The sequence below is a fragment of the Poromitra crassiceps genome (assembly GCF_964638095.1).
Source record: "Poromitra crassiceps genome assembly, chromosome: 11".
Classification (NCBI taxonomy): Eukaryota; Metazoa; Chordata; class Actinopteri; order Beryciformes; family Melamphaidae; genus Poromitra; species Poromitra crassiceps.
The window spans coordinates 29,752,155-29,824,243 of record NC_139643.1 but is presented as its reverse complement, the minus strand read 5'-3'; the positions used below and the strand labels follow the sequence as shown (position 1 = coordinate 29,824,243).

General features: G+C 44.6%; 2 protein-coding genes across 2 annotated transcripts in view; one reads left to right on the top strand and one right to left on the bottom strand.

Annotated features, from left to right (window-relative positions):
* kcng2 (potassium voltage-gated channel, subfamily G, member 2) overlaps positions 1 to 6,967 on the top strand; it is a gene marked incomplete at its 5' end in the record, with an annotated part of 19,373 nt that extends 12,406 nt beyond the window's left edge. Inside the window, 2 exons of the mRNA XM_083646102.1 lie at positions 4,836 to 5,282; positions 6,493 to 6,967. Coding sequence (XP_083502228.1) covers positions 4,836 to 5,282; positions 6,493 to 6,879 — 834 coding nt within the window. The 3' untranslated portion in view covers positions 6,880 to 6,967. The remainder of the gene's footprint in view (positions 1 to 4,835; positions 5,283 to 6,492) is intronic.
* Positions 6,968 to 12,484: 5,517 nt separating this feature from the next.
* Positions 12,485 to 50,032, bottom strand: slc66a2 (solute carrier family 66 member 2). Its single transcript, XM_083646308.1, has 4 exons — positions 49,291 to 50,032; positions 48,458 to 48,591; positions 32,884 to 33,100; positions 12,485 to 15,643 (listed from the first exon to the last, which is right to left on the bottom strand). The coding sequence occupies exons 1-4, from the start codon at positions 49,491 to 49,493 to the stop codon at positions 15,433 to 15,435; spliced, it is 765 nt and encodes a 254-aa protein (XP_083502434.1). The 5' UTR covers positions 49,494 to 50,032; the 3' UTR covers positions 12,485 to 15,432.
* Between the last annotated feature and the right edge of the window lie 22,057 nt (positions 50,033 to 72,089).

Here is a 72,089-nt window from a genome sequence, read left to right as displayed (position 1 = left end):
AGCACCATGCTTCCTCCGACACATGCACAGTTGCCAGCCACTTCTTTACACCTGACCAGCAGGATATAGCACGTGGGAGGATCACGCTATTCCCACCATTCTGTTCCAATTCGAACACGACCGACCAGAGGAGGCGCTAGTGCAGCGACCATTGTGACAAGTACTATTTTAATTGCCATTTATCACATCATCATTTATTTATATTTTATAATTTTTTGGCTGGTCAACTGCAGTTCTGCACGATTTTTACTCTATCGTGTCCACAAAATCATTTGTGTGTGTGTGTGTGTGGGGGGGGGGGGGGACTTGCTTGGATCATGCCCATGTTCGAACTCGCCCTTTATTTCTATGCCAAATACATGCATGTAAAGTTTTGTGACTGCATCTTGTATGGTTTTGATGATATCACGGTCACATCCACAGGCAGACAGACATACTGTATAAACCTGGCGAAGCACTCAAAACTGCTTCTGTGGTAGTTTCAATGTAGCTACAATGTCTCCAGGACCACATTTGATCTCTCTCTGATCACATGCACGCACGCACACACGCACACACACGCACACACGCATGCACGCGCACGCACACACACACACACACACACACACACACACACACACACACACACACACACACACACACACACACACACACACACACACACACACACACACACACACACACACACACACACACACACACAGAAAACAAAGAGAACCTTTAATGGCTTTGATTTCATTGACGCCTGCCAACTGTTGGTAATAGAGCCATTCTCAACTCATATCTAATTGGTTTCTTTGAACCCATTTATCATGAATGAACACAACTTGCCTATCAGCTTCATCACTTCATGTGCTAGAACATCCAAGTATGTCAACCACAAAATAGAAAATAACAGATATTTTTTTGACAAATGCAGCTTTTTTCTCGGTCACACTGAGGAAGTTTGAGGTTTCATACAGAATATATCCCCCCCCCCCCCCCCCCACACACACACACACAGGTGTCAAACAGCTTCATTTTCAGAAAATATATTTTTCTGGCAAGATGACAGAACTTGTCAGCAACTTGTTATAGTTGAAAAGATGATATATATTTTGTATGTAGGCTACACATGAAAACATACTGTGTTGTGCAGAGTGAGTGATGGGTTTTAGGTCATACATCTTCATCTCTTCATCTACGCACATTAGATAGACTCAATATGAATTTATTCCATCCAATTTTGTTGAAGGTCTTGACCTCAAACACCCTGCGGATGCACAATGCATTTATGCAATCGCATTGGTGGTGAAGTCTGCATCATCTCTGTAATGCATTACGATGAGACGAGATTGCCCGTTTCATGAGGAGATGTTTTCTGGAAGACGGCTGAAAAGCTTTGCAAGTCGATATGACGGTGCGGCCGAGCGATAGCCTAGTGAGGCGAACATAACGAGAGCGGTACATAAATGGAGTTTATAAAAAATCATCACACCCACTCAAACATCACTCCTCTGTCTGCGGGATCAGAGTTCGGCCTCTGCGTGCTGCGGTGTTTGCTTTGCATGCTTGTCTTCCACTGTGATGGGGTCAGAGTCCCTGCGGTCGGTGAAACGGATAATGGTGTATTTTTAATTTGATCCTCCGTGGTTCCCGCGCGCATCAGAGGGCCATTCGATATGGAGATGGAGGGAGTGGAAGATGCACTCAGCTAGAAAGCTTCAAACAATAGCCTACAAATACGGCGGGCAGATTTGAGTGGAAAGGGCCCAGCATGCATCTGTTTACGAATGTGCCACACTCCCTCGTGGACGCGCTAGAGCAGGATAGCACAGCGGCAATGCTTGCACATAATGGCGCGCGTGTTGTGAAAACGAGCGAGCCCCATCATTTGGACAGCGAGACATTTCCTATTTATTTGCTTTGCGTCTATACGCTTATTACGTTGAAATGTGAAATGACAGCGTGTGTCGTGGTTAGATGACAGACTTTGTTTTGAACTTCACTTTGAATTGCCGTGTCCTGTAGCGCTTAAATCTCCCTACTCTTCTCTGTTCTTTCAACTGAACATTACTGGGAAATTGGTAGAAAGAAAAAGAACAAACCACTACATTTGTACACCCCAATTTTAAGGCTCTCAATGGAGCGTGACGATTCAAATCTGGATCGATAACTCCGACACCAAACTGTGTATAACGTTCCGTAGAGTCACATGGAAAATAGTGCGATCCTCCCACGCGCTATGTCCTGCCGGTGAAACTCCTCGCTGTCAGGTGAAAAGAAGCGGCTGCACGGCGACTGCACATGTATCGGAGGAAGCATGTGCTAGTCTACAACTCTCCCTGGATCGGCAGATGGGGTGAAGCAATGAATGGGACAGCAGGCAGAATTGGCCAAGTACAATTGGGGAGAAAATGGGAGAAAATTCTGCAAAAAAAAAAAAAACGCTGGAAAGAAACAGAAAATATGATACTGAAAACATTTTTTTATGTTGTTTAGACGTCTAGAAGTTATTATTGCCTAGCATTTTTTTTTACTGCATACTAAAAAGAGGCTAGTTGGCTGGATATAATCTGTCCAAATACTTTTGGCATCCTGAAATGATTGGACTGTGAACAGAAATTGCTTGAGTTTTTAAACTTCTCCTCCAATTTGGCTGAAAATCCCCCTCAAACCACAGCTGCCAATCCATTCACAGTTATTGTATCATTTCACGTTTCAAAATAATAATAACACGCGTACGAAGCCAAAATGTCGCAGCTCGTTAGCTGCTGTCCAAATACCTGGAGCTCACTCACTATAGAGGGCTTGTGCCGCTGTGTTGAAGCAGAGACCCGACTGTCTATTCATTGTGAATTTTAATTTCACTCTAGACTTCCCCCAAAGGAGCCTTTCTGACTAAATAACACTGAAATGGAGAACAGAAGACATTTCCATGCTGTTTTCACTCCTTCTCAGTGTGCAGATAGCAAACTTGATAGTCTCCGTGGATATACCACTTTCCATCATGACAGTTTGTTCACCTCAAGTGCCTCAGCTAAGCGTAATAATTGACGTCATTCCAATATGCTATCTCTCTTCTTTTTTTCTTCTTTTTCTTCCATTATTTACCGAGAATATTGCTGCCACTATTGTCAAAGCCTCAACCCTCGAGGCAGAGGTTTACGTTGGGCCTTGATGGGTTTATTAAGTTTCATGACTCAAGGGCAAAGCCCAGAGTTGACTTCTAAAAATGCATGGGTGTCAGTCTAAATAGGAAGCCTTTCTTCTCACTTGTCTTTTTGTGGAGATGGCGTTTCCATGCAGCAGTGAAGGTTGACTGTGCAGGTGGTATTGTCTAGCTTACACACTCAGTGATTCACACGTGGGATTTACCCTGTATAACCGCAGTGCTCCACTGTTCCCAGAGCTGGGAACTAGCTGCTGGCTGATGTGAACCAAAAATCACATCTTTGTATTTTTAGGCTGAATGGCGATACACTATATATGTTGGAGATTCCTACTATTTTCTACGGAGTGGGCCAAATGTTCAGTTGTGAGTCAAAGCCACATGTGAGATATCACAAGCACTTTTATTAAAACAAGACTGTGATTAAAATACAATCCTTCCTTGACTATTGGTGCTTTCACAAAATATTTACACGAGTTCCCTCACTGTTTCTCATGAATGGCTGACCCATGTACAACAAACAGGTGGTTGATTTGGAAAACACTCAAAATGCTTGAGATATAACTAATAGCACCTTATGCCAAGAGACTGCAAAGCTGAGCACAGGAGAAAGTGAGGATCAAGAGATTGTTCGGTCATTTATAACACTTACATTAAATCTGCAAAGATGTAAAGGTTACTCTTGCAGTTTTATTTCTATTTCCAATCTCCTTCAGCAGTGACATTCACAGTAATCACATATAATTATACTTTCAAATATTTATGATATTTAAGCAGTCTTGAAAGAATGGATTATTATTACCAAAAGCGAGGATATTTCAAGCTTGTCACACGGTAAGTTTAAGAATTCATACTGAAGTTACATTTGACTCAGCCATGACTGATCCCAGTAAGGAAACTCATTTCTCTAACATCATCTGACTAATACATCTAGTCCGTTCACCACTTGATTAGCTACTCAAACTTGATTCCTGATATTTTTCCTCACCAAGTTATTCTACTAAATAAAATCATCATAGTCATATTTAATAGCTTCATGAATCTTCCAACACCGGGCGTCCGGTAGTGCAGTGGTAGATTCCCTGCTTACCAACACGAGGGTCGCAGGTTCAAGCCCCCGTGTTACCTCCGGCTTGGTCGGTACAGGCACACTTGGCCGTGTCTGAGTGTGGGAAGCCGGATTTAAAGGTATGTGTTCTGCTTGGTTGGGCACCTGTTTGGTGGTGAGGAACTGGGGGGAATAGCGTGACCTTCCCACGCCCTATGTCGTGTCGGTGAAGCTCCTCGCTGTCAGGTGAAAAGCAGCTCGCGACTGCACATGTATCGGAGGAACCATCTGCTAGTCTACATTACAACTCTTCCCAGATTGGCAGAGGGGGTGGAGCAACGGCCGGGACAGCAGGGGGAATTGTTCAAGTACAATTGGGGAGAAAAATAGAAAAAACACTTGATAAAGAAATTAATCTTCCAACACTTTGGAAGATTGGATCAAAGCCTCTCATTTTGGCTTTGAAATTGATTCTTAATAATTACTGACTTTACGCTGCACCTTCGCCTTTCATGCTTATTCAAAGCACAGTCATCCTTTGCTGTTCACAGCAACTAGAAATATTGTGTTTCGTGCGTTCATTTCTAGCGTGCCTTGCCACTCCTTAATGCCTGCCTATGACTTCCTCCTCTGCAGGGCGAGTGCTCCCAGAGGTGCTACAACATCTTTGTGCTGGAGACGGTCTGCGTCGCCTGGTTCTCCCTCGAGTTCCTGCTGCGCTTCATCCAGACGCCCAGCAAGTGCACGTTCCTGCGGACGCCGCTCAACGTCATCGACGTGGTGGCCATCCTGCCCTACTACATCACCCTCATCGTGGACGCTCTGTCGGTGGGCGAGAAGCCCGGGACCACGACCAAGAACAACTACCTGGAGAAGGTGGGGCTGGTCCTGCGTGTCCTCCGCGCTCTGCGGATCTTCTACGTGATGAGGCTGGCCCGCCACTCTCTGGGCCTGCAGACGCTGGGCCTGACGGTGAGGCGCTGCACACGAGAGTTCGGACTGCTGCTGCTGTTCATGGGCGTGGCCATGGCACTCTTCTCCCCCCTGGTGTTCCTCGCCGAGAGCGAGCTGGGCGCCAAGCAGGTGAAAAATATTGTTTAAAGGAACACAATTCTGTCATTATCTCCTACTCAAGTGGTTCTCAAACTTTTTTGGCTTCAAAAAAGTTCCCCTTTCCTTGATTTCTGAATCCAATTACTCCCTTTACCCAACTACAACATTTTGCTTCGAAAACTGTAAGAGAAAACTATAGCATAGGTTGAGTCGATGTCTTGTCATAGATGCTGGGGTAGCTGGCTGGGGGCGTGGTCAGGGTGGAGTAAATCCTCCCGTTCTCCCCATTCAGCATAGTTAGCATTTAGCTGCTAGCCCAGCCCAGGCAGACGAGATCAGGGATGTAACCCCCTCTATGTACCTGCTCTAGAATCCCCAATCCTGTAGTGTAGGTCTCAATATTGCCGGCAGCAAGCCCTCTGTGCCACCAAGTCAGACTGATTGAATGAGGTTTTCGCAAGGCTCTTTCCTCTGGCTGTCGACATTCAAAACTGACTGAGGATCGAACCCACAACCTCAAAAGTCACTGAGGCTCAAACCCACAAGCACCAAACTGCTAGACAGCAAACCAACTCTCTGAGCTAGTGGGTCATAGTGATTAAGACTAGAAGATTAAAGTATAGTCTTTATGCATCTTAAAATATGTTTTGAAGGGACCTTTCAAGTTGAATAGTATTTGAATTATATTAATATGACGTGAGTTTCTATTCGCCTTGCACAGAAAACCTTTTACTTTTATACTTGAGTACATTTCAGAGCCTGTACTTTTTTCCTTTTACTTGAGTAATTAAGTTGAATCAGTACCTCTGCTTTACCAGTCTTTTTTTTACACAAATAACTGTACTTCTACTTAATCAGAGCAACATTGTGATTAAAACAAATTATACGTCTGTGCAATAGGCTAGGCCTAAATAACTCAGATATAGGGTTTGCAATTGTAACGTTCCATATAATGAAGTATCTCATGCTTGTTGATTTAATGATTGTTTTGCACCTGCTGCTCACGTTTGAGATACTTCTGGCTCGCCTGGAAAGAAGGTGGGAGCAGCCGAGTACAGTCAGCCAATCAGAGGCAGAGAGGGGCGGGTCATGCCTTCGCCTAGCCTGGACATCATGGGAAAAAAAATATCGCGTCCTATTGCAGCTTTGATGAGGTGATTGAATTGGGTGAAAGGTCATAGGTGAGGAAGTGAAGAACTATGGGAGTTTGAGTCCAGTAAACCACTCTTTTTCTACACAGGAGTTCACCAGCATCCCCGGCAGCTACTGGTGGGCGGTCATCTCCATGACCACGGTGGGCTACGGGGACATGGTGCCCAGGAGCATCCCCGGCCAGGTGGTGGCACTAAGCAGCATCCTGAGCGGCATCCTGCTCATGGCGTTCCCCGTCACCTCCATCTTCCACACCTTCTCGCGCTCCTACCTGGAGCTGAAGGAGGAGCAGAGCCGCGCGCTGAGGCACAAGCCGGACTCTCAGGACAGCACCAAGTCCCAGAACAGCGAGGACTCACAGGAGACGGACAGTATCGTAGAGGCTGCCGCCGCCGCCGCCGCCGCACAGCGCAGGAAGTCCATGGCCGTCGCCTCTCAGAAGGCCGCAGAGATCCGGAGTTCCGCGCAAACTTAGCCGCTCTGTCTACCTGTCGCCTGTCTGTGTTCGAGTGGCGAGCCTGGAGGGCTGCGACGCACAGCGCTGGGACTTCACAGGTGGCAGGCTGGAGGATTGTGATTGTGAACAGGGATGAGATTCTATTTTTTAGAGCTCGGGGGTCTCTGCTTTGATCGTGTGGAGCACTTGAGCACAGTGTATCTGAGTTTGACTGCAAAAGATGGGTAGAATACAATATCCATGATTAAACAACGGAAACGACTGGTCATCTGAGATTTAAAAAACTGACAGAGACACTACTCAAACTGGCTGTGAATCAGATTTGAGATACGTCAGTGCAGTGGGAAATTGATACCAAAACATCACATTGTTATTCAGACCTCGGACTAATAGTTTATGTTCCTCATGTAGCTGCATTTTGACAGGAGGGGATTGTATAAAAACAGATGTGTTTGCTGAGATGTCACACCTGCAGTATAAGGTTGTTATTGAAATATCATCTCCTTATTCTGTATTGTATTTGGCCAAAACAAATAACCTATTGTAGGCTGGGCCCTCTTATATAAAACATCCTAGGTGATGATGTCAGCACATTTATTTGCTATGAAGCTGAGCCTATAGGCAATATAACAACTATGATTTATCTGACTTTTTGGGAGTCTGAACCATTGCTCACCTCACCCAATATCTGAGGATTGGCACCAGAAACTTCTCTGTGTCTCCCTGTAGCTCTGTCCAGTGGGCATGCTAACGTTTGAGCATGCAGTATTTAAACAGCTGATTAGCATTATCCAAAGTATGATGCTAAAACTTTGAGTAATGTTTATTCAAAAAACTTTAGCTGTCTGGCTATGTTAACTCACTTATTGTGTAAACAAAAACAGCCTACTTAAGAGAGATCTTCTGCCACTAAGGTGCATGTTCCCGCACACATTTAAAGTCTATTTTACCAATTCCCTAAAAAAGTCTGCCGGGTTTAGATGCATTCAGCATCTAAACCCGGCAGCCTGCTGCAAGCTCTCAATTTGTAACTTTTAGGATAATGATGCCAATTGCCTCGGGTGTCTTATCACACTGGACAGAGCTATCTACCAGAGACACACACATAGATTTTGGTGCCAATCCTCTCGTCACGTATCGGGTAAGGTGACCACCAATGGTCCAAAAAATCCAGAGAACTCCTTTAATTCAAATGAAACAGATCTAACAAGCCCACACAACATTTATCAAAAGTCTTCTGGTGAATCTCTTAAAAAGGGCTTACTGATTACTGACAATTACCCAACTTCAGACAGTGAGAGGCAGGCCAGCTACATTTTAGAAAACAACAGATCTGAAATAATAAGTGTAATATCAGTATTATGACACACATGCACACAGGATGGGCGACAGTGAGGATGACTGTTACATGGCATGAATGGGTTGTTAGTGTGAGTGGCACAGGAAGTAAAGTTGTCTGGTTGAAGCATCATGGTGCAATGTGGACCTTGTTCATTTACACTCTGTTAAGGACATAATAATCAGTTCAGATATTGCAAATACTTTTTATAGGCTCACATGCTTTCTTCAGGTAACTGCAAATAAAGCAATTCATTTTCTTAGAATTCAAGTGGAGTGCCTTTTATTTTAAAGGGTATACACAAGATGCGTTGCAAAAACCCATTCCCCCAAATTGTCATGTTGGAATGTTTCAATGCTAGGAATAAGGGCTGGCAGTGTTTCCACTATCATTGCCTCTACCATTCCCAATGGGACACCCACACCCCCCTGAAAGAATCAGACAAGACAGAGAGGTTAGCAACCTAGATAGCCTGACACAGTTCTGTTGACCATCTTGTCGTTTCAATAGAGAGGCAAAGTGAACGTCACTTCCCGCTTCAGCACTGTACCAGAGATTTTCTTCCGCAATTTATTTTCCCATAGACATTTCGTAAAATGCGTATAAAAATAGTGTAATGTTATGCGGTCTCTCCTGTTTCTAAATATATCTGAACCGTTTGGTTTGAACAAGTAAAACTTTTTATACGCATTTTACGAAATGTCTATGGGAAAATAAATTGCGGATGAAAATCTCTGGTATAGTGCTGAAGCAGGAAGTGATGTTCCACTTTGGCTCTCTATTGGATCATTTCTTCTTGAAGCCCCTCCCCCCCCCCCCAAAAGCAGCACACCTAGGGGGAACACTGGGCTAGAGAAGACCAGTTAGTTCATTTGGCCCATTCACTCTCGCTTAAGGCAGTCATTGGATCAACTAACCCTTGAAAAAGCATGGAAGCATTCCAACAGAGCCCTCTTCTCTCCACAGTACTATGATATAGCTACACTATTTGGAGTTGATGAAATCCCTCGATGAAAATATTATTTTGTCGAGGATTGGATAGTGCAATATAATAATCTATAATTTGAATATAAACCCACCTTTTACAGATTTCTGTATGCTTTGATCTATAGACCAATAGACTAGACAAATTATACGGAATATCTGGCCCTCAGTGTGCTATAAGATTTATCAATTTTATTATACACAAGGACACTGCAATTTTCAAGACCATACTTGGGCAATTCCAACATCCCAAATTAATTTCAGTCTGTGGCCGTGATTTCTCCCACATCCGTTATGAATAATAAATGGATCTGTTTCCAGGAACAATGTTGGCTGTATGCACTGTAAATCTAATAAATACTGACAGTGCTTTAATGAAGTGAATAGCTTAGATCAGAGCCCGGAGATCCTTTTACCAGAAGCCCCCTGGGACCACAACCATCGCACTTCCAGCACTGCTTGGTCAAGCTGAAGGCCAGGCGAATGGAAGCAAAACAGAATTTGCATGATGTCCATAATCTATGGCAGTTTAGTGAAGATGAGTGCACTTCACAGCATGTTTCCCAAAGCCAGAAACAAGAACACCCAAGTCCCTCATCTATAAGGTCAATGAGGTTTTCAAGCTGTCAACAAATGAGAGATTGCCTTCTTGGACGCTGATGTGGGTGCAGACTGCAGAGGCACATAGAACAAAGTGTCACTGGAGTGGAAAAGCTCATTTCATAAGTCCATCAAGCCTCCCATTCAATGCCATTGGAGCAGCTCCAAAAAGTGTCTCTTGATAATGCCACATAGAGCCAGATTTGATTTGAAAAATGTGCGCAAGACCACAAGTAGGAATCCACTAGGGTTTCACAGACTAGTCGACACTGCAGCATAGTCGACCAATTGTTCCTCTGTGGTTTTAAGAATAAACAATATAAATAAATAAATAAACTGAACAGATTTGTTCCAACAATCATTTTTTACATGATGCCATGTTAAATAAACTGAATTGAAGGTATTTAGAGAAGGAAAGACTCCTGTCTATGTTGTTACTGCAGTCAAGCAGGTGGCATTTCCAGCTCAGACAAGTTGCTGGGGTTTAGTGGCTCATTTGTGAACAGCTGCCTCTCAGAGCCCATCGAGGACTCTGCTACTTCACATACCCCCAGGTTAGTCCCGCCTACATTAGTCCTCTCAGAGCCCATCGAGGACTCTGCTACTTCACATACCCCCAGGTTAGTCCCGCCTACATTAGTCCTCTCAGAGCCCATCGAGGACTCTGCTACTTCACATACCCCCAGGTTAGTCCTGTCTGCTACTTCACATACCCCCAGGTTAGTCCTGTCTGTTACTTCACATACCCCCAGGTTAGTCCCATCTGCTACTTCACATACCCCCAGGTTAGTCCTGTCTGCTACTTCACATACCCCCAGGTTAGTCCCGTCTGCTACTTCACATACCCCCAGGTTAGTCCCGTCTGCTACTTCACATACCCCCAGGTTAGTCCCGCCTACATTAGTGAACCCTTTACGGGCTGTTTTTGAGACCTTTTTGATGAGAATTGCACATTTTTATTGGGTGAAAAAAATACGATATATCTCCTGTCGACTACTTTTTGGGAGTAGTCCATGACTACTAAAATGCAGTAGTCCTGAATGCCCTAGAAGCCACATTGTTATTTGTAAAGCTGGGACCTGAGGTACATTAACCCCTGGTGGCGTGCACTGTGCAGTGATTTGAAGAGGTTTGAGTTGACAGCAGTCATTTCTGCACAGCGCAGTGCTTTGCAGTACTGAGAAAGCCTTGACCGGCACAGTCAAGGATGTTTGTCACGCTGGGAACATGGAGCTCATTCACACCCACGTAAAATTCCAGAGGCACTCGTGATTCATCGACTGTAGAATACACAGCTTTATTTTGCTGTTCTGGCTTCATGAAGATGACCCTGAGATCACATTGTAGTTGAAAGGCAAACTACATTTCTATGAATGAGGGCCTATTTTCTCTCTGCTTTTTCACTCCATCCAGGGAATAATATGGATTGGACATTCATGTTCTGCTTTGCAGACGCTTACAATCAAACAGCCCACACATTAGTAGAAAAATGAAAAACCAATGCATGCAAATTGCCATTCTTCGAAAAGATTAAAAGCTAATCTTTAACACGCAGAAATGTTTCTGGTAATTGCACTGTGAAAGAAAGACGTTGCTCAGAAAGAGAACATTGTGAAATCTGGCTCTGCATTTGTAAAGTGTCTTATCAAACCCCCCGCCCCCCCTTCTCCTCCGCTCGGCTGGTACATCTTTTATGAGTAATGTTTGGTCTCTGTACCAGCAGAGTGCTCCATGTGAAAGCACAGCGCCTTACGATTTATGTGCTTATTATTACTTTTGATGGCACATGCCCAAAGCCCAAAAAAGGCCGGCGGCCGGTATGTGGGTTCATTCTTCCCTGTCTTTCTTTCTGACATGTGATGTCAGCCAGACCCGCAGCGCTGAGAGGAAGTGATATCAGACAGACCCACAGCACTGAGAGGAAGTGATGTCAGACAGACCCACAGCACTGAGAGGAAGTGATGTCAGACAGACACACAGCGCTGAGAGGAAGTGATGTCAGACAGACACAGAGCGCTGAGAGGAAGTGATGTCAGACAGACCCACAGCGCTGAGAGGAAGTGATGTCAGACAGACCCACAGCGCTGAGAGGAAGTGATGTCAGACAGACCCACAGCGCTGAGAGGAAGTGATGTCAGACAGACCCACAGCGCTGAGAGGAAGTGATGTCAGACAGACCCACAGCGCTGAGAGGAAGTGATGTCAGACAGACCCACAGCGCTGAGAGGAAGTGATGTCAGCCAGACCCACAGCACTGAGAGGAAGTGATGTCAGACAGACCCACAGCGCTGAGAGGAAGTGATGTCAGACAGACCCACAGCGCTGAGAGGAAGTGATGTCAGACAGACCCACAGCGCTGAGAGGAAGTGATGTCAGACAGACCCACAGCGCTGAGAGGAAGTGATGTCAGACAGACCCACAGCACTGAGAGGAAGTGATGTCAGACAGACCCACAGCGCTGAGAGGAAGTGATGTCAGACAGACCCACAGCGCTGAGAGGAAGTGATGTCAGACAGACACAGAGCGCTGAGAGGAAGTGATGTCAGACAGACCCACAGCGCTGAGAGGAGCACCGCCGGCCATCCTGACAAGAAACACACCGACACAAACATCTCCATCAAGCAAAACATGACGACGAATGGCTCCACAACATCTAGTCTTTCCATGTCCTTTTTATTGGGTGACACATGCCACCTTGGCGCCCCCACCCATTCTTGGTGATAAAACAGCTTCAAGTGTCGGAGAACTGGCCGTTTAATAGAAATACGAAATAAAAACATATTCATGAAAATGTAACGTTGTGAAGTAACATACAAAAACATAGTGATAATTCTATTTTTTGGTACATCAACAAACTAAAAGTACAGAAATTGGCAGTTTCTATATGGGAAAATTTAATTTGGTACTTGCACAACACATAACAAAATAAATGAACCGAAGAACAAAACAAAGTATAATGGAATAACAGTGATAATCTATGTGGATACTTTGAGGTCATTTTGATCCACGCCCACTTCCAAACACCACAACATGACACACAGTTCAGACTCAGAATCATCAACACAATCGCCTTCATAAATATAAATTGCCTGATAAAAGGCAGGCACACACCATCTGATTACACAGGCATTTTAAGATTATAAAAAAGGACAACAAAATAAATATTCATGGAAAACGGATTTGGACACAGTGTGCTTCCTCTGCAAAGAAACTACAGACTCATCCCACCTTCTATAATCTTGAACGATCAGCTGAAATATTAAACCGAAGAGAAACAAAATAGAAAATGCCTTCCTGTCCTGTTTGAATAAAAAGGACGTTTCTATTGCTTGAGGCTTAGAAGAGAAGGGCTGAAGCTGGTCTGGTCGTGCTGCTGCCAAACTGGTCGTGTTCGTCCAGGTTTGGTATGCTGACTTCAGCTGTGGTCAGTCTTCTGTATTTACGCTTAATGCACTTGCACTCTGTACTAATATATACTGTATATATATTTTTAATATTGGCCTGTAATGATCTGGATTGTTTGTATTGGGTTAAGTGTTTGCACCTGCCCTGTTTCTTCTCTCCGCCAATTGGTGTTGAGATTTAGGCGTCAATCAGGAGCGTATTCTCAGAGTGCGGACTTTATTTTATTTCTCAAGTTGATTTGATGTGTGGCGCTCTACATTCTTCTTCATATTGGTTAGTCTGACTCACTGGAAGCAGGCTGCAGGTATAAGCTCCGCCAGTGGCTCCGACCATTTCAGTCGGAGCGAAGGGAAATCCCTTTCAACTCCCTGCGTGTCCACTTTCAAATGCCTCCGCCGCTGTGAAACAACAACATTGCTAGCTAGCAAGCTAACGTTGCTACACGCTGAAAATGAGAAGTTTTGACAAAGATTTGGATTGTGCAATAAAGCAGGCCTGCTTGGAACTTTCGGTGGATGGTTGTAATATACATATACCAGAGTGGGAGTAAGAGGAGCCAGACTCAGAGTCTGGCAGGTGAGACTATATATTGGTACGCTGGCTTCCCCAAGGAAAAGTTACAAAACAACAAAAAGCATCTTCACTGTAGGTGGCACTAAAGGGGTGACTGTGGGTTAGGCGGTAGAGCGGGTCGGTCGTCCACTAATCGGAAGGTCAGTGGTTTGATCCTCCTGCAGTCCACATGTCCAAGTGTCCATAGGCAAGATACTGAACCCAGTCCATTTACGATGCAGCCCATTTACCATTTAGGTAAGTATTATTTGACAGCCCTTCCTTGTCGTTTCCTTACAACACAAAGGTAGAGAATATTACCCATCTAAACCAGCAACACTCAGTGACCTGCTGTACCAAAAGCAGCCAGAGGACTCATAAGTAGGGTTTAAGAGACCTTTATATTGGGCCTATATTAACCTTTCAATTAAAAAGAAAACTGCTATGGATATGATATTTAGCCAGCAGCTTCAGGGGCGTCGGTCTGTAAAAGCTACAATGAAACCTGTCTCTCCCTGCCATAAGGAGGTGCTAAGAATTTCATTAGCTGTCAACGGAGAGTTTTAGTGCCCCGTGATGGCTTTTCCACCCAGTCACCTCAATCCAAAAAATAATCTCAGTTATGGGCCTTCAAAAACCCATATCAGTCTCAAACCCTAGTCATGCGGGTTTCCTCTGTCGCACTGGCTCGGAACAGGAAGATTGCCCTCGTCTCTGTTACGAGGCTCCAGCTCTCCGTTAGTCTTAAGGCCGCCATTGTTTGCTGTCAAGAGGGATGGTGACGCACTGCAGCCAGACTCTGTTCTCTAGCAGCCAACACATGGGACATCCAAGCCTTTGGGATTGTCCCGACTTTTTTGGTCAAGCTGCTGTTTCGATTGCCTCTAGTGTCCTTTAGTTCCATTTGTCTATTATTCCACAATATTGAGTCAGCGTGTCACCGCGCACGACGGCCATCTGTCTGACCAGCGGTAGACTGACCAGCATTTCTCCACTGAAAAAAGAGCCAGAAAAATAATAATGCCATTTTGTACATTCAGTAAACTAGTGTATTACCGGTCAGTTTTTTTGTTTTGATTGACCTCGATTCATACATTGACATTGCTGGTATAGCAGCCAGCCGTGTCTGAATACCTGTTAAGGCACAGGGTCCATGCAACAGTCATTGGTGTGTGTGGACTACAAAAGTTGGTCCATGTTTCCTTGAGCATTGGCACAGATTTCCAGTACGTACATCTGTGGTTTACATACTATATTCATTGCATGTGCATAATATTCTCTCCATGCACAGGTATATTTGAGGATTAGCTCTTTTAGCGGTCAGCTTACTGACACGCAAGCATACGGTCGCATGCCGTCGCGTACAGGAAGTCAGGGGGTAATGAATAAAACAAAAGGTCATGTTGGTTTGAATGTAACAAGTGTCCTTCGGCGTAATCCTCCGGGCGGTGCGACAAAAACACATGACACTGGCAAGTGTTTGTGTATGTTCATGCCTTATTTATGAGCGTGCGTGGGTCTCTGTGTATACATGGAGGGAGGCGAGGGGCGGGGGCGAGCAGACTGCATCCTCTTAAGGTGCTTTGGCACTGGTGTGTGTTTTTCACATGTCCGCGCTTCCAATGTGGCGCCTCCTCCTCGATGTGTTTGCATGTTAAACATGCGTGCACGACACGTCCTTCCAGGCGCTCTCAGAGGGCCTTGGCACTGGTGGTGTGGGAGACGGTGTGGGAGACGGGCTTCTGCGGGTAGCGGCTGTAGTAGTAGACCTGGAACAGGATGGTGAAGTCCACCACCACCTGCAGGAGACCGCACGTCCAGAACTGCACGGGGGCCTGGGTGAGCAGGAAGTAGCCCGTCTTGAAGGTGTCTCCGCTGGTCCACATCAGCACCATCTTGATGCTAAGGTGGATAGAGAGAGGGACAGAAAAGAAAAACCCAGATTGACGCAATTTTCTTCTCAGACTGAGTCATGCAAGGATCTCGACAGAGGTGACCCTGGCAACATGCGTCTTGTCAAGTCATCCGATGTTAAAATGAAGCTCCAGATTGGGTTAAGTGGGATTTCTCTTTGGCCAAATCAATTGCAGGAAATGTCACTTGCTTACATTCATTGTTGGAGAATGTTTGATTGGTGTACCATGGGCTTTAAAGGCACTATATGCAATTTTTTTAGCCCACTAGACGTCGCGCTAGAGCAGCAGCATCAGACATAAAGGAAATGCAGGGAAACACATAGGCAGTAGGCACGTCTTCCAACGTTACCGTATGCCCTCGCAGCGCTCTGCCAGCTGTCTGCTAAGTGCGATGCACACTAGACAGGATGTGTGCCCTTAGATGGTGTGTGTAGTGGACACACCTGCAGAGCGAGCCACAGCCAACTGCATGAAATGAAAATAAAAATAAAAAGGGAAATGACACGACACGGTCCAGCAGCAAATAATCAGAAAATAACTTCACTTTTAAAATGACATTACTCCTCTGTCTCACTAGATTGTAGTGATTTGCTGGCATCTAGTAGAGCTGAATATCATATTCAGTGCCTTTAAAAATGCTCTGGTGGCACCTAGGTCCATTCGGACTTAAACCTGGCCTCATGGCACTTACCGTAAATTCCGGACTATAAGCCGCGGCTTTTTCCCCGTTTTTTGGCCTTTTTTGGCCCCTGCGGCTTATATAACGGTGCGGCTTATCTATGGATTTTTTCAAAAAAAAAAAAAAAAAATCTCTCTTTTTTAGCACTCTTTCTAACTATAAATCCACTTCTGTTTTAATTTCCTCTCTTGCCCTCTTTTAACAACATAACATAACATAACATAACACAACACAGGTGGTGTTGTGTTATGTTGTTTTGTTGAAATGTTAATAAATGGGAGCTTCCTCAAACAGCCATCTCTTTCCCGACAATCCCCTCTGTGCATGAACCCTTTATGGTAATTAAACATTAAAACACAATAAAAAAAAAAAAAAAAAAAAAAAAAAAAACCATTAAAACACCCGCGGCTTATAGTCCGGTGCGGCTTATATATGTAAAAAACAGTCAACTTTGCAGGTGCGGCTTATACTCCGGTGCGGCTTATAGTGCAGAATTTACGGTACTCATGTTGTTGTCTTCTGACTAGATCATTGCTTGTGTTGTATAAAGCTCAGCTGTACGTCACTTTGGATAAAAGCGTCAGTTAAGTGAAATTGTAACATTGTAAAAAAAAAAAAACGTAATGAGGGTTTCCAACTTCCAATCATGGAAGTTGGAAACTCTCAGTGTTTTGCTTGCACCTGAGTTTACCCTGCCTTTTTGACACAAAATAGACCCAGTGAAAAACGCCTAGTACGCGACTATCTGAGCTGGCTGCCACCTGTCTGATTTGACTATCTGAGCTGGTTGCCACCTGTCTGATTTGACTATCTGAGCTGGCTGCCACCTGTCTGATCTGACTATCTGAGTTGGCTGCCACCTGTCTGATTTGACTATCTGAGCTGGCTGCCACCTGTCTGATTTGACTATCTGAGCTGGTTGCCACCTGTCTGATTTGACTATCTGAGCTGGCTGCCACCTGTCTGATCTGACTATCTGAGTTGGCTGCCACCTGTCTGATTTGACTATCTGAGCTGGCTGCCACCTGTCTGATTTGACTATCTGAGTTGGCTGCCACCTGTCTGATTTGACTATCTGAGCTGGCTGCCACCTGTCTGATTTGACTATCTGAGCTGGCTGCCACCTGTCTGATTTGACTATCTGAGCTGGCTGCCACCTGTCTGATTTGACTATCTGAGCTGCCTGCCACCTGTCTGATTTGACTATCTGAGCTGGCTGCCACCTGTCTGATTTGACTATCTGAGCTGGCTGCCACCTGTCTGATCTGACTATCTGAGCTGGCTGCCACCTGTCTGATTTGCAGAACGCTTCCTTGCTGGATCCATGCGCTATTTCTATTTATGCATTTGCTGGATGAGAAAAGCATTGCATTCACACTTTGGTATGAATGTGGCCAAATGCGACTCTGATCATCTCCAGAGGTGCTTTGGGTGATTGGATATTCAAAGCGTCTCGGGTGCATTTACCACCTGGATTTAATGCGTTTCTTTTTTGCACTGTGCGATTGCAATATGATCACCTAGGATGCATGATAATGCCAGGTGGGAAGGGGGTCAGAGAAATGCAATATCAGCGCTGGCAAGGAGGCAGGAAGGGAATCGAAAATGACTCAGAAAATACGGCACAATCACAATCATGTGAAATTGAAATAATGAAACTTCCTGAGGGTACGGGGTGGCTTATCAACTCGAGATCCTGCGGCACATCTCGAACCGTAAAAACTCATCAGGGCGCGTCCGGGGCAAAACTGCTGATAGGAGGTCATCCAGTGGGAGAGTTACAGTCAAATAAAGGAGCTTTCGTTTTAGAAGCCGCTGCAGAATATGCTTCAAGTGCCTTGAAGCATATTCCTTGTCCTCTCGCTGGCACGGGGAAAGCTCTGTGAACTCAACTAATGAGATGAAAGGAAGTCTAATGTGAGCAAAGGAGGCACAGGAACAGAACCGAACCCTACGGTACAAACTCCAAACACAGAAACTTTATATACTCGTAAATGCTGCCGCCGCCAGAATGCTAGCCGGGACTCGGTTTGACAACATTACTTTACATTACAGTACATTAAGAGAAGGTGCTTCTCTTAGCCTATAAATCATGACATGGGTTTGCACCATCATATCTATCCAAACTTATCATCCCTTATATTCCCACTCATGCCCTCCGATCGCAAGATGATGGCAGGATACTATCAGTAGATTCATTAAAAACAAACAGCAGGTACCCATCTCTGGCACCAGTTACCTGTTACAGTCAGTGAAGCTAATTCCGTCTAAATCTTCAAATCGAGACTCAAAACAATTTATTCTCACAATCATATGCCCTACCTTAGCACCGTTGGCTTGGGTTCGACTTTTGACAGTCTTTTCTCTTCCCTAGCCTACACAGTATTTATATTGAAATTAGCTGTTAGGACCATAGCATAGGGCTGCCTCCTGGTTACACTGTGTCCAATCACTTTCTATGATGTCTGTATTGCAATTGCACATGGGTTTTGTGCTGCTTCTGCACAGCTGTCTCCATTTCTCAGTGCAGTGCAGTGGTCGTCAGTACAGCCTTCATCCCATCCCTGCTGCTGCTCCCACCCAACGTGCTCTGACTCCGTGCGCAGCTGTTTTCTCACCGCTTCCCCAGACTCCGGTCCGGTGTACCACCTGCCAGTGGACAGGTGTTGCGGGCCTTGGTCCTGCTCCTATCCAACATGTCTGGAAGTGTTGTTGTGTGTGAGTGTGTGTGTGTGTGTGTGTGTGAGTGTGTGTGTGTGTGTGTGTACGCGGCTCCCTCTCTCCCCTCTGACTCCAGTGCAGTGTTCTACCTGCTGCCCTGGTTCTTCATCGTCAGTGCTGGCCTTGCTCTTCCCTCTCTCGGTTTTCTCCTGTCATTATTAGCCCTTTTCAGACCGGAGGACCTTTTTCATAGTTCTAAGAACAGGTGGAGGCAATGCTGATAAAAGAGGAACTGGGTCGGCATTGCATACACACAGGCACAGCACAATGCACACACGCACTCTTCAGCTATGCTTCCTAACCCAACCTGCCCACACGTGAATACACGGGGAGACATTTGAAATCTGGTCTTTTCAATACGTCTGCTTTGGGTTGGGAGCATGTCCATTTGACTAAGCCTGGCAGGAGATTTCATTGTCACCGGGCCAAGCGCTCCACTGAATGGGTGAATTCAACAGTGAAAAGTGTGGCAAAGGCTCCATCTAATTTGTTTCATGCTGACGCCTGTTTTCCTTTAGCTGGATTACGTTTAAAATGGCTGCTAAATTATTCAGCGTTGACATTTCAACGAGGCATTTCTTGGGAAAGGCTTGTGTTCGGAGTAATACCAGGGCCACACTGTATTTCACACAGCCAATACTTTCAATTGAATCGTCCATCAATATGAAGAAAGATCAATTGCAACCGTAATCTTATAATAGGGTCATAAGCATTATACCGTGGCAGGGTCAAGTATTCCCCAGAAAAGCATAACCATAATTTGTCACATGGTTCCGTGTATGAATCCACTAGTGCAGTCACAGCGGTTCTCAACCTGTGGTAAGGGTACCACTGGTGGTACGCGCCGCGGGGCTCCCTCCCTCTCATACTTTCATATGGTGGTAATTTCTGAGGTGGTACTTAGTGTCAAAAGGTTGAGAACCACTGTTCTAGTGAGTCTCTCCTCCCTGCCGGGCGGGAGAGGTGCAGCCTTAGCCCTGCCTGTCTGTCTGTTTGTCTGCCAGCCTTACGGGGGCAAAGCTTGCAGCTGAGCCTTGTCAAATCTCCTCCTAGATTATTCATGATTATTCACTTGGCCCCTTTCTTTGGCGCGGCCGGTTTGTGTTGCTACCCGTTTTTCTTACACCCCCTTCTTGCTTTTTTACCAACTCTTGCCACTGCAACCTCTCCAAGCATCCCTACTGGCTTCTCTCCCTCCCGCCTTCGTGTACTGTACTTTGTCTTTTTTCTTTTTTTTGCAGCCTCCATAAGCCCACACTCTACCTCTCTCTCTCTCTCCCATTCATCCATTCATCTTCCCACCAACTCTTTCCATCTTCGTCTTTCCTCTCTATACCTGCTCGCTCTGCGCTCGCCTCCCCCAACCTCCCCCCCCCTGCTCTCTTCTCTCTCGGCAAGGAGCTTGTTAGCTCTGTGCAAAGGAGGAACATCTCCTCCCGTATCATCGGCGGCCGCTGTCTCGAGTGATGGCGATGTACCGGGCGGGTAATGATGAGAGAGACGGGGATCGTGGTTTGATCAATCCCGCTGCCGGTTCCTTAATAATAGGGAACGCAGCCAAAGGCCCACCGACTTATTCGTCACTTTCCCCCTCCGAGACGTGTAAAGTAGAGGAGAGGGAGAGAACGCCGAGCTCCCGGCTAAGTTGACAAGGGTGGAGGGGTGTAGCGGCAGCGACTTGACAATTCCTAGCGAGATCCAGAAGTATAATACAGCAGCGATCGCTTTGTACTCGCATCACTGAGATATTGAATATTATACATCATGTCAAGAGACAAGCCTACACACAGCATGCTAAAGCATATTTGACTAATAAGGAAGTGGAGAAGAGGAGGATGAGGAACCGCAGGGATGAACGAGGAAGCTGGCGGCTCGGAAGTGCTGAACGTCGATTGGTGTTTTGTTTGGATCAGCTGACCTGCCTGAAATAATGTGAAGCTTCATTGACAAGGGCGCAATGGTGGAGCTGCACTAAACTAGAGCATTTCTACCGTTGAGCCCCAGAAGTATAATTGTACAGCCTCAAATTGTTAAGGCGTATTTTGGCTTTAGACTCTCATGACACAGGACATAATGACCACATAGAGACACTGCATGAAATAGGCCACGCCCATCACGGGGGAAATCGCTCCGTTCACACCCATACACCAGCGTCATTTCCCTTGAATTAAACATAGCTAAAAGCTGTTGTGTGGTGGGCTGCATAGACAACAAATGTAAAAAAATCACCAGTTTTTTTGTACTCCTGAGCAAAACAAGGAAGCCATTGGCGAGAAGAAAAATGTGGATCTAGCTGTCAAGGAAGTAAGTTGGAGTATTCAACGTCCGTATATACGATCTTTGTGTGCAACACGCGACATAGGAGAACGCCAGGATTGGAGGGGGATTTTGGTTTCCCCCCGTTTTGGACATGGTTTCTGAATGATGACGCACTCCGCAGTGTCTCTATGGTTAAAGGCTGTCTGCTTAGTCATTTCAGGGGGCCAAAACTACATTATTTTGAGATTACTCTTACTCTTCATAATGTAGTCAAATAATCTTCCTGCATGACTTCCCAAAGTCTGCAACACATAAACATCCGCTCATTATGATCTCTTTCCAGCCTTAGCTGTGAATGAGCTTGGCTCTAAACGACTCTGAAGCAGCAGTGAGTGCATGATGGAAGTAAAGGAAGCAACTACACACGCTTCTGAGTTATGATGAATCCAGCATGGTGCCGCGACAAGGCTTCAACACTGGGAAGTATGACCTGGGGAATTCGTACTTTGGAGTTTGATATGTGGCAAATTATTTGAGAGGAAAAAGTGTTGAAAGTGTATTCATTCAATAATACCTGTTAACACAAATGAAAGCTGCACTTTAACCACAGTCTTTGTGTCATTTTCTAAAGCAATAGACGTATGAATGCACAAAATACATCTGAAAAGAGAAACACTAAACATAGTTTGTAGTAGTTTGTACTTTATCATCGCTGTTTGTTTGTTTGCACCTTTGCTGAGTTGCATATAATCTTGTTTAGTAAGGGTAAGTAAGGGGAAACGTATAGCCTATTATACAAAATGTTGCTGAGACTGCTTTAGTAAATGAGACTTTACCTCTACTGCTAAATCTCAAAAACAATTTGCACCTAGAAGGGGAGAAAAGCAATAAAGACACCCTAAACTCATGTTTTAAGATATATAAAAATACTCTACTTTGCAGTTGCCCGCCCTGCAGCTCGACCGCTGTGCGGGCTCACTGCTCTTATGACATCGCTGATGATGTCACAACTTCGCATCACTGATGACATCACAATTGCTCTTATGACATCACTGATGACATCACTTCCAGGACAAAATTGAAACAGACAGAGAACAGAGATTGCCCACTTTCCACTTTTATAAATAATAAATAAAGAAGATATAGTTACAAACTATCAAAGGGTGACCAGATGTCCCACTTTGTGTGGGACAGCACAGCATTTTCATGCCTTTTCCGATTGAGATGATGTCCCACATTTTGATTGGCTCTAGCTTTCAAAAGCCAAACCACAGAGAGAGAGAGAGAGAGAGAGAGAGAGAGAGAGAGAGAGAGACACACACACACACACACACACACACACACACACTACTAGTAGAAGGTAATTTGTGTACAAAGTACAGACAATTTGTGTTAAAATGTAGGGAGTAAAAGTAAAAAGTTTTCAGAAAAATAAATGAAAATCCTACTCAAGTACAGTAACGAAGTATTTGTACTTAGTTACATCCCATCTCTGACACACAGAGAGAGAGAGAGAGACATGCACACATATTTTTAAGGGGGGGGGGGATGTTTTCTCTTGTTCCAGCTTTCTGATGTCCTTAGTCTTCTATGATAGACTATCTTTGGCTTGTCAGGACAAAAGAAGACATTTGAGGATGTTATCTTGGGCTTTGGGGGGAAAATGATCACCATTTTTCATCATTTGATGACACTTTATTGATAAAACGATTAATCGATTAGTCTAAAAATAATCAACAGATTAATCTGTTGATTATTTTAGACTAATCGATTTATCACTAAAGTGTACAAGGATTATTTTCATTAATCGATAATGATTATCAGTGAGCACAGAGACACGGTCCACTTTCAGCAGACACATGTGAAAACAGCATTCTAGTGTCAAACTCTGCCCAGTGAAGCTCAAACATCCAACTGCAGCAAACAATAAGAAAAACATTTTTGACTTCAGGGCGGTCTTTAAATATGCATCGCCCTCTACCCCACTAGAGAAGAAGAGACCCTCTGAGCGGATGGAGGGCGGACTGGTCAGACAGGTGATCAAAAGGTTCCCGAGCAGAACTTGATCCACGGTGGAGATCTGGAGATGACCTGGCTTGGAGCAACACTATACTCGGCTACAGAGGTTATGGCCCGTCGGCATCATTCAGTAGTCAATATGAGTCTCTTCCTGCACGCGGTGGTCTCCTGTGCCCATCAGTCTGTGTGTGTGTGGTCTCCTGTGCCCGTCAAGAGTGTGCGCGCGTATGGTCTCCTGTGCCCATCAAAGTGTGTGTGTGTGTGTGTGTGTGTGTGTGTGTATGCGTGTGTGGACAGCAGCCCGCAGGCTAAATAAGGCTCTGCCACTGTTATCTAGCGTGGTGGGATGCAGCTCCAGAGCAGAGGCCATATAAGGGCACAGTCGGCAGCCTGCACGCCCCATCTCTCTGTCTCTGGGGCGTGTGTGGCCTGTGCATTGCTGTGTTTCGTTTGCTTTATGGCAGGCTGGTGATATTGGAGTCAGCGTGTGCCTCTGCCTTCCACAGGCTCAGGACCATCTCGCCCTAACGGTAGCAGCAGCCTGAAAACCATTAAGGCAGAACCTTCAAGCTTCACACACACAAACACACTGCGCTCTGGCCCTGGCTAGATACAGAGCCAATGCCTCCGCTGCCAAAAAGATGTCCATCCAAACAAGTAATTAGTCCAACGTTGAGGCTTAAAGGAGAATTCCGTTTTTTTTTTTACAACCTGGACCTTGTTTCCAGCTCTAATTATGATTTTAATTATGATTATGATTTTCGCCCTGAAAAGTTTTCTTTGATATAGATCAACAACGTTATTATGCGCCAAGCAGCAGCTTGGAAGAGAGGAAATGAATAGGGGCATGTGTAAGGCCTGTAAATAGCTTATTTTGTGACACGCAGCGGCTCACATCCTTAGCCCCCGTTCACACAGGACGCCGAAGCAACGCTCAACCTAAGCTCTACCTACGCTGAACCCACAAGTTTCATTTAGGCGTCCTTGTTAACAGGCAAAGCCGTTCACACCACCCGCGTGCGTGCCACGCCGAAGCCACGCTCACGCCTTGCTCAAGCGATCGTTCACGATTCACGCCTATTCCAAGTGTGACGCGCGCTGAAGCCGAGCATTGATCTGTCAAGCCAGGCATGAAGTCAATGGGAGTTGTGGGCGGGTTCAAGGCGTCGAGAGGAAAAGAGAAGGCTTCTTGTGCGAACGGCTCAGCGTGAGCCCGCCTCAAGCTTCAGTTCGGCTTACGTTAGGCGTCCTGTGTGAACAAGGGCTTATATCATAGAGACAATGAGAAAATGAATGCTGTATTTACCTTGGTGCAGCGTGTTCACCCTGGCTCTGTTTGCTCTCTGTCACATTGGTAGAGATAGCAGCTCCCATTCCCCCACTCCTCAGTTTGTAATCGTAATGACGTTAGTCCGGACTGGCTCAAATAAAGACGGGTGGCTATCGAATCCAAATGCATCGTCCATATTCTCGAAATCAGATAAATATCCTCCTGTGTTTAGCCTGTCATGGCAGCTTGATCGACTGCTCTATGCTCTCAACTTTCACTGATGCCAGTCCCCGCCTGGAAAACAGAGCAATGGATGGCTGGCAGAGGTATATAGAGCTGGTCACATTTATGTCAGTATCATATAATAAGGATATGAGCCGCTGCTGCGTGTCAGAAAATAAGCTATTTACAGGATGTAAATACACGCATTACACGTGCCCCTATTTGCACTGTTCCAAGCCACTGCTCGGCGCATAATAACGGTGTTCTTGATCTATATCAAAGAAAACTTTTCAGGGTGAGTTAAAAATCATAATGAAAGCTGGAAATAAGGCCCAGGTTATAAAAAAAACCTGAATTCTCCCTTAAAATTTTCTAGTGAGTTTTTGAACGCGCACCCCCTCCCTATTTGTTCACGCGCCCCACCCCACTTTTCCACATATTTCAAAATGGTGCACGACGTGAAGACTGCCTGAAAACTGTGTTGACGCACTCTTTAAAAACGAGTGAAAAATCTGCTAGCGGGGTTGAGATGATTTCAATTCAGTTTCCCATGTGACAAAGATTTATGGGAAAAGTCTGAATATTTAGAAACATTAGCTGCAACAATACCAGTGAGACAGAGGACACCATCCGTTTCCACCATGGTCTCATCTGTTAACAGTAATTATATCAAGCTGTCACAATTAACTTGACATTGTTTCAAAGGTTTGCATTTACAATGGATATTCTTTTGCAGTGAAGCCGTTTAGTGGGAGCCGTTATGATAAGGATCATGAATTCAACAAGAGAAATAATTAAGTGGAGCGAGTTAGAGAATGATGGAGAGAGAGATGTATGGGGTGGAGAATGGCGACATTGTCACGTATGTATGAGGGATACCAACGCAAACCTCTAAGGACCCATTACAGCAGAGCAGCAGGTACTGCTGTCAAACAGCATCAGTGAGGTTAACGCAGAACCTAGCAGGGGGGTGAATCAGATCAATAAACGCTGGGACGTCTTTGACGATGTCCCCGCTGGGACCGTCGCCTCCGACTGAACTCTATCCATTTTTCATTATTCAAAATGGTTTTCGCTAACACCTATGGACTCACTTACTGCCTATTTGACTGTGTGTAATGGTGCAGCGCTGGCTGTGGGTAGCATATGATTCACTCTTCTGGCAACTTTATCCTGCTCGGCCTAGTTAAGAGTTTTTCGATACATGCCCCGGCCTCGCAGAGCCCAGCGCGGGTAGGGCTTTGTACTTCCATATATCAGGCCTCCCATGCATGTCCTGAATTCGTGCCCAGCTCGATCTGCTCTGTGCTGCTCGTCGGTGCGTATTATTAGCGGCGCAGAGGGGACAGCCGCTTCAGGACTGCGGCTAGCCCCTTTCACCACTGGCGCGTCTGGTGGACAGAGGCATTCACTAGACTAGGCTGCCACCAGCTCTGGCAGCCGCCTCGCAGTCGCACAACGCTTCCTGGTGGAATCTGCCGGTAGAAGTGGGTAGACGCAACGGCGTCTGAAAAATAAGTGGGTATACGCTGTATTGGTGTAGTGCAGGGTATACGCGGCCCGGGTATACACTGTATACCCGCGTATACCCTGCACTACACCACTGGTCACTAATGGTCAAAAGTCGCTGTTAAAACGGTGGATAAACATTGCATTTTCTAAAGGCTTTTATTATTTGCAGCAGCTCAGCAGTAACATAACACGGCTCCGATACGGCTGAAAGCGATCAGGAAACGGTCAAATAAAGCTGATATCTGAAAGCACAAACAGAAACACAGGAGAGAAACTAAACTTCAATCCACAGATTCAGTTAGAAGCTACACAAGTACTGAGAGCTGAACACACAGGATTTAAAAACGCCTTACTCTCTGCTCTCTCCACTCCAGCACAGAGAGATGAGAGTTTCGCATCGCTATGCTGGCAGCACAGCTGTTTGAGGGGGAGAAGGGGGCGTCGTCACGGATTGGCTGCGGTTGGTGAGACGTCACCGCTGCCCGCTGGGGGGCGGGACCAGCCTGGTCTGGCTCGCTGCGGGCACCACACCGGCGGAGTGGGTCCATCTCGCGTACGGCCCGGCATGACAAAACCGATAATGGGAAAGGAAATCAGTGCGAGCCAACTCAGCAATGGAAAAGGGCCACTAGAGGACGAATGGGTGGGAGCGCTCCCTATTGCGTGCCTGAATATGCAAGTGCTCTTGCATATTCAGGCGTTTCAGTGTGTGCACGTCCCTGCAGACACTAAATGGTACTCCAGTGGAAGCAGGGCCATCATTTGGAGGAGGTCAGCTTGATGTTTTTCCCAAAGTGCTGTGCTGGGATCTGCTCGCTCTCTGTTCCAGGCACTTACACGGATAGGCACTCTGCTTTACTTTTACTCCTGTCTTAATCTCTCACACATGAAAATTATATTACCGTGTTATATTTGTGACACTAACTGAAACCAAATCCTGATTGTAACCTTTAAACCCAAGTAAAATAACCCTATAACCGTATAACCTTAGAGGATTTTACTCCTCTTTCTATCCTTGTGAGGGCAATTGGTCCTCCGAAGTTTAGAGATCACGCACGCACGCACGCACACACAGCTGAGGTAAAGTAACCTAGCAACAACCTGGCACATACAGGCTCAACAGGTTATGCACAGAGAGAGAATAGGACATAAACAATAAACGAGCTGAAAATGACACTGTCCTCTGCTTTCTATGGCAGCTTTATCTGGACCATCGACAGATAAAAGATGGACGCCGCCTCTGGTGCCGCTCAGTGAAGCCGCTGCATGTTAGATCGCCGCTCTGGCGGCTGTATCCAGTATAGGTCACAAGGCCCGCCACCATTTTAGTGGATGGGGAAATGGGAAAACGAAACAAAGCACACGTCAGATACTTTTTTTCCCAAAGGTGGTTTGTATCATTTTAGATAGCTCTTATCACGCTAATGCCTGTGCAAGTGGTCATTTTTCTGATCAGTTTGTTTTTAATTACGGTAGTTATTTGACATATAAAAAGGGATGATTGACAGCTGTGGCAGCCAGTCTCATGCAGTCATTGGCTGGACAGGCTCTTCACCTTATAGATCTAGTTTATATAGAGAAGACACTGCTTGGTAAAACAGAAGGAAGACACTGCTTGATCTGTCTACCAGACTGTATATCGATAGACCGCAATAAAAAGGACATTGTTTTGAGAAAGTTGCGCGAGGAAGTAACTTTGGTTGGGGACTGAAGTAGTAAGTTCAGAAAATATGTGTTTTATTAGTTACTCCAGCTACGTTATCGGTTATTTTAATACATCAATGGTTTTAATGGATACGCGCTAGCATTAGCCACTTGTGTTAGCCGGCTTTTAGCTTCATTCTTTAATGTCGGCATAACATTACTAACAAGCTAACAACCGATAACGATAGCTGGAATAACAGACAAATATTTTCAGAACTTACCAGGTTGTCCAACTGTCTGCGTACGCCAGGAAATGTGTTTTATAACGTTACAACTCCCGGGTGTAAAATGAGGCCTACACAATACCAGCCATTAGCTAATAGCTAATGGGTTAGCCTAAGCATGAGGAGAGTATTTACATGGATATCTCTGGGAAGTGCTTTGACTATGGGGATGTTCGCAAGCTCCTCTCCTCGTAGCTGTTGTATAAGGATACAGAAGAGACAGGCAGCTGGATAACGTTAGTTAGAAAAATGACCCGATAGAGACAGCAGCACTGGGCTGCCCAGTTAGTAAACGCAAGTTACAACAACGAAGCCAAAGGTTCAGATAGATTTCATCTATTAAACCAACATTTGTTCCAAAATGTCATAACGTTAATCAAATGCTACGGAAACATTAGCTAATCAACAGAGCTGCAAAGATCAGCTCATCGGATAATAATTTCCCCCTGTATGACGGTTTGTTGCCCAGAGCAGAGTCTGGCTGCTAGGAGCAAGGAGCAATTCAGATTTCCGTACAGACGTCATTTTTAATAAACGTTTAGTGGGGATAGAGGCTCAGACTGAGGTTTCAACCCAAAAGAGCTACTGCGCAGACTCTGGTTCTCTGATCTGAGAAGATTTAGGCTTCAATACACCATACAGGGAGGAGATAGGGACGCTGTCTCCATTTATATATCTCAATGATCTGGACTGGCTGATGGCAGAGACACGGGCAGACAGTACTGCAGGGTAAGGAGAAAGATCGGACAAGCAAAGAAAGCAGACAGTCATGTTTCACACTGACTGGGTAGAGAACGTAAAGGGAAAATCCACCCTAAAACGTAACACTGTAAAAAACAAACAGCTGTTAGTGATGGATCTTGCATTTCTGGGTCCATTTTTCTGTCTTGTGGTGTATTTTTCTTGTAAGTATGGATAACAATAGAGTTTGAAAATCTCTATCAATACAAGTAAGCTACATTTGTATGCCCATAAGCCCACTTTCGACTGAAAGCTACAAGTTCACACCCCTTCTGCGGAGGTTGTCAAAGGGCATTCTGGGAAACGTAGGAAATCACTAATTCATTGATTGATTCACAGATTGGTTGATATATACAGTACATAATACACTGTAGATGTATCTGAGGGCAGAGGATCTTTCTTTTAAGCACACACACTCAACTTGTTGGATAAAGTGTGGGGTCGACAGTCAAAAGAAAATAAATCAGGGGAGGTGAGGGCTAGGAAAGGCCCAGCGTGGGAGCTGTCACGGCCGGTTAAGTGGACAGGAAGAGGGCAGGCCGCCCTGCTGGAGCTCTGTTATCTGTCTGCTGCAGAGAGGGGCACGCGCTGCTCAGACAGGACACACACTGCGAACAGCTTCTTATCAGCCTGTTTGTTCTGTGGACAATCACACAGTCGCATGGCTTCCTATACAGTACATACGTACAGTATAACGTTTGTCTGTTATGTCACTCAAAACTCAGTTTAAGAGATTTCCTTTGATGTGATGTCATCCGATCATTTGATTATTATAATGCTTTTAAACCTCTATTCTGTTTGAATCGTGTGGTGCCATCTTGTTTGTGTTTTAATTGATTTGACGCATCATTGCTTTTGACTGTTCACTTAAACTGTAAAAAAGAAAAAAGTGTGATTTTCTTTTTTCTTATATGGAAATTGTTTCCCAGGTACTGTATATAGCTTGAAAGATACTTGGATGATTACGAAACTGTATATTCTTTAAGAATCCAATGCCTAGGCCTCTAATTACAGTGGCTTCTGACTTGACGCAAATGAACAATGGGACAAAATGATACATTAGCAAAAGACATACAGTCGCGTACTGTCGTACATACTGTAGCGAGACAGGATGCCCCATTGCCATATTGATTTTCAAAGAAACTTCCACAGGGCGCCTTGTCCTGTTAGCATAACAAATAGCTGTCGAAAGCCGCGAGCCGACAACACGTCCGCGCGGCTCAACAGATGCCAGAAATAGTTAATGAGCACATGAGTTAATGACGCACCACGCCGCTGTTTCTCACTTCCTCTTTTAATGACCTGTCAGATTCAGACGCCAATAAACCCCCCCCCCCCCACAAGCCAGTCCAACACAGACATGCTCACACTGACGCGACCATCCCATTGATGTGATAGGTGTGCGATGCCCTCACTGCAACAGGCTGCCCGGCTAACTGTGCCTGAGAGGGTGTGTTCAAGTACGTGTGTGCGTGTGTGAAACGACATGATCTGCCATTACTCAGTCGCACACTAAAACAAGCCAACAGGAGCCTCTGATGACAATAGTGGAAGTGCTTCTCATAAATAAAACAGCACATAATCACCAGAATAAGAACATGATCATTACCATAATCGTGCAATGTTAAAACCTTTGTTTTCATCATCATCTAATTGACTCTTGGTAAATTATACCTAAGTGGTAAATGGTTGACGAAATTGAAGGGGTGAAAGCAAATAACCTTTGTCTGTCTGCAAACCTGCATTCAAATGAGTCAAAAGGAAGCTTAGTCCTTTGTTCTTGGCCTCACGATTCCTGTATTTCCTGGATTTGATTCACCTGTCAACGATTCAATTGCACGATATATACCTCCATGATCTAGATTCTAGATCATGGAGGTATAAAAGAAACCGGAGAAGGCGTTGTAGATGGCGGCTCATTCATTCCAATGAAAGTTGCTCAAAAAATGCTTGTAACCACTGCCTTTTTTGAAGATGAACTACAAAACACATGGATGTATAGGACCCCCCTGTCAACATCATGTTATTAACAAGAATTTAGAAAATCTTTTTCTGACTTTGTGAATCGATTCGGAATTGTCCATGTCCGCATCGCGACGCATCTAAGAATTTAGTTTTCCCCCCAACTCAAGTAACAAACGATGGAATCTATGATTGAAAGATATGACTCATAAAGTGCAGAAAAATAAAGACTACACATAAGAATAGACTATGACTAGCCTCCATGAAAATGAGGGGAATGTACAGAATGACATGTTGGGTACGTAAGGGAAATGCATATGGCTGGATAATTGTGTTAGGGTTTGACATGTTTCAGAGTTACGAGTACATGAGTCACACTGTGATGGCGGCTGTGTTTCCATGCATGAAGTAACCCAGCCATGCGCCAGTTAAGGTCTTCTTCAGGTTCATCTGTTTACATGAACTTTTGATAACCTCCGATTGAGTCTCCCTGTCTCCATGAATAAACCAGTTAACAGAATACTCCCCTCCCTCTTCAACAATAGCTTATGTCTAATACAGCGAAAAGAAAGGATGATCCCAACTGACAACGTGCTGCTGCTGAAATGTACATATAATCAAAGGCGAGTCTGTGCTAGGGCTGAAGGATATTGACGAAAAATAAATAAATAATTGATTGACAGAACATGGGACAAGTTACAGCTGCTCGCACTCAGGCATGAATATCCACATAACACACATAGCATAACACAGTATCACACAGTATCTCCCTAAACATACCTAGTCAATACAATAAGTAAAATGCAGTAAAATGGGTTAGGGTTAGAGGGTCAATAGAGTAAACTAAAATAAAGTAGAGTAAAGTATAATAAAGTATAATAAAGTAGAATGTACAGTACGTGTCAAATTGCAGTTATTGCACACTGGAATTATATTAAGCAGACTTGCACATTACATGTGGCTTAGCTAAGGCACAGTTAACCTATCGGCTGACTCAGTCTCAGTGAGAGTGAGTGTCTCCGAGGTGCTCTTCTTAGTGAGGCGTTAAAGAGTCCAATGGCCACAGGCAGGAATGATTTCCTGTGCCTCTCTGTGTTGCATCTGGGTGGGATCAGCCTCTCACTGAACGTGCTCCTGTGTTTGACCAGCACGCCGTGGAGTGGGTGAGAGTCATTGTTCATGATGGAGCGTAGCCTGGTCAGCGTTCTCTTCTCCAACACCGCTGTCAGAGAGCCCAGCTCCAGCCCCACAATGTCCCTGGCCTTACAGCTGTAACTTGTCCCAATTCCCCCCCGGGGATCATTAAAGTCTTTCTGATTCTGAATATTGCAATTACAATTTAAAACTGCGATTCCTATCTTCACACGTTTTTCTTGTACAGTTTGAGTATGATGAAAGGCTTTCATCAATATTGTACTTGATTCATGTACCAAACAATAGTAAAATACGTGTTTTAGAAATAATTTTTTGACACCCCTGTCATAAGTTCATATTGTGAATTTGACCCCCCCCTCCCAATTAGTTGTTCCAACAGCTCTAGTTTGCGCAGATGGTGAGAAACACAAGTGAAAGGAATACGATGTTTTCATGGTAAACCCGGCATCTTAACTGGGTTTCTCATTACAGGAGAGTGTTCTGACGTTTAAATGCATGGACTCAAAACCAGGTTTCTTGAGTAACTGTGTAAATAACTAAATTCTCAGGGTGTCCTGGTGGCTCAGCTGGCTTAAATACATGTTCACTTTGGCCCAGGACCTTTGTCACATGTCACACCCACCCCACTCTCTCCCATTCCAAAAGGACAAAATGCACATACATTTTCTTTCTAAACAAATCTAATCGAAACAAAAAAGAACACAATTGTCCATAGATGTAAATGCAGTCAATGAGTATGTAAAGTACTGAATCCATACCTCATGCCCTCTGTGGACTTGTTCTGGTAGTTGCAGTAGAGCTGCGGCGTGCCCAGCATGGCCTCTGTGAAGACGGCCAGGAAGCCCAGGGACTCCACGAACAGCGCCGAGTCCAGGAGGAGGTAGGTGATGTAGGCCGCCAGCAGCGTGAAGGTCAGCACGCACTGGAGGTAGTCCACGAAGCGACTCCATAACCAGAAGTGGTTCCAGTCAAAGTCTGAAGAAGGTACACAGGGAGAGATGAGGCCACACAGGATTAATGGTTTTTTAGTATCATGCCTCTATCTCTTCCACAATCTTCAAATGCTCCAGAGACCGTCTGTACTTCCGCCCATTAAAATCTGGGCAGAGGAAGTTGTCATCTTCCAAAGAAAACAAACAAACAAAAGTTTGATAGTATTCGACCAATCACAAGTGGGGAAATGAGCAGATACTTGCCTTCGATGGTATTTGACCAATCACAAGAAACACACACACATGCCTGAGCTTTGTAAATATTAACACAAATTTGAGTTAAAGTGAGTGAAGTTTGATATTGTGCCGCCACGCTTCGATGGTGACGGCAAGAATAGCAAGCATGCCGGTATCATTATTAAAATGAATTAGTGATGAATCACCCTCATGCATGAATCATCCATCAATAATAGCCTAATTTTACGCATGATCCATGATGATGAAGATACAGAGTAATAGAAACGCATGGCAAAAATAGCATATTATCAATATTTCAATTTCACAAATCAGGTTTTCAGCTGAGCTCATGTCTTATTAAGAAGCTCCCCCTGGCTCCCCTGTACAGTAGTTCGCACCCTGACGGCATGAGTGAATTGTGGTGGTTCCTCCTCCTTACCAGCGACAGTGGCAACTCAAAGCCTGGAATGATCTTCCTTTTTTTAAGATGATTTTTTGGGGGGTATTTGGCCTTAATTTGATAGGACAGTAGATAGGCGGAAAAGGTGGGGTTGACATGCGGCAAAGGACCACAGGTCGGATTCGAACAGGCCTGCCTTTGTGGTACGTGTTGCTCTACCAGATGATCCACCGGGACGCCTCGGAAGGATCTTCTTACATCAAACATTGAATTCAGGTCAGTCAGAGAGAGGTGAGATGCTTCACTCCTCTACAGCTGAGGGCAGTCAGGCTTCATACAAGTTGTGCCTGTTCTTTATGGAGCAGCATCTAACTAATCCAAGGAAGGACATGAAAGTTCTATTATTGTGAACATTTTAACTAACTCTGAATCTTCACACTTTTTGCCTGTGACTTTTCACACGACTCCCACAATCATCTTCTCGTATTCAGAAAGAACTGTACTGTACGCCACCGCCACAAATACGCAGTGCGACGATCTGGACCGGTTCTCATTCAGAGGCTTGCACGGCAGAGGCTTTATACTCCGGGGGGTCTTCTGGGAGGAAACCTCGTCTCAGAGCTCCGTCCCACCAATAGAGGCGGATTGAAGGTGTGGAAGAAGCCCTGAGGCAGGGCGACACGGACAGCCCTCTCCACATCGCTTGTAATGAGTGGGACCCTCGTCAATGATGAATGATTTATAAACCCTCAACCCTGCCTCAACGCCTCTGGTGTGCATTCACCTAGTCCCACTCAAGAAAATGATTAAACGAGGAGTCCTGCGCAAAGCAACGTAGGATTCGCTTAACGAGCAGCAGAGCCAATACTGATCAGAATGATCAAAACCAAAAGCTACACAGTGTCGATCGCCTCAGGCACAACTACTCCAACTGTAGCCAATAAAGGAAAGTCTAAAATAAGCAACGACGAGACATTGCTGTTTGCCAGCGTAGGAAATAAACGCATTACACGAATAAAAAAAATAAATCGGATTCCATTTCCTCCTTGATCCTATAATGATAAAACACATGGAATACATCTTAATGGCGCGGAATGAAAACAATGCACATATTACGGCCCAGGAGGAAACGGAGGGGCGGATAAATCATGAAAATCGAATCATGGCTGAAAGGGAAAGATGCTGCCGCAGTGCTGCTGTGTCTTAAATGGGATTTCTACAAGCCTCGAATGCAACAGAGCCGATTCATTTCATCGTGCTAAAATGAGGCTATCTTCATCTGAGAGACAGATCTAGGCTTTCCTCGCCTTGGAGGCCTCCACAGCAGATACAAGATGCCAGCTGCTGAAGGAATTAGAAAGTCTCTAAGAGCATTAATCTGACCTAACCTCACCGCTAAAACAAAGTGGAACAATATGAAGGTTTACTACATTAGAGTTTATGATTCGTTGGTCCCGACGGTGAAGCTCCTCGCTGTCAGGTCAAAAGAAGTGGCTGGCGACTGCACTGTATCGGAGGACGCATGTGCTAGTCAGTCTACAACTCTTCCCAGATTGAAAAAAAGCCATTCAAAAATAAATTCCATAAACATAACTGAATCCATTCCAAAAGCAGTCCTTCTATATGGACAGTATACATGGCAGTTCACCACACAAAGACCTCCCATGGTATTGGGACCAGATACTAGGTGTATAGTGACACCTCCATCAGACTTCACATCAACATGCTGTGGTGCGGTGTGTTGATGATAACACAGCAGGCCAGAAGTCGCTAAAAGATCAAGTAGAGCATCTATTTCTCTTGAGCGTGATTATCCAGATTCCCCCTGAGAGCTGTGCTGAATGTACAGCACTTGTCAGTTGTGTGGCTGGAGAAGCCTGGTGTAGCTGGAGAAGCCTGGTGTAGCTGGAGAAGCCTGGTGTAGCTGGAGAAGCCTGGTGTAGCTGGAGAAGCCTGGTGTAGCTGGAGAAGCCTGGTGTAGCTGGAGAAGCCTGGTGTGGCTGGAGAAGCCTGGTGTGGCTGGAGAAGCCTGGTGTGGCTGGAGAAGCCCGGTGTAGCTGGAGAAGCCTGGTGTGGCTGGAGATGCCTGGTGTAGCTGGAGATGCCTGGTGTGGCTGGAGAAGCCTGGTGTAGCTGGAGAAGCCTGGTGTAGCTGGAGAAGCCTGGTGTGGCTGGAGAAGCCTGGTGTGGCTGGAGAAGCCTGGTGTTGCTGCGAGCTCCTTCTGGCAGCAGGGCTGAGGGTAGCGTGGATCTGGGCCAGCGAGAGCTCGCCTGGCCCTCGCTGATAACAGCCAACCACAGGGGAATGGAAGGATCAGGGCCAATAGAGCAGCGTTCAACACCAACATGGCTGCCAGAGACATGCACAGCTTCACGCCTGACAGAGCGGTATGGCTTCAAAGAGTCAATGTATGGCACCAAGTGTCTGTGATGCTGTGATTGGGCCTCGGATTGATTCTTTCAGCTGAATATTAAACTTACATACAGCTTGAGGTATCTTGTGTTTAGATACTGTCTCAGCTAAGGCCATAGAGACACTGCATGAAACAGGCCACGCCCATCACGGGGGAAAGCTCTCCATTCACTCCCACACACCAGTGTCATTTTCCTTGAATTAAACGTAGCTAAAAGCTGTTGTGTGGTGGGCTGCGCAGACAACAAATGTAAAAAATCGCCAGTTAAAGTTTTTTTGTACTCCTGAGCAAAACAAGGAAGCCATTGAGAATTGGCGAGAAAAAAAATGTGGATCTATCTGTCAAGAAAGTAAGTTGGAGTGTTAGTCTTCCGTATATATGATCTTTGTGTGCAACACGCAACATAGGATTGGGGTGGGGGGTGTTTTCCCCCATTTTGGGCGTGGTTTCTGAATGATGACGTGCTCCGCAGTGTCTATGGCAGCCAGAAAGACCCACAAAAAGACAAGAATAGAACCACTAAGGCAGCTATAAGAAATCTACTTCTGAAAAACACCCCCCCTTTTTGTTAAAATGAATGACTTAAATCTTGAGTCCTGCCCCGTCAGGCTGTAGTGGGCGCTATTCCACTTCTAGTGCCATTTTGCCACTTGACAGTAAGCTGATTTTCCTGCCACTGTATCAGTAACTGTGAGAGAAGTAAAAAAAGAAAAGAAAAGCTCCCCAAATAGGGCAGAAAGACAGACAAAAACATGCCCTTGTATGCACTTTGCTCAGCCATAACTTGAAGGTAATGCATAGAAAATAGGAGAATAGAGAGATGAAAAAGGGAGAGGGTTGGGATGTGTAGGGGTGATGCTTGCCCCCTCTAACCTGACTCTGCCAAACGGTTTGATCTTGTGTGAATCCAGCTACCTTGCAGGATTATGCCGCCTCTGCTCTCACCGCTCACACAGTGGCTGTGTGCTTGGAGACGGGCCAAGCTGTGTGTCTATTAGGCCTGCACCATATGAGGAAAACCTGCCATCTGCAATAGCATTGTTCACTATTCCTATTATTCACTAAGTATGCATATTATTAGCCATACAGTTCCTATGTCTTTTCTGCTACCATAGAGCCCAAACATTGAATAGCCTATATGCCCACAAGCATGGCTCTCTGTTAGCGACTCGAGCTGAAACTACGCACACAGCATGTTTGGGCTTTGGCGGAGCGCACAGCTGCAAGGGAAAAGTGTGCACTGGATTTACAACACAGGACAAGTGACAAGACTGAGTGTGAATGCATGGCGCATGTAAATAAACTGTTTTTTTTGTTATTCATTGTGTTTCAAGTAGTCTTTGCGATGTGTTTATTGTGCATGTTCCTATCACGATAGAAATATTAGTTATTGTGCAGCCCCCTAGTGTCTATTTTCTTGTTTGTTTGTTCTTGTTATTAGTCACACAGCTGAATAGAGGTCACTGTATTGACAGAGGAAACACAAACAGGCCTCTAACATTGGTTGCTTTGTTGAATTAATCCTCCTGCCTAATTATTATAACCTGATGCTGCCAGATGGGGGCAGTATTGTTTTCTCAAGAAAACAATACCGCCCCCATCTGGCAGCGTCAGGTTAGCCTAATTAGCCAACGTCGTCAAAAACCGACAGTTTGTTCAGGATAACTGAGCCGACTCCTGTCAAGCTACAATTCAGAGCAGAGACTAGGGCTAAATACAAGACCTGTCACAGTAACCTTTTTGCAAACACATCATCTACATGGGATGGGACCATGTACTTTTCCTTATGTTAACAGAATAGACTCACACCCACACTTTTTGGAGACACCACTCTTTTTCTAGCCCGGCTGTTATATATTTAGCTATTATTTGTGAATGGCCAGTTCGCCAATGGACTTCCATTATGACAGCAGCAGGGCCGTAGCCAGGGTTCCGAAATAGGGGAGGTCCAGCAAGGGGAGGCGGATTCGGCGGCGCCCTAAAAAAAATTGAGCTTTTTTTTTTCCTTTTTAAGCCATATTTAGAGTAATATATCATTTTAAATCAACATTAGGATGTTCAGTGAGTGGCCTGGCCTGGCCTGGCCTGGAAAAAAAAAAAAAAAAAAAAAAAAAAAAATTTTTTTTTTTTTTTTGGCAGGCTGAAATATTAGGGGAGGTCCGGACCTCCCCGTCCTCATAGCTAGCTACGGCCCTGGACAGCAGCTGTGCTTATCGGCAGATTTGCCTCTTCCAAAAAGTGGGTGGGGGGGGGGGGGGGAGCATGCAAAGTTACAAACCCATGAAATTACACAGTGTGATGAGAACAATGAAACATTTTCCATCATGCAATTTAATTTACTGGCCAGTTATTCTGTGAAGAACACAAACACATGACTTAGGAAGCCGTTTAGAAACACCCTTCCCTAACAGAAATGCAGCCTGTTTGTAAAATGCTGTAGTCAACATTGTGATTGTGACTTCTTCTTCTTTTTCAATTAATTGCACAGCCGTTGCCTCCACTACCCGGCGTTTCACTGGTTCCTTCAAACCAGGGCTATATCAGCATTACCTCTCAAATCCTAAGACTTAGAAGATATGAGCATGTCACAAATCTCATGTGCCTTCAACGCAGAACAGTTACTGGATTTAAAAAACAAACATCTAGTGGGCAGACTGGAGTAGGTGTCACATGGCGGTACAATAAGAGCACTGTTCCACAGACGGCTACGGGGTGTTTATCTCAGCACTGTTACCTCTGCCACGCACCCTTCCTTACAGTACCACTTGTTTCCCCTGGGGGCATCCTCATGGTCCTCTTCCTCCCCCTGCTGTGTGGCAGGCGGCCATCATGGCAGCACTGTGTGGGAACAGAGTGGAGCTGCATACTGCACACACAAGACTCCCCGCGGTGGCACAGCCTCCTGTGCGCAGCTTGGCTCCAAGTCGCACGGAGCCGCGCTACAGTGCTGTACATGTGTAGGCAGGCGCGGGTCAGAGTTGGAGATTTTCAACTGCTTGTTCGCCAACTGTTCCTTGCTGGCTTTAGCTAGATGCTGCTCAGTCTACAGTTGAAATAATGGCTTTGGTATCACTCAAAAGCCCAGTGGGAGACACAGAAGGGTTATTGTGAAGACAGTTAAAATAGCCCGGGAAATTGCACCTCCGATTTCAACGAGCGTCATTTTCTGAATTTCAGGCGTATTTTTTCCCCATTTCAAAATAACGGATGGGCTTTTCGCGGCCGAGCCAAAACACTGCATCTGTATCGCCGTCGGGCCTAAATGGCGTGTCTCTTCTATAACCAGACTGAGACCGGAGTGTACAAGGCTGGAAATGAGGTCTCTACCGTAACCCGGCCCAAGGGAGGGGATAACTGCGTCTACAGAATAGAGAGGTGATTTATTGTGAGCTGCCAAACAGAATGAAGCTACAGGTACGGACCCCGGGGGACCAGTATTCCAGTACTCAGAAGAATGAGACGAAAAATAGCCCGGGGTGGGAAGGGGTACAAAATAAATTTTAAGTGTGTGTGGCAGTGCGTCACTCAATCACTGTAACACAGTCATGATAACAATAGATTTGAATTGAAATTCTGTGGTCTTTGAGCCAGCCACAACCAGCACACAACCAATTACAAAGTGCTCTGATTACTTTAAGTGGCAAGGACAAGGTAACAAAGAGTGGCAATTTTTCAATTCATGGCATCAGTCGCTGTTCAGAGAAGTAGAACTTCTTCATATCCACGTATTCACAAATTTTACATCTTTTGGGTGCTGCCAAGACGATGTTCAGATTGTGCTCACTTGACATAATGTAAACGTTTCAGCCGTCCCCGTTCAAAGATGTCACCATTTAAGAACAGAACTCAATGAGATTTTGGGGGTAATGCACCTGTGGTTATCCTGCCTTTTTGACACAAAATGGCAACTGTGAAAAGGGCCTATCCTACGTATAACCTCAATGACACGATTAGCTCTCAAGTAGCCTACACACCAAATCTGAAGTCTCTACTTAAATGTTCGCAATCAGTTGTCCCTATTATGGCCATAGTCCTATTCCGGCATAAGCGCCTTAACAGCAGGTAATGGTTATCGTTCTCTGTACAAACATCAGCCTGTAATTAAGTTGATGCGAGTGCCTGCTGTGATAATGATGCCACGCCTCTGCACCTCTGAGGGAAACAAATACATGCTCGCATGATACAGAGAACAAAGACAACAAAGAGAACCGACTCGCCAGTCCAGACCTCCACCTGCTGACTAAACAGCACTATGGTGAGAAGCTGGAGAACATTCTGCCACGTGTAGCGGTTCCTCCTGACCGCTGCTACACACCGTCCGCACCAGTGTGGTGGTGAGTGTGGCTGATGTTCCACCGTGAGGTGAGCGCTCACTAATGATCTCCAATTCTAATTCCATCCTATTGGACTGATGATATTGACGACGGTTTTTCAAGGCCTCGAGCCACGATTCTTCTTAATTTTTTATTTCTTCTTCACTTAACCCACCTGTGTGTGCCTTCATTTGCTCCATCAATACTACATTACAACATGCTTAGCCTTCATATTTCCACCACCAGATCAATGGCAAAGGCAAAGAACGCGGCTTTCTGTCAATTCTAACGATGCTCGGCCGAGCTGGCCGATCGATGAGCATTCATAGACGCCGAGCTGCAGCCTCTGGTGCCGGGCAACCGGCTTCCAGATTTGGGTCTCTCCCCAGACTCAAATATTACGTTGAATCGCTGCGCTCCGCATACTACACAAGTGAGTCTGTGCCAGTTCACAGCCACTGCTGGTTTTGAAGGCGGGTTGAAATTGAATGAGTGACAGGTCGTAGCACCGATGAGAGAGCGGTTCGAAAAATGCGCTGCGCCTCCCGTGTTGTCTGATCGCAAAGTCGTTACTGATTGGAGAGGACTGAATCCATCACTGGCATATGACTGGCCAAGTGAATGGTTCCCTCCCATAACCAGCCCTCTGAGGGAAAGCGTCCCAGACCCAGAGAGAGCTCTGCAGCATGCAGTAACGTAGTGTATCAGCGTATGAACTCTCATGGGTCTGGCGTTGAGACTAGGGATCAACCGAGCCAGCAGCACCATGCCTGGGCGCCGGAGATGAGCAAATACCCCTGCCGAGCTGACGGACAACCAGGAAAATGTCTGTAGGGTAGAGTAGAGCCATACTATTCAGTGACCCTTCAACTACTTCCATGGCATGGATTCGCCCATTCTCACAAAGCACGTTACATGGCCCTCTGTCCCCGTCATTCAGATATAAATACCTATGGTTGTGCATGATAAAGCTGCCGTAACTGAATACTTTCTTCATTGTTGTACTTTAATGGTTATTTGTAGACTGGATGTGATTGAATGCTTGACCAATATATATTGGTAAATGCTGTAAATTGTCTTGCCTGTTTGCCTTGAGAGTGAGACTACAGATGAACAGTATATTGTGTGAAAGTCTGCAGTGCAGTAATTGTAGCTCTTAAAGGAAATGCCAGAATCCTTATGTTAAATTAATGTTTCTCTGTTATGTAGTACTCTATAATTTCAGCAGTGGTAGGCCCTCACCCCCCATTAGAGTACTAACATTCATTGTTTGTTAGGAATATATTTGTTCAAGTGTTATGTTATACAATATACATTGGTTAAATGTATTGTAATTCTGGTGTTTTTCTGATTATCATTTATAGAAAAGCATAAGCATCACGCCTAATCTCACATTACTCCACATATGTGCATAGTAGTAATAAATGGTTTAAACAGAAACATCAGTTGTCCCGCCAACATTCTTATTGCAGTACCATGGTGATGCTCAATCTCCTGTGAACCAATCCTAGAGATTCTCCAAGGTCAGAAATATAAACCTACTGAATGAACCACAGAATGCCTGCCATGGCCTTCGCAAACATTTTTTCATGCTTTTCTGCAACTACCAAAACGAGTGAAGTGGAAAATAACCAACATAAGGTTACACAATAACACTTCAATACATCAAACCATCTAGTGTGTATCACTCAGTCTTCAGAATCTATAGTAAACTGAGCCAAGTGTACCATTTTCACATCATGCATTTGTTGTTTTGTAACGCCATCTAGTGTCTGTACAAGGGACATCTGCCATTCCTCTATAATCTTTACAACATTTTCATTTGGGTTTTTTTATGGCTTTTCACTCCAACTGTTGGCTTGTGAGAGTGCTGGACTTTAATATTAAAACCTAAGAGCTACATTGCAAACTAAAGAGCTGATCCGACTGTGGGCAATGAACTGAATTGGTGCTGCTGTATCAACTCACGCAGCAGAGAAAGATCATATTCATGGTTAGTTGTCTAATGTCTCTCAGCAAGGTTGAAGATTATACAATATGATCACCTTACACGTGATTTGGGCTGAATATTAAACTGGAGATACGAAAAGTCGATTATGCTCAAATTCTTGGAGGAGAAAAAAAAAAAAGACGCCATCTGATCTTTTAAACTAAACCTACACTAAACCCTGATCCAGACCAGAGGGTTATTTTCCAGGTTTCCACTTACCCAGGTCGAGCCTTTAACAAAGACGGTCGACCTGCCGGACTTCCTGCCTGGGTCACTTGTCTGACACGAGAGGGGTATTAAGAAGGGAGTTGAAACCAAGTGTAGTCCAAAGTGCAATTACAAAAACGAAGTCGAAGCGTTAGAAGACAAAAGACAATTCAAGTCATTAACATCTGTACTGGGTCAAATTTCAGACTCATTATCAGCAAGCTGGCGTAGAACAGGCCTACATTCACATTGCAGTCAAATGAATGAAGGAGATTAGGTATGATGAACATGCACCATTTTGAGATTCCTTTTAACACAACCACACGTGGTGCCCAGTCATTACATTTCAAACCATGATATCGGTCTATTGAGAACTACAAGATGTCAGTAATTGGTTAACTATAATTAATAAGCCCATGATTTGCAGAATACATTAACTTTCTATTATCAGAGAGGGGGGGGGGGGAAGGTCATTGCACACGAATGACGAGTGACAATGATATGCAAAATCACAAACCATGCAGCTTTTGCAAGACAAGCGTATCCTGAAGTTGTATTGGGGCCAGGCAGGCAGGGGGGGCACCATGCGTTGAGAGCATCAGAATTGAAGCTTACAATGGATGAATCAAACATGGATACAAGAACAGGAGGATGACATGCTTTGTCAAAGCATGCCAAAGCAGTGTTAGTCATTAGTTAGTCACGGGGTTAGCTTGGATTGGTGCTGCAGACGGCCACACTAGGGTCATGCACGAGACGGAGAGATGCAGAGGGAGAGGCGGATGGTGATGGTGGACTACGACTGATGTTTCATGGCAGACACAGGAAGTACGGTACATACCCACAAACAGCCTCTTAGGGACTTTGACCTCCTCGTCCTTACTGTCTGTTGCTACAGACACAGAAAACAAAAAGAAACGGGGGAAAGGAAAGAGAAAAGAGAGAAAGAGAAGAGAGCTTGGTTTCTCTTGTGCAAAGCCAGAGGTGATCCGTAACGGCCGGGTTTTCTGGAGCCCAGGCCAGGAGTGATTTTGTGATGAATACCTCGTGTCCTGGCTGAAAAATGCATGATCAGTCTATGACGGGTGAATCCATACTTGTTGGGCAAAAACATTATCAAATGGTCAGAGTTCAGATCACCGGCGTGAGGAATCCCCTGGTCACTCTTGTCTTACAAAGCAATTTGCCCATTCGATCGCCTTGGCAATGCCAAGTTGGCATTAATGTTGTCAAGGTATAATTTGGACTTCAGTACCCTACAATGGCAAACAAGAAAATACATCAAGCAACGTCACAGAACAACGGTCACTAATATTGCTAAGTTACTGGCTCGGATAGTTTTGCAGCAACTATTGCACAGGAGTTTGTACCTCCGTCAGCTCTGCAAGCAAAGCGCTCCATATTTCACTCCTGGGACCAGTTTCGTCAATGTGTGTTAAGTGTACTGGGATTCACCTCAAGATGTGGTGGACTGTCTAACGCTGTCATACTTTCAGCTGTTTGACTGCTGCACTCAACTGTCTCTTGTAATTCTCTTGCTTTAGACCAGGGGTTTCCAAAGTGGGAGGCAGCCTCCCCAGGGGGGCTCCAAACAGTTTCAGTGGAGGTTCAGTGAATGGAAGTGAAAACATATGACATTAGTTATTAAAATGAGATCACATAGAATAGCCTGAAAGTGTAATGTGTGTGATTTGGTTAAAGAGATCGTTCAGAGCTACAGTAGTTTGGGGGGATTTGACTGTTTTTCCCCATTTTCCCAGAGTCACAAACAAATAAATGCCTGATGTATTTAGTCTGAATTGAAGTATGTTAAACAGCGATATTATCTATGGGATCAAATATCATAATCATGATCCCATTGGCATCCAGGAATTTACCGAAACTACAGTAAGCAAGTAAACTGGGGGGGGGGGGGATCTTTGTCAGAGGGGAGGCCCACAGTCTCAGACTTTGGAAACCCCTTCTTTCGACTATCTCATTCAGTTGACGCCCTCTGGAGGTGATGTTTCAAATGGGAATGCAGCTTACAGAACACATTTTTTGGTATTGAAAGTTTAAAAAAAATCACTACAGAATTCTATCTTTTGCAACAGCATTGAGGCATCATTCATTTCAGTTATCGTGACAATGCTATTACTTGGTACAGCCCACTCACACATGTAGCCCTACTTTTTGACAAACTGCATAAGACGGTGCGTTAACATGTTTATGCAGAACAAAGCTCAGCTGTAGGTTAGTACAGTACTGGACTGTAAGTCGCAGTGGTTCCCAACCTTTTACAACTCAGGGCACACTTGCAAATCTCAAAGGTTTTCGCGGCGCACCTCCGACCCCATAAAAAAGACAGAGGGCAAATGATGCGTTCTTTGCATTTTGGTTTTTTTTAGATTTGCAAAAAACAATAATTAACACATTTTCTTAGCCCACTTGCAATACCTCCACAGACCACCAGAGACAACAGGTTAAGTGTCTCTGGATCATAGTACCTTTTGATACTCTGATTCCTGACTTTTTTTTTTCTGACACCGTTTATGGGTACTCATCCCATCTGGCACCTATAGACATTAGCACCCATTCCTCAAATGCCAGCCACCCCCCCTACCAACTACCTTCAGGTCACCAAGAGAACATGCAGCCCAGCTGAACAGCCAATCCTGGACCAGAATTACTCGCCTGGATAAGAAACCACAAAACCACAGCAGATTCCTGTCCTGTCGGTCATAGACAGATTGATCAGACCACCATGGGGTTTTACTTCTCTATTTGTGTACATCAGTTGTACGTGGGGGAAAAAGTACAAGTCTGTAGTATAATGAATAACTTTATGAGCACGCTGTTGATGGTTTTGCTTCTGTTTATGGGAACATGTGACTTAGCAGGATGCATCTGCTTCTTATTTAACTTTACTGTAAGCATTGGACTGTGGACTCTGTCATTGCCTTCGGATTATTTGTCTCTATGCTAAGATGGGCCACACAGGAACCCAACCAATGCAAGACTTTTTGATCCATTACCAATATCAGTAAGAGGAATAAAATGGCCAACTAGCAGGAAAATACAGTTAAAACATCAAATGAAGTGTCTCTATAGTGAATACTATAGTGAAAACTGGTTAACTAGAATCTAGTTACTAGTTATTTCTTCTTTGTTTATTCTATCTGTGATGGGGTACGATTCCCCACGAAATGTGCGTAAATATCGTGCCTTGGCCAAAACAGGACAGGACTCTGTATGGAAAGAAAGAAAGAAAATAAAAAATACACAGACAAGTCCAGATGCCACAGGTTATAATAATCAAGATAACAACATCATTCACCAGTGTCTTGTCAAACATAGAGCCACTTTCCGTTAGCTGTCTTTCAGTATCATAGTAGCCTGTTAGTGAAAAGGTGTTGTGAGCATTCCCCGATAAATTCCCCATCTGTATTAAAGCAAACCTGCTTTGCTAGCTCAATCTAGTTGTAACTCAAATATTGGCCAACAAAGATATTCTTTGTCATGCAGAAATTTGCCACTGCAGTTACAAAGACACACCGTGCGACTGAGCATCACTGAACACACAACAGTGAGAGAGCGCTGTTTGCTTAGCATTGGGCAAACTCAAATTCCAAAACTGATCCAACTAAAATATTTGCCAGGAAAAATGTGTCGTCATACAGATCAGCCACTGCAGGACAGGTGCAATGCTATACCTTACACTGAGTGAGCATTCCTCTACATATGGCTGACTGGCCTGAAACTGGTTCCTGATAAAGATCTTGTGCTGAAGGGAAATCAATTCTCCTGACACAAGTTTACTCCAGGTCCGTTATTCATTTTACATTTTGACAATCTCACCACACCTCTTCTAATCTGTATACTACATATTAATCACCGCTCTACAGGCCATGGAGGAGAACGAGTGGCAAGTCTCTTTGTAACAAAACCAGTATTACCACTCAAGTTTGTAATTCTGCAGCCTTAATAAACAATTTAATAAAACAATATATAATAGAAATATATCAGAAATTGTAGGAAATAAATAAATAAATAAATAAATAAATAAACAAACAAATACAGAAAGAATTTTTTATCTTTTCTAGGTAGAAAAATGTATGCTTTCTGTTCTTCACATAAGAAATCATGTTAAACAGCTGAAAGTCAACTCATTACTAGTTGATGTAATGTTAACAGCATGTTCTGAAACGCAGCAGGTGAAACTTCTAACTCTTGCTTAGATAAATAGCACGGAGGTAAATTGTAAGTGTTTTTCTTTGAGATGGTTATTTTTTGGTCAACAACATTATAGACAAAGTTCTTTACTGTAGTTAACTGATGATGATATATTTAATCTCTGAAGGGGGTTAACAGCTGTGTAAGTACTGAAGTGGCAGGTATATATTCAAATAGCAAAATGTAATGAGCTGTCCTCTAGTTATTCAGACCCCATTTACACTTGGTATTAAAATGTGATCTGTATCTGGAGACGTTATCTGGAGAAGGAAAAAAACATGTTAATGCAAGGTGTAAATGCATCGTGATCGGAATGTGATCAGATCTGCCTGCATATCTGGAGGTAGTCTGGCTCGCATTGTGTTCATATCTTAGGTAGGTGTAAACGCAATCCATACAACGTGCTGGGATCCATACCTACGTACGAGAGGATATATCTATCTTTTCAAAGATAGAACACATGATTTGTGATGTGTCACTCCAGATTAATGTACAGAGATCAAGATGGTTCACTCACTAGCTAGTTCCGCCATCATCGGTGGGAAAAAATAAGCAGACCTCTGTGCCTAAAGTGATTATTTTCTCTCATACCAATAAATGTACATAAGGTTTATTTAGCATTTTAAAATATAACCGTTTACATAGGCCATTTATTTTTGAGGTCCGCTTTGAACACATCTCCTTAGCCTATTCATTTGGACCGGAGTTACACCTCTTCCGTCCCCCCTAATCATCTTTGTAGTGCATTGATCATGCAGTGTCAGGGTCATGTGGTACTATCTATATGGATTTGTTTAGGTTATAAAAATAGCTGTGTTATACTATGTCAGTCTCTATTTATTGATTAGTAGAGACACATGATATTCACCTATAACATCATCTGCCTTGAAGCACAAAAGGGTGGCAACCTTTTCTGTTGAAATAGGCAGTTGCGTTTATGACAGGTAGGCCTACAGTACAGGTGTCGAGTCAACAGCTCCCCCACACTGAGGGAACCTCCACCGCTTCTCAAAGCCAGTGACCACATCCCAAAGCCTTTGTCCCTTCGGCAGTTCAATACAGTGGCCAAACACAGACCTCAGTGCTGCTTATTCCAAAGAGATGAGAGACTGTCCTGTACCCAGATGACATAACATCAAAGCGCAAGTTTTGCTCTGGAGGACAGAGATCTGATAGCAATGAGGATAACAAGAACGCACTAAAAAATACCAGGTCTAAACGCAAAGGCAAGATTGGATTGTTTATTATCCGGATAACGTGTCCAGATACAGATCACATTTTAATACCAGGTGTAAATGGGGTGTTACACTGGGAGAAATGTTGGGCTGGGATGGAGACTCTTTCTCTCTTTCTCTCTCTCTCTCTCACACACACACACACACACACACACACACACACACACACACACACACACACACACACACACACACACACACACACACACACACACACACACACACAAACACACAATCAGTCTCTCGCATGCTCATTCTCACTCTCACACTCACTCTTCACTTTTACACATACGCTTTCACACACACTCACTCATATTCTCTCTAACACACAGCAGTGATGTAACTGACTGAGCATTATGTGACTGAGGTCACTGGCACTGTGGCTCTCTAACCTGTGAAAGAGCGTCGCTTGGTGTTGAGTTCAGTGGCCATGCGGACGTCAGTGCAGAGGTTCAGCATGATCAGCATGGTGGCGATCATGATGATGCTCTGCCACAGCAGCGGTGTCTCGAAGTAACGCCCAAATCTGACGGAGAAAAAAAACGAAAGTTACAGTTGCAGTTACAAAACAAAAGCATTGCAACGTACTGTATGCGATGTGGGGCTTTGTCAAATGACTGCATCTGGGATGTTAATATCTTCCTTGCACGCCCCACCTGGACTCCGGCAGGCCTGGACTGAGACTGTATCAAATCTTGTTAAACCCTTGTTCTACTTCTGATATATTTCCAATCTTCTTGTATGCAATGAACACAAGCCAAACTCCAATCAATCTGGTCATTTAATGCTGCCTGACTTATTGGCAAACCTACATGATACCAGGCACAACATGACTGAAGAGAGACCTTTTATGAATTATGCAAACAACCTTTTAATTCGGCATGCATCTATTCCACTAAGGAAGCAACACTTATTTTGATAAAATACTAACTTACTGGCTCTGTTAAAGACACAATCTTCTTCCACCTTAGGCTACCATGGAGGGAGGAATACCAAGCAGTGTGAACTAATTCTAAAACTGTACGCTTAATTAAAATAAGGACTGGTTTGTGGCTCACTTGTATGCTGAATTTATCAGAATAACCCAATCATTCTTATTTTCTACCTTTGTGGATGAGCAAGTGAAGCCAAAATATACAGATTTCACAGATTCCTGGTGTGAGCTGATACCAGCGTCAAGTGAGCTCCAGCAGGAATTTCAACACTGGGGGGTCACCTGTCTTACCTGAAGAGTATTCGGAGGATGTTGGCCACCAGGAGGACCAGACACACATAGGTGGAGAAGCCCTCTGCATTCTGGCTCCGGCGGATGTCTCTGTACTGGGGGATGTAGGGCACCACCCCGCCAAACACCATGGCTCCAGCCGCGACCCAAGCCACCAGCTGGTTGAACACGTACACGAGCTGCTCAAACATCTCATCGTCCATGTTTACTGAACTCGCTCGCCTACTTCGATTAGGGCAACAACCGACAACGATACTTGGGCAAGAAGTTGTGAATTTAAGCCTTTCTACACACAGCTGGCCCTGGTCCTCGGTTGCTGTTGGTGGCCTTTAAAAAAGCTAGTTAGCCTCCTTTGGTGAGAGTAAACGCCTTTTCATTTTCCTTGCACTGATCAGACAGGCAAAAAGGAGCTATTACTGCCACGCCATCATAAGGCGAGCACTGAATCGGAAATGACGAGACGCACTAATATTACTGTAACAGCAGAGAACAATCCACCAAATAGCGCAAACATTAATATAATAGTGTACAACCACCACAACAACGATGCTCACTAAAAGGCAACAGTATTGACAACCGACGAACGTGATTTAACCATAACCAAAACGCTACTCTTTACGGAATGCGTCCAGTTTTCTGGTTCAACAGTTTTGTTGATGCTAGCTACACGGTTTGAGCGGTTGCAACATAGTTTAGCAGCAGAAAACATCAACACATTCTGATATAGCGTTAGTAAATAAAAATGCCCTTGAAATGGGATGCGAACCAGAAGAAAACTGGCAAATGACTTAATGTACACTACTGTTACAGTTCTTTCCCCATCCTCAGGCTGTGTTCCGCACACGCCTCGAACTCATTCGATTGGTCACTGAAAAGAGCGAAGAAGAAGAAACAGAGTGGCAGTTGCAGTGACCAATCAAATGAGTTCAGGGCGTGTTTATCCGGACCTATTTTATGGTCAAGCTAATCAGAGTGAGCCACAGACCAGAAATAAGGTGATATAACCTCTAAAATAAAACAATATAATTCGTCGCTTCTGAGAACGAGTTACGAAGACTTAGGTTGGGCTGTAACGTTATATAACTTCAATTAATGTTAGCTAAACTAATCTTAGTTATCATTCGCAGAATAGTTAGTAGACTTATGACAGCAGAGCTTTTATTTTGAATTGAATACATATATAAGCGGAAGTCTGATTGTTTTTTTTATTGTGTTTATCGTGACACTGGCATAGAACACTTCAAAGTTGTCGAAGTACTTTTGAACGCCGAACTGTACGTGAGAAAACTGAGCTGAGATGTATTGTTCGTACTTTTTAAGTAAATTAAAAGCACAAGTTGCAGTCGGTTGGCATGGTTGAGACTTCTTCAAATTGTTCCCCACCACAGACTGAAACAAACAGTGGACACACGTCGAAAGGTGGGGTGGCGGCGGCGGAGGAACAATGTCAAAAACAGAGCGCAAAGCAGCCAAAGATATGACGGAAACGGTACGTTTTAATTTCCAAAACGTCACTCAAAAACACAAAGTAAACTGAAGAAAGTACTAAACACTTATTTTCATGTTTTTTAACCTTTCTTTAGATGGACAAAACGTTGCAGCGACTTCAGGGAAGATTCCAAGCAATCTCCGAACGGTTAGAATCCCAAAATATCCTTTTGTGCAAAGTAACAAGATTTTGATTTTTGATCTAGCCCGAAGAAATGACATGTTTTGGTTCAACGTGGCAGGTGTAACCATACAATTAATGATGGTTTTGGTTCCATTTAGGTGTTCCAGTGCCAGGGCCCTCGTTAATTTAATTGGTTACACCTGCTTTGCTTCCTGCTTTACCACCTCAATGCGGTTGCTGTGAAAAGGGCCTAACACACCTCCTGACTACACCTCAAAGAATTTAGCCTACATTTTAAGCACATCACATGTCTGTGGCAGCATATTGTCAATTTAAAGCTTATTAGGGTAAACCTCCAGTCGACTCGCACCGCTATGCTATTGCTTTTTATATTGATATTAGGCTACAGAATAACATTCATTATATCAATCAAATGTATCAGAATTAGCTAACATTTACTTGCTTTATTTGTAGCCTAGTAAATGTATTCTGGGGCCTCAGTTATCAGTGTGCTTAGACTGACTAAAGTAATGTAGCCGAGTATTCGGGTCCGCCTATTCACACTTTGATAATTAAATAATAAAAAGAGAGTCGGGCAGGCTGTAACATTAACACGCTTCCATCTTTATTCTCTCTGACACCAGAACACACACACCAACCCCGGAAGCTTCACTCTTCCTCCCCAGCACAATTTTCTACTACAGCAACCCTTGAGGGACACACACAACACCTCTCATCCAGACGCAACACAGAACACAACACCCAACAGTCTGCTACAGTAAAAAAAGAAAAGACAACTTAAGTAAATTCTGACTCTTGCTTAAGCCCATTTTGGGAGACAAGTGCAATCACAGTCCAACTGAGACATTCCGCATGTGGATCCGCCCCAATCCAACCATAATGGTCAATGCCAATTACCACATGACACATATATAAATGAGCCTGTTTATCGATTAAACATGGAAATTGCATGTAGGTATGTGTGCACAGTCACTGGATAGGTTAGTCGTTCTTTTAGTTCATCCTTAGTAGGGATACACAGTTTGATAAATGAGACCCCTGGCCTTAAAAACAAAAAAACAAAACTTAGTTCACTTCAAAATGAATCTTCAGACATCATCAGCTCACACTAGTATTGACCATTTTTTGCCATCTTCTAAAATGTCTATCAAATTTCACTGTGGGTCCAGAGAAGGCCAATACTTACCTCATCATCTCATCCATTTTCTTCAGCGACAACATCACTGTTACTGTCACTGTACATTTTTGCTCATGTCTAAATGTACCCTTCTTCCCTTGCCTGTTTTAACGTGCATACCTTTCTTTCTTTTTTGTTCTGTATGTGAGTACTTTGAGAGCAAAGCAAACCAGAGTCAAATTCCTTGTATGTGTACTGTACATACTTGGCCAATAAAACTGATTCTGATCAGATTTAGACTTTCAACGACCATAAAGTTGTCAGGTAGAGGTGCAATAAACTGTGATGCCATTAAACTTTGAATGAATGCATTCTGAGTTGTGGTCTCTAGACTGGTTCTAACCGGAAACCGTGTCCAGCTCACTGGCAGATTCTCCCTAACTCTCTCACTAGATGAGATGGGAACGCGCATTGATGACCTTGAGAAGAACGTGTCTCATCTCATGACACAAGCTGGGATGGATGAGCAGCCCGTATCAAAGTGAACAGCCACATTTTTTCAAAAGTTTATACGTAGCTAAACGATGACCGCAATGTCCCATGGCAATAGACAAATAAAGGATTTTTAATGATTTCAGTAGCCTTCTTGAACTTTTTCCTTGTTTTGCCTCAAAGTATCTTTTTTTTCCAGAGAGCAACTCTTGCTTAAGTGTTCATTTCCCTTTTGCTATTGGCAGTGTCAGTATATGTAAATATATATGATCGGGTAAAATGATGTAATACATATGTTGTTTAGGATGTATATGAAGTGTAAATACATGTATGATGTAGTATGTATGTGACGTGCTGTTTACAGTGTTGGGTGTAACTCATTACAAAAGTAACATATTACATGTAATATATTACTTTTAGCAGTAACTCAGTAATATAACTTATTACTTGTATGATTTCAGTAATATTATACCAGTTACTTTGTCAAGTAACTCAAGTTACAAATTGAGTTACATTTGATTAAATCAAAGCACATATTTAAAAAAGATACAATCATTTCCTAATCAAACTGTTTTTATGCAAATAACCACTATAGATGACAATAACAAAGGAAAATAATAACATTTAGAATGTTGGATTGTTCACACTGATTTCAAGGCGGTTGAAATTATTTTTCGGGATGGTTCCGGGGCGGCAATGTCATTCTGCTGCTGCTGTTTTGGTAAAAGTAATGCAAAAGTAGTGAAATAAGTAACGAGTTACCCTACACAGAAAGTAATACTGTAAAGCAGTGATACTCAACTGGCAGCCCGCGGGCCACATGCGGCCTGCGGGCACCCCCTGTGGCCCACGATGGAATTGCAAAAAAGAAAAAAAAATCAGTGCACCTGAACGCAACATGCAAGATACCCGCTGAATAAGTGTCCAAATGTTCATGTCATTCTGGCCAATACTCGACTTCTCTTATAACATTTCAGTCTGGAATATGGAATATCTTTCAATAATCTATGATTTAGCTGCTAAATTGTCAAATACCGCCGTCTGCTTGCTACCCTGGCACTTATGTTATGTACTTAACCTAACTAACTTAACCTAACTAACTATCCGGTGTGCACAACATTGTCAGACTAAACTCCGGCTGACACCCCAAAAACCTACAATCCGCTACAGAAAAAATTATATTGTTTGTTAACTGGCCCCTGGCCTCCTATCATTTCACGAAAATGGCCCCCGGGCAAAGCAAGTTGAGTATCCCTGCTGTAAAGTAACTTATTACTTTAAATGAAAGTAACTAGTAATATGTAGTATATTACATTTTGAAAGTAACTTGCCCAACACTGGCTGTTTATGGTATGCGAAGCCATTTGAGACTCACTTGTGATAAAGGGCTATATAAACAAAGTAGACTTAAGGACTTGGCAATTCAGAAACACGGTTTACAATAAATAAAGTGAAGCTGTTTTTAACTTGTCAGACTCTCAATTCAACTACAAAGATATTTGCAGCAGCTTTGTGTAGGATGGAAAAGGTACCATGCAATGTAGCTTGCTGCCATCTAGTGGCCATATTGGAGCTCACATCTCATGGCAATGACGGAGAACAGCCGATATAGCCTACAAGGAATAGTGTTCATTATCTTTAGAGTAAAACATTTAGGCCTATTCAAATTTTGATATCAAACTATAATTTAAGCACAGAGGGGGGAAAACAGACCTTACCACAGAAAATTATTTTAAACTTTGCAAATGTTCAGGTGATTTGCCTCCTGCAGCAATTCAACTCCACTCAACAAAACCATTCGCCGTTCAATTTCTTTGATACATATCTTGTGTCAGTGTAGTGCATGGTGTCCTCGGCATGCAGTCTGCTGCTTGAGTTCCTCCAGTTTGCCAGCCTTTTCGTCGATGCTGCCATAGGTTGATTTGAATTGTCGTGTTAAGGCATGATGAATTGTCAAAAATGGAGAGAATGCACACCATGAAATCTCAGCGAGGTGTCGGTGACGGACAAGAATCTATAAGAAGGATAGAAACTGCACACTCTGGCTCCGATGCAATAAATTTAATAAAAGGACAACGTTTCGGCCTGGTGGCCTTTGTCAAGTCATGTACAAACAAGGTGAAGAGCACAGACTTGTAACAGAGACACACCTAGACCACAGGTGCAGCCAATCAATTAGAATCAGTCAGTCAGTTACTGCAAGTGAATGAGAACTTACAAGTGATCTAAGTGTGAAGAGCACAATTTTCCAATGACAAAAAGGTACAATATAGAACCTTTACAGCCAAACAAACAATGAATGGTAAAAAACATCCAGAGTGAGAATTCACAAAGGAGATGGTGTTACAAAGTTACAATGGACCTTTTTCACAGCTGCCACCCTGCATCCAAAAGGCAGGAAGGAGGTGCAACCAACCCACCAACCAGGGACCCAGGACCGGAACACCTAAATGAACCAAAGACAGGAGACCCTGATTGAGGTTTTGGTGCACCCACGCCACTTCCACCCAAGACATGATGAATAACATATGAAATTAAGATTGGAATTTAAATGGGAAAGAAACGACTGCTCGACATGAGGAATCTCCGTCGACTCACGGGTCTCTCGACTGATGATTAGACTATTCGACGTTTCCTCTCACTCAGTCATAGTCTTCACCATAAACCAGACAGTGACCACCAAGACCATGATGAAGGATATCATGTTGATCATTTGGTTGCATTTGGTAGACACAGCCTGGCGGATACTGCAGGGGGGCATACAGCAGACAGTATGTTCAATGAAATGGGATCAATTTATTAGGCTACATCTCTTTAATTAAATATAATGAGCCCCCCCTTTTTTTCTCTCTTTTATGACCCCACTCTGCACATTAGTTCTTGAAACAAGCCCCAGACCCTCTCTCCATCTCCACCTCACCTCCGGATGGCATTACGTTGCTCGTCGTCCCTGAGCACCAGCTGCTGGAGCACCGAGCCCTGGTCCTCGATGGCACGCTCAGTGCTCTGCCTGCCAGCTTCCTGGCTTTGGAACATAATGTATGAATATCATTTTTGATGATTAGTCTCCTTTAAAAATTACAGACATACAATTGACATACTAGGGTTGTGCGATGTCAACCAAATAGATGGTTCCACAGTGAAACATGATGGACGATGGCATCGTCGTTGACGGGAGGGGGAGACGATATATTGAATGATTTATGAAGTCGCTGCGGTGCCGTAATGCCGTTTGGCTCCGGCGCTGCAATGCACGTTCACATTAACAACAGGACAGCTGAGCTCTACATGAAGACCGGCGGGCAGGCTACTACAGCACAGAGCCAGGCGACTGAAGCAGTGGGTGTCACTACCACCAATATTGGACGTCGCAAAACAAATAACGTTAATGTTACAGATCCTGACGGATAAAAGCTTTTGCACACCTAGGCTAAACAGGTGCGTCAGAGAAGGGCAAAACCCGACAGTACCAGAATAAACTCCCGCACACTGTCTCCACATGCAATCAAAAGTTTAATAAGAATAACGTTTCGGTCGTGAGACCTGCATCAGATTCTCTCAGATCCTGACCAACAATGTGTGTGTGTTGAATTTAACTAGCTGGCAGAAAACGGACAGAATTAATGGCAGATATAACGTTAGATTCACGTGGGCTCAGTCTTGAACCTAATGAGAGAGTTAAGGAGAGATAAACAGCAGCAGCTGCTGTATGTAATGGAGCGACTTCAACTTTCACTTTGGAAACAGGCGAGTTAAATTCACAGTTGAAGACTTGTACTCACTTTGGGTTGAAAACAGGAAAGAATGTGAAGTTTCTCCTTTGTTTTAACGTTTTCACAACACAACCGACTTCTCACGTGCGGGGTACGCGCGGGCAGCATTAAACAAGTGCACCCAATTCAGAGAAGCAGTAGAGCGGAGGAGGAGGGGAGAGCAGGCTTCTCTGAACTGGGTGCGGTTAATGTCCACCAATTCAATGTCCACCTATATTTCATGTGTGTTTAAGTGTGTACATTTCAAATTAATTGATGAAATCTTTGTTGTATTGTGTGCAATAACTGTCTGTGAACATCCAGTCCAAAAGGTGACACTGATTTATTTCCAGAGACACGTGTGATAAGGCAGCCGCTGTGCATTTTGGAGAAGCCTACATTTTCAGTTTGGGGAGAATCCAAACATCAACCAAATAAGCTAATTTTGCAGTAAAAAAATAGACATATTAAAGTTATGAAAAAACATAGTTGTGCATTGTTCTACCTCAGGTAGAGGATGAGCATGACGATGATCATGAGCATACGGTTGTAAGAGACAGCCTGGAGGATCTGTCTGCGGGATGCCTGCATTGTCAGCTGGTTGTCCTGCACATTGACATCGATCCTGCAGGGGCCACACAGCAGACATGAAATGGCACAAATTTATCTATTACATCTCATACATTTTCTTTTTCTTTCAAATAAATGTATCTTTTATGGCCCCACCCCACACATTAGCTCTTGAAACAAGCCTCCAGACCCTCTCTCAATCTCCACCTAACCTCTGCATGACTTCCTGTTGTCAATCTCCACCTAGTCTCGCTTGCCAAACTCTCCCAGCAAAGGGGCTGGGAGAGTCTGGCTGGGGACAATTTCTATTGTGGACTAGAGGGGGGAAAGCTGTTTACAGCCATCCACCGAACGTACCATGCAGGCTGCTTAATTGCATAATCCACATCAATCGTTTTCAGCGTGTAGCAACAAGCTAGCGACTAGCGCTGCTGTTGTTATTGTTTCAAAGGCAGCGGCGCAGGCATTTGAGCTCAGCAGATTCGACAAGTACAGCAGCAAATCCAAACATGGAAACAGCCGCAGTCAGAGCGGGTAGGAGCCAATGCAGAGCTTGCAGGGAGCGGAATGGGATTTCCATCCGGCACCGACTGAAATGGTCGGCACCAATGAGAGAGCTAAGTCCACCATGCTGCTTCCACCCAGTCAGACTAATCTCCACCTAACCTCTGCATGACTTCCTGTTGCTCCCCGGCACTGATCGCCAGCTGTTGCACCACAGAGCCATGCTCACAGATGGCGCGTTCAATGTTCTGCATGCCGTCTGCTTCTCTGGATGTAGGCCTATGAGTCCTGTAATGGCAGAAGGATGAAGTCAATAATCACTTATAAAACGAATATTTTCAAAACCTGCATGGAGTTTCACTTCGAATAAGTTACTCTCCAGACAAATTTGTAATTTATGGAAATAATCATCTTTTAGATTTTCTCTGAAATGGAGCACACCGATAAAGCTGATGTGGACAAGAGGATGCCAGAAGGATTTGGAAAAGCAGTAGACAAAATGATTCCAGAGGCCAAAAGGAGTACATGTAGCATGGGAAAGCAGATTCTACTCCAGCACCAAAGGCCACTCAGCTCAGTTAATTAGCCGGGAGGGCTGTCGGCTAACTTGGTTAGCTTACATAGATACAGTCGGTGTGTGTGTGTGTGTATGTGTGTGTGTGTGTGTGTGTGTGTGTGGCCGTGGGGGAAAACGGGAGGTTTCCCCCATGCTGATCCATTGACCACGCGTATTATGAGACCAATTATAGACCAAGGTCAGCAAAGCATTTGTGCGCATGTCGGTACCGTATGCCCCTATGGATCGCACCAGAGTTGTGGGCAGAACACGTCCTATGCAGCATTCAAGCGCCTGGATTGGCCAGGCAGGCACCCATGCAAATGGTTCTGAGAAGCGCACCAAGGTATTCCCATCTCGCCTGAATCTGATAGCCTCCCTAGTTAGCCTCTCTAGCTCCCTACCACCGATACGGCAATGAACTACAATTACCCCATGCTTCCTCCTTCCTCCACCTGCCTCTTCCGGGTCCCCCCCAGGGTTCCCACACCTTCCTCAACATCAAATTCAAGGACCTTTCAAGGGCTTTCAAGGACCTTTTCCGCAAATTCAAGGACACAACATAGTTTGAGACATGGATCAAGGTTAATTACTGTTACAACAATAAGAATTTAGTAGAGCTCAGACAATTAAAAAGAGAGGGCTTGAATGTGTGAACACTTCTCAACAGTGCTGTTAGTGATGTCAGACTGTGTGGTCTCTTGCTTTCTCTAACACAGCAGAGCAAAAATATATACTGTATTGTGTAAGTTGAGCAATAGAGAGACTTATTTTTAATTTGAAGAGCCAAGTAACTCTTTGTTTATTTCAGCAGAAGGACGACGGGAGACATATGCAGACAGCGGAACGTAGCTACCCTAAATTCAAGCACTTTCAACTTTCAACTTTTAAGGCTCGAAGCTAAGCACTGAATGAGTGAGAGAGGAGGGGGGGCACGCCCATGGCTGGGAGTTGAAGCACACGTACACACCATTTAGCTCAGTGATACACACACACTACCCCGCTGTCACATACACATAACATTACATTATTTCTTTTAAAAGCACCTGAATTATTTTAAACTCACGTAAATGAACCTCATGAAAATATTTATTAAATAAATTTAATTATTAATTAATATAAAATTAATTACATTTCCATGACTTTCCCAGGTTTTTCATGACCGTACAAAAACCCTGCGTTACCTTCATAACCCAAACAATTTAAGACCGGGCAAAATCATATTTAAGACATTTTTTTTGTAAAAACGCAAGTAAAATTTAAGACATTTTAAGGCCTAAAATTCAGATTATTGGATTTTTGACTTTTTAAGGAGCTGTGGAAACCCAGGTATGTATGCTGTACCTATGCTCTTCTCCCTCCAGCAGCTTCCTGTAAGAGTTGATCTCCATGTCCAGGGCCAGCTTGACATCCAGTAGCTCCTGGTACTTGTTGAGCTGAGCATTCATCCACTCTCTCAGCTCGCTCCTCTCCTGTTCTTTCACCTCCATGGCTCTGCAGTGCTTGTCTCTCTCTGCTGACAGGACATCCTCCAGCTCTCCCACACAATCCTCTGAGGCCAACACCTAAGCACACACCCATCATTCACACTGGCATCATTGACAAGTAGCAAACATAATACGGAATCGAAAAAGTGGAGTTTGGTGGTCAAAATATTCAAAATTGTGGGAATTATTAACACATAGGTGGTCAGCGTATAGTAGCTACCCGCTTCCGCAGGGCGCTCATCTGATATCCAAGGCTCTCTAGTCTCATATGAGCTTCCTGCAGCTCCTCCCTGGCTGTGCCCACTGCCTTATCGTTCATCTCAGAGGACACCTTGGCATTATCCAACTAGAAGAGACACCAAGACAGACAGTGTGAATGACAGACACATGGGGGAGAGTAAGAGAGAGAGAAAGGGAGACAGAGAAAGATAGAGTTAGAGATCTTACCTTGGCCTGAAATGTTTGCTCTAGTTCTTCCTTGTACAGAGAGACATGTTTAATGTTCATCATGCTGCCTCCGCAGGTCCTATGAGAACACATTAGATTAGTTACTGCAGTGGGTCTCAAACTTTTTGGCTACATTACCCCCTTTCCCTAGCCTGGTATCCAGCCCATATGAATCGCAGTTGTCAGCACTCCATATGGATCTGGACGCGATGGTCTGGACCTGGACGCAAGGCGTCCACAGGCGGTTATTCAGGACAGATTCCGGCTGGTCGATGTAGGCGGCGGGAATCATCGCTCGTGTCTTGCTACTCTTTATGTCTCATTTTCTTATTATTTTTCCCATCAAGTCCTCTTGTATCCTCCTTCGACGCCATTTTCACACTCCCCGATCTCTGGGGGTGCCACACACACACCCCCAAATGCTCACTGCCCGTGTGTCAACAGCTGTCAAGACCCAATAGGTTTAAATTTTGGAGGTAAAACAGGGGTGCACACCCACACACACCCCCAAATGATCACTGCCCATGTGTCAAAAGCTGTCACCATCCAATCACCTGGAGAGGTGAAGGTTTAAATGTTGGAGGGAAAATTCAGAACTGTGTAGAGTGTAGGAGAGTGATGAAAATGGATGCTAAACTTGTTCACGAATTGTTGGAATTCAAACTCCAAGGTCATTTCAAGGAAGGGATTACAAGTTCCCAGAGAGGAACAGTCAAGAGAAGAGCTACGAACTTCATAGTGAAGGCTAAATAGAGCCCAATGTTTCATCATACATTGTGTGTCATGCTCCACAGTTCATGTCTATTTCTTATTTGTCACCAATTCTATTATCACCAGATGGCCAGCTCCACTATATACACAGACACAAACAAAATACAAAAGAGCATCTGGCCAAGGTGGTCACCACTGCCGAAGAGGCTGATGCTCTTTATATCCAGTTCCATGCCAGTAGTTTGGGTGCACACTGTGGCTGGCAAAAAACCCACCATGCCATCAGCACCCAATACTACTGGCCTGGTATGGAAGCGGACATCCGCAAATGGGTAAGTTAACAGGAATTAAGTCTACCCCTAATGTGACATGTACAATATAAAACCTAGTAGAATGGAATCTGTATTTGGATGATGAACTGTATTCAACTCAATCACCATCATGCATGTAAGGAAGCACAAGGCCTTATGATGATACATGTGATATCCCTTTCTTTAGACAAATCAGTGTCCTGACTGTCAGTCTAAACAAGCCAATCTGAAGGAGAACCTGTTCTTCACTCACTCACTTCACTCAATATTGAGTCATATAGCTACCTCAGGCTTATGTAATGATCTCTTTCAGACCACAGAGCCATTTGAAACATTTGTGTAATGGTACCATGGATGTATTAAAAGAACTGGATAGGGGACCTGCCACGCCCACCCATGCATTCGGACGGAGGTAGCTCATTGGCGCATGAAGCCTATGCATGAAGCCATCATGGGGGCTTTTTCTTCCTGGTTTTACTTCATGACTATGCAGCCCAAGGCGAAGTGCGCATGTGTGCCATGACGTCTCCCACCCCTCCCACCCATGGATTGTATTACAAGAAGAAAATACCCCCGTATACGGCTCTTAGTGGCTTCTGAAGAAAAAAATGCCCCATAAAAAATTAGTTTATAATTAAAAGAGTCGTTTTATACTTTGAGTGACACCCGGAAAGAATTCCCCTGGGTTTAACAGCTGCCGGAGTCCCCATGCAAGTGGATGGGAATTTTCCTTTCTGGGCTGCATGGCGTCACGTGACTTGCAATGTCTGACAGACGCGTGATTTCTAACCCGACATCAAAATAAAAACCTTCAAATCAATAGTTTACACTTCCAATGCCCGTCCATAGAATTTATTTATGTAATAATTTATTGTGTTATTAAAAGCAAAATACAGTATGCAAAAACATAAACGATCATTCAATCATAGAATAGGAAGTTTTTACTCTTGAGTAATTTCCTGGACTATATAGCCTACTTTTAGGCCTACTTGTACTTGAGCTAATGATGAGTGGGATTTGTTGATCTTTCCACCTCTGGTCTGATGTCACAACATTTGTAGCCTAAGCTAATTTGCACTGCCCGTCCCTAGAATTTATTTAGGCCTAATTAATAATTTGTTATGTTATTATAATCACCTAAAAGCAAAATACAGCAAAATATGCAAAAACATTAACAATGATCATTCAATCATAAAACATCAGAAACAATCATACACATATTCATAATAAACAAATTACCGTCAGTGCTTCCAAGTTCCCACAGGATGAAATCTACGTTCAATTACTTGAAATTGTCTTTACATGGATGGACGAGATCGACTTGCACTAATGCGATTGATATTTCACCCCAATGAAGCTAATCAGAATGAACCACAGACCAGAACTAAGGCGTTTTTACCTCCTCCTTACCTTTAAAATAAAATAATAGGTTAATAATTCGTCACTTCTGAGAAGAGCTACGAAGAATTAGGTTGGCCTGTAATATTATAGAACTTCCATAAACTAATCTTAGTTATCATTCGCAGAATAGTTAGTGCAACTCCGGCTGCTCTGGGTGTCAACAGACAGAAGCGGCATGCCGTGCATGGCATGCGGCATGCCCTTCTCAGGGGCGTCTAACCTCGCGTCACCAGGCTCTTCTCGGCGAGAAAGAGCCTGGCTTCCGCTCACAATTGATTTTGTCACCCTACCTGGTTCCGGCCTAGAGCCCGCCCTAGACCGGATGGGCAGCGTTTCTAGCTCGTCAACTTTCACGTTAACTTGACAATTTGACCCAAGTATCAGAACGGCAAACAACAAAACAAAAGATGGACGTACCGAACGAAGTTTTTGAAGAAGTTCTTTTAGAAACATTGCGGATTCACAATCTCACATCTTTTAAGCCAATACAGAAGCTTTGAATCAGACAATTAATCGAGGCAAGAGACGTCAAGCTAACGGCAACAAAGACGTTTTTTGGCGCACTGTCTTCCGGTGCTCATTCTGGTTCCGTGGTTTACGCCCCATGACAAAAAGCGGGATGAAAGGTGCCCAGACTAGGGGCGTCTGGCGGCAGCGTGTTCAGAGTTTCTTTTGGGAGAAACCATCAGCGCGGGAGGAGGGGTGTGTGTGCCCCACCTGGCTTTCTCTGAACGGGTACACTTCACGTATCATCCGGGGCAGGCTCAGTGGGGAGCAACCCTCACCTGAACATACACCCCTCCTCAGCGTCCAAACGTCCCAAAAGACGTTTCGGGTCCCTCCACCACGCTAAAACAAAACTGTGCGCACCCAGCCAACGAGCCGGCTAGCGTCACAACCACGTCACAGCACAGAGCTGACACAGCTGACAGCAGTGTTTTTCTGCTTAACTCGTCAGTATAGTGCATCAATCCCATTTTCAAACATGTGAAAATTAAATGCTGTTAGTTAGGCACAGTTTGCATAGCAAGTTAGTTTGTTACTTGTACCAGGCAGCTAAGGTTAGCACTGTATTTTGTAATGTTAGCATCCCTCATGTTTATACATGTCATGCCACCTTGTGGTACAGTAGCATAGCATCCATTTAGTAGTAAATGAGAGCTGTGTGAGTGTTATGCATTGTGTTATGGCAGCGAGCTGATTGTTGTTTTTTTACCACCACTCTATCACACAGGTTATATTGTAGTCTAGTTAGCAAAACACTGAATTACATTTGATCATGTCTCCACTCCAGCCAGGTGAAAATGCAAAGAAGAATCTCATCCTTTAAAAAAAGAATAGACAGTCCTCCCAGCCCTGTCTTCAGTGAGGTTGACATAGAGGTTGATGCAAGGGGTAAGTAGGCTACATAGAGGTTGATGCAAGGGGTAAGTTTAGTGATAGACTATTTTTCCTTCATGGTAATGCATGCAGATTTAATTTTAAGAGTTGTTCCTTCTTACATATGACCATCAGAACATCCCATGACTCCCATCCCTATCCTCATTGAAGAGGACCTTGAGTTTGATGCAAGAGGTAGGTTACCTTAGGTGGTATTTCGTGATAGGCTACTTTTCATTCATGGAAATGTATGCAGATTTAATTGAAAGATATGTTCCTTCTTAAAAAATATAAAATGTATTATGTTGTAACTGACTGTCACACACAGTACTTAGACAACATTATTATTATTATTAATATAATATTAATAATAATAATAATAATGTCTATAAGTACTCTGTGTGTTACACATTTTCTCTGGTTTTGAAGTTGGCTGACCGCCTGAGGGTCTCAAATTAAAGAGGCATTGAGACAATGTTCATATGTTGCATCAGCAGAGATTTATTTTATTTCTCCCATCCAAGCCATGGTTTTCTGCAGTGCAAACAAGACAGTACAAGCCAAAGTCAATAATACAAAGTGAATATCAAATGACAAATCAAAAGGTTACCAGTTGCATTAAATAATTAGCTCAACATATTACAACAAATGAAATGTGCATAAACAGAAATAAGGCTTACATGTCAGGGACGCATGGCAAGATAAATGAGTTGGGAGGCAAAGAGTTCTCAGCTCTGTGTGAGAGCTAGATATGGACTGGCCTGGGCTCACACCTGCCTCCAATTGGCCTCCAATTGCCAATCAGGCAGGAAGATGAGTGACATTGTGAGTGTAACTTTCTAACCCACAGAGAGCTGCCATACACAGCATGAGGGAATTCACAACAGCCGCCCCCACAGGAGCCCAGCTGCTGTGACTGAAACCAGAATTCTTGTGATGTTGTCAAGGGGGCAAGGAGGGTAATGGGATGAGCCGTGCAACCGGTCTGGTGTATGTCTGGTCCTGAATCAAGATGTCCGCTGACCTGACCCATCCATCCGGACTGGGATGGACTTTCACTATCTTGGCAACGGGCCACTGGGCTCGGGGCAGTTGAGGATCCATGACAAGGACTATTATGTCCTCTTCCAGGTTAGCTGTAGCTGTCAGCCATTTGTTCCGTGGTTGCAAGGTGGGAAGGTAGTCACGGATGAACTGTGACCAGAACTGATCCGCAAGGATTTGGCTCTGGCGCCAACGACGCCGCCCCATGGACTCAGGGGCATAAGTCACTTGTGTTAAGGTGGAATCATGCCGCCCCATGAGCAGCATGTTTGTGGGGTAACTGGGTCCAGGCTAGCCACATCTGAGGAGGTATATCCCAAAGGTTTGGAATTGAGGATTCCTTCAACCTCTGTCAGCACAGTGGTAAGTACGTCCTCAGACACTGGTTGATGACCAACTGAGACTTGAAGTGCATTCTTCACTGATCGAATTTCTCTCTCCCATATACCTCCAAAATGAGGGGAGCTTGGAGGATTGAACTTGAAAGTGAGTTGGTAGGCAGAGAGTTTCTTCTGTAGTTCTGCTTCCATTGCCTGAAATGCTTCTTGAAGCTCTCTTTCAGCACCACGGACATTTGTGCCCCTGTCAGAATGCAGCTCCATAGGTTTACCTCGGCGGGACATGAACCTCCTGAGAGCAAGAAGAAATGCATCAGAGTCCAGAGAGTTGAGGAGATCATGATGCACCGCCTTGGTGGTCATGCACTTAAATATCAAGCCCCAGCGTTTTTCATTACGGCGTCTGATTTTGACCATGAGGGGGCCGAAGCAATCCACTCCTGTGGAAAGGAATGGAGGGCTTAACACATTCACTGCCAGACGTTTTTTTTTTACTGTAGTTAGCTTCTGCCAGAGGGTTTTTTTGAGGATTCTGGCTCATCTTTCAAGACCCGAGGATTCTTTTCTGCTAAGATTTTGTGAACACACAATATCTCAAAAGAACTAATAGAATGTGTGCTTTCTCTGTCTAAAAGAGTTAGTTTGTAGAGTTAGTAGTTATGTAAGCATTAGCAGTTGAATACAGCATGGTTTCAGCGTCAGAAAAATTATTCCGAGATAAACGGCTTTTTGTGAAATTCGATAGAACAGTCACTTTAACCATTCATTTTTGGCTCTCTCTCTCTCTCTCTCCCTCCCCCTCTCGCTCTCTCTCTCTCTCTCTCTCTCCCTCCCTCTCGCTCTCCCTCCCTCTCTCTCTCTCTCTCTCTCTCTCCCTCCCTCTCGCTCTCCCTCCCTCTCTCTCTCTCTCCCGGAGACGCACTAGGTTTAATCCTATAGGGGGAGAGGGAGAGAGAGAGAGAGAGAGAGAGAGAGAGGGAGGGAGGGAGGGAGAGAGAGAGAGCGAGAGAGAGAGAGAGAGAGAGAGGGAGAGAGCGAGAGGGAGAGTTGCTTCCAACTCCTCCCTCCGTGGGCGTTCTTCTTGGCTGCAGCGGCCGTCACAAGCTTGTCACCAGTCTCACTGCTTTGCTGCTGTCCTGTGCCTGTCTGCGCGGCCGCTGTTTGAGGAAGTCTGGATGGACTCGCTCGCTTCTTGGAGTTTTGGTTGAGAGAAGCTTTTGCGATTCTGGTCATATTTATGCTGCGTGTTTCAAAGTGTGTTCCACCTGTAATCTATTATGCAAATTTGCAATCCCGCATCGCCAGCAATCAGCGCGAAAACGAAAGCGTTTTCCCCCATCCATTTTCATGAGAATGGCTGCTTTTTGCTTGCCTTCCTCTAGTCAGGAGGGCACTGTCGCCACTTAGTGGGTCGGTGGAATGGGTTGTAAACGTTCGGTGGCTCCAATAATTATATAAGAGATGTAAAAGGGTTAGATGCACATCCCACGGTCAAAAAAAAAAAAATCATTTTTTTGACGTATTAATACGTCATTGGCAGTCAACCGTTGGATTATTTTTGACGTATTAATACGTCAATGGCAGTGAACGTGTTAACACGTCATTGGCAGTCAACCGTTGGATTTTTTTTGACGTATTAACACGTCATTGGCAGTGAACGTGTTAATAGCCTAAGACGGGCAGATGGAAGGTCGGCCATAAGGGGGACTTTAGGATTTGATCGCCACCGATGACAGGCAGGGCAGGATGTTTGATGACGTTTTACTGCCTGCCCCTCACGAAGAATCCAGTAGTGTCTACGGATTTCAGAAAAGACTCAGGACCAGCATGGAGAAGACGCTCATCAAAATCCTTGATCAACAGTTTGGTGACTGGGTGTAAAGGATCCAACACAATAGGGTGCATGGGGATTTCAAGAGAACCTTGACAGTTCCGAAGCCTCCCACCAACTCTTATGAGGCCTGTCACCTTATCGAGTTTGGGGGCAAGAGCTTTGAGCTTGCTGTTGGGCGAAAGAGCTTTGCCATCCTGCAGGGATTTTAGCTCCATTTGGAAGCTTTCTGCTTGACATTGCTTGATCAGGCTGATTTCAGCATCCCTATAGATTGGTGCTGGTGAACTCCCAGAGGATTGCACGATGTCATCATAGGTAGCCTGTACCAGGTCTTTTCACAGGGAGTACTGAGTGTAAGTGAGCTGCTGCTGACTCTGAGGATTAATGGTTGTCAGGCTACAAAAGGTGAGACCTCTCAGTTCAGTGGGGTCTGGCTGGACGGTGTTTTTAGGGCGCACCGGCCAACTGTCAGGCGGTTGCTTAAGGAAAGCCGGCCCATTCCTCCAACGATTAGGCTGCGATAGGTCAGCAAGGCTTTTCCCCCTGGTAATGTTGTCACCTGGGTTATTGGAAGAATCGACATAACGCCAGCAATGAAGGTCAGTGAGGTCTTGAATTTCTGCCACTCTTACACCCACAAAGACCTTAAAACGGCAGGATTCGGACTGCAGCCATTCAAGAACGGTGGTGGAATCTGTCCACAATGTAGTGCGTTGAAGAGTGATGCTAAGCTCTTTCCGAAGGAGCTGGGCAAGTTGAGCGCCAGCTAAAGCACCACACAGTTCCAGACGCGGCATGGACAATTGCCTCTTAGGGGCGACTCTGGATCTGGCCATGACAAAGCTAGTGTGGCATTTTCCGTCATACTTATTGAGCAGATAAGCGACAGCTCCATAAGCTCGTTCAGAAGCATCACAAAAGACATGCAGATCTTGAGTGATGGCATCAGGTCTACCTGCGGGAGTATAGCACCGGGGCATGGAAATGGACTGAAGACTGGGCAACTCCTTCTCCCAAGCTTCCCATGCAGTTAGGAGATCTGCGGGTAGGTCCGGGTCATCCCAATCTCTTTGTTTTGACCAAAGTTGTTGGACGAGCATTTTGGCCCGTGTAAGATAGGGTATAAGAAACCCTAAGGGATCATATTGTTGAGCGAGGACTTGGTAGATCCTTCTCATGGTCACTGGGGACTGTTGCATTGGCTTGTGCTGATAGCTCAAGACATCGGGGGAACAGCTCCACTTCAGGCCCAAGGTGGATTCTACCGGTTCAACACGGTTCTGAGAGAGCCATAGTTCTAGACTCTGTGACTGTGCATCTGGGGGTAAATGAGCTACCACACGTGGGTGATTACTAGCCCACTGACGCACCTGGAAACCTCCTGTGGCCAGAAGCCCCCTGTTGTATCGACCAGGCTTTTGGCTTCTGGAATGCTGAGGCAGCTTGTCAGACAATTGTCAACATAGAAATTATTCTCCACAGTCCACTTGATTTCTTCATATTCTTCACAGTGATCTCTGACATGCTTCTGAAGAGCAAAGGTTGCACAACAGGGGCTGCTCGTAGTGCCAAAAGGTAGAACCTGCCATTCATAGACATCAGGTGCTGATTCCCGATTCATGTTCCGCCAGAGGAATCTGAGCAAGGGCCGATCTTCCGGTAGCAGACGGACCTGGTGGAACATCCCCTTAATATCACCGCTTACTGCTACCGGGTATTGGCGAAAACGAAGAAGGACCCCAATAAGGGAAGGGCTCAGAGTTGGACCAGGAAGCAGCTGGTCATTCAAGCACATGCCCTGGAATTTGAATGAACAATTGAATACCAGGCGGGCTTTATTATGATGATGAACCAGATGATGGGGCAGATACCAAGATTCTGCTGCGCTATTAACTGTTTCAGGAGGAATTTTCTTGACATAGCCAGCTTTCTCCAGCTTTAGTATTTCCTCGATGTAGACAGCAGTCTTCTCCTGATCTTTGAGGAGCCTGCGTTCTGTACTCCTTAAGTTGGGCATGGTCGCATCCATTGGAGCCTTCAGTTTAGGAGCATCATGAATCCGGAGAAGGGGAGTTGCATATCACTCAATTCCATCAATAGTTACTCTTTCCGTTCGGGCCTCCAACATCTGAATGGCCTGTTTGTCTTGTTGAGACCGAGTGACTTGTTTCTCACTGCGGAACGGAAGTACATCCAGTTTCCATAGCTTCTCTACATGACCAAATAATGAATCAGATGGACTAATGGAAGTGAACAGACATTGGTGCGCTGGAGGATAACTTTCAGGTAAACCCTCATGACCTTGGAGGGTCCAACCCAGCTGAGTGTGCACAGCAATGGGACCTCCCTTTGCGCTTCTTCTCACAGGCTCTATGGGCGAGATAAGGTGAGAATTGTCAGAGCCAATCAAGACAAGAGGTTGGACTTTCCTGAAAGGCTGAAGGGGGATATCTCTTAGATATGGGTAGCGGCGCTTAAGAGACTGGACTGGATATGTCTAATCAATGAGATCAATCTCCTTAGCAGTGAAAGCCTGCCTTATGGGGTATCTGGCTGTCGGTGCTGAGATTGGAGAGATCTCAAACTGAACACTTTTCCCCTCAATGTGTGCGAGATCAGACCGAATGGTGCGGAGCGCAAGCATTTCCTTCTGTCCTTTCAGTTGAAGCTGTTGGACAGCAGCAGGCAAGATCATGGATCGAACAGAGCCATCATCCAATATGGCGTATGTACTCAGGGAGATGTTGTCATTCCAGAGAAGTATTGGGACAACTTTAAGAAGTACACGATCAGAGGGGTTGGAAGTAAGCGAAGTACACTTTGCTGTGCGAGTGTGAAGCTTCAAGACATTGTTTTTGCTTAGCCACAGGATGCAAAACCTGAAGATGGAGCTCACCACAGTCAGGACAAGGTTTCTTAAGTGTACAATCAACAGTGGAGTGAGAGGTACGTCCGCATCTCCAGCATCTGTTGTCCTTAGTTATCCATGATTGTAGTTCCTCTTTGGTTTGGGATCTCATTTGAGGGCATCTGGTGAGGTAGTGGTCATGGCTTCGACAGAACAGGCAGTGGATGTTAGACCTTTTGTAGGTGGTAACTTGTTGGTAATTTGTTTTCCGAGAGGATGGGCAGAACTGGACATCTGGATTCGAGCCATGATAAACAACAGCTTGACTCTTAGTCTTTGTGGAGTTAGATGATCTGTTGCTTGGCTGCTCCTGCTGATACCGTTGTACAAGTCTGTTTGAAAGTCTCTGCTGCTGCGCCTTTGATTGTAACCATCCAGCCAAGTCCCTTTGATTGTAGGGGTTCAATGTAGCTACAGTGAGTTTGCCTTGTAAGTGTAAGAACTCATTGAAACTCTCCCTCATGTATTTAGGAAGCTTGCTCAGTAAACGGTCAACATGAGAGCAACAGTTCAGCTCATAACCAGTTGGACTCTCTAGCGACGTCAGCATACTAACAAGCAGGTGAATCTGCAGGGAAAAGCTCTGAAACCCTTGTGAGTCACCGATTCTGATGTCAGGTGCTGTAAGTATTGCTGCTATCTCGCTCTGAGCCAACTGGTGGGGCTGGCCGTACTGCAGTTGGAGTGCCTGCACTGTAGCAGTATAAGGCTGTGGATGATGACGGCAGGACTGAGCGATCATCTGAGCTTCAGGCAATTTAAGATGTTCAAGGAGGACATGATATTTATATTTCTCGCTCAGCTGAACATAAGGATCCAGAAGATTGTCCAGTGCCAGCTTCAGGTTGGCAAAGTCTTTCTCACTATCCTTAGTGAAGTTTGGTATAGTAGGCTTAGGAACCCCATACAGTGATGGCTCATATGGAACAGTACTTGCTGAAGCCATGGTGGTAAGAGGAGCCATTCCTGCAGCTGGTGGTAACTGCACATGAGCTACTTGTTGTGAGGAAAGTGCGTGTGTTTGAACACCAGTATAGGGAATAAACCCTGGATGATGAGAGCCGATAGGACCAATATGCTGATTTCCTGGTGCTCTTGGTTGGAAAGAACGCATGCTATGGCTCATAGCATGCCTGGCATCCCCTGCAGGGGGAGCAGTAAAAGGTTGAGAACTTTGCTGGTTAGATGAAAGAGGCCGTGAGTGAATAGGGCCAAAGGATAAAAAAAAAAACTCTCGTAACTCTCGTAACAGGACAAGCCCGTCTTTTATTGTCACACGAACACCACAATACATGCATGCGGCCACAACACACTCATGCTGACGGTGGCCGGTGAAAAGTGTCCTCTGCATTTAACCCATCCAGGCATGTCCTTTCCTCCGGGGGGCAGGCCAGGAGCAGTGGTCGCTTTCTCGTACAGTGCCCGGGGACCAACTTCGGATGTTGTCGTCACTGGTCGGATGACGATGACGATCTGATCTTCTGCATGTTTTTAGTGGGGGGGTTATATACGGAGGAGCCCCCTGGGGGAGCACGGGGAGAACATGCAAACTCCACACAGACAGAAAGGCCCTTACGACGAGATACCCCACCTGGGCAGTAGGCACTGAAGATATGGGGGGGAACACAACCACAGCGCCCACAGTGTCCCAGGCGAGAATCGAACTCAGGACCTTCTGACTGTGAGGCGACAGCTCTACCACTGAGCCACCGTGCCGATGATGGAATAGATTGTGAATGTACCACATGAATTGGTGAGCGTGTTACCTGATACTGTATTGGTAAACACTGATGAGAGGGGATAGGAGTGGCATGCTTAGGAAAGGGTCCAGGCTGTAAAATGGGTTGTTGGTTCAAGCCTTGAATGGTGAGAGGTGCCTTGTATGGTGGTGCGGGTTGAAGTGAACTAGCTGCGGGTGTCTTGACAGTACTGAGAGGAAGGTTATAGAGCTTGTAAGCAGTGAAGTTCTCCTCTGCTGAATTGATATGCTCAATAGGGGGTGTAAGTTGTTGCATATCTCTCAGTCGGACTCTAGGCCTGACCACAGGTTCTGATGCAGGTTTCAAGTGAGGTGTGGATGTTCCCACATGATGGGGCCTTAATCTGTGATGTTTAAGTTCTACATACACATCATCCTTTGTCTTTAGTCCATGAAGAGAGAGTGACTGTTGAGCATCAGGCTCATTGCCATCTTCAGCAGAAAGAGGAGGCACTTCCTGGCATAAAGGCTCATTCATGTCCAATAGATCATCTCCTAGTAGCTCCAAACCACCTTCAGCCCCTCTCTGTTCATTAGGTTCTGGTGGTTCATGAA

Coding starts and splice junctions, on each gene's coding strand:
- slc66a2 (XM_083646308.1), bottom strand. CDS start 49,493: ATGGACGATGAGATGTTTGAGCAGCTCGTGTACGTGTTCAACCAGCTG. Junction 48,592..49,290: donor ATCCTCCGAATACTCTTCAG/GTAAGACAGGTG, acceptor TTTCTCCGTCAG/ATTTGGGCGTTACTTCGAGA. Junction 15,644..32,883: donor AAGTCCACAGAGGGCATGAG/GTATGGATTCAG, acceptor TATCCACCTTAG/CATCAAGATGGTGCTGATGT.